Below are 72089 nucleotides of genomic sequence, written 5' to 3' on the forward strand. Positions count from 1 at the left end.
TTTTGTGCTGTCCCTCTCCTTATGAGGCACTTGGTATCTTAATTTTTTAATTTTCAGTTTCCATCACAGCAATGTTTACACATATGCAATATACACAGAACAAAATAACTTCCCACATCTTCCAAGATTAGGAATTAGGAAGTGTGATGCATCTCATCTTTTATACTGTGCTGAAAATATGAAAGTCAGCTAAATATCTTAAAACTCAACTCTTATACACATGCTCTCTGCTAATATAGAAGCTCTCCCATTTGCTACTTTGCAATGAATGTATCCACAAAATAAAACGCATTGTTGGTGAAAAAGCATTGAGCCTTAGAAGGGTTGGCACACACTTCTGCTCTTTGAGTCAACTGAGAACTCATTTAAGTGAATTCTTCCCTCAACCCCATGTAGAAAGTAATCTTACAGAGAAAATTCACACAGGATTGTTGTACCTATATCATGCGAACCCTAAGAAGTATAAAAGTGTATATGTTTATAAAGATACTCTATGTAAATGGTTTGAAATATTTAGAAGAAAATGATACTTCTGTCATATTTAAATGAGTCGCAGATTTTCAGTTAAACACAGATCAAACACTTTTTACTCTCCTTTCCAAAATTCCATCATAGTAAAAGATTAGATAAAAAGATATTCAGAATCATCATTCAGAAAAATGAAAATCAAAACCTCTGTGAGATGATATGTCATATGCACAAGGATGGCTAGACTAAAAAAATCAGATAACATGTTTGTGACAGGGTAGAGAAAGTGGAACCCTTATACTGCTCGTGGGAAGGGAAAAGGGTGTAGTTGTTCTGGAAAACAGTTTGGAAGTTCCTCAAAATGTCAAACATAGACTTAGGCTATGACCTAGAAGCTCTACTTCTAGATATATACTCAAGAAAAATGAAAACATCTTTCCACACACAAACTTGTAAATGAATGCTCATAGTACTACTACTTATAATAGTAAAAAGATAGAAACAACACAAACATTTATCCACTGAAGAATAGGTAAATAAAATGCTCTCTTTCCATAGAATCAGGGTAACATGCTTGGCAATAAAAACTACTGATATTGCTGCGATATAAACAAACACTGAAAACATGTTACTTGAGAGAACCCAGTGACAAATGACCACACACATTATTCTACTTGTGAAATATCCAGAATATGGAAATCCAGAAAGACAAAGTAGATTAGCGGTTGCATTGCAGTAGGGAAATGTGAAAAAAGAGGATGACATCTAGTTTACTGGGTTTCTTTTCGTTTGCATGAAAATGGTTTAAATTTGACCATGGTGATGGTTATATGTGTCTGTGAATATAGTAAACGTTATGGAATTATATACTTTAGTGGATGAAACATAAGGTATGTGAACTCTATTTCAATAAAACCATTAACAATGACTTAAAAAGTTGAAGAGTTTGATGACAAGAAGAGAGATGCTACAAAAATGATGTCAATACATTTTAAATATGGAAACCCAGGAGGAGTGGTAATTAACTAGCAAGCCTGGCAAACCAATTCAAACCACATAACCCTAGGAAATGAATGACTTCTTTCCTGGAGACACAAGATAAGAAATTATGATTTACATGCTGAAAACATGCTGAATTTTTTGTTTTTTACAGTGTGTATAATTAAATTTTTTTTTAATGGGAGGTGGACTAGTATTTCCAGTATTTTATAAAACCCTGTTGCAACGTCAGCATGCCTCATAGGTACAAAAGGTCCCAAGTTTGTTGCCTGAGACAGAACCTGAGACAACTGCTTTAGAGTCGGCATTGCACACTTCTGGGGTCTGGGTAGGGTGGTGATGGCAGCTGTGGGTATCAAATGTAGAAATCGCAATGTAAAGAACGTATTTGACAAATGTGTGGAAAAGAGCAAGGATGGTAAACAATTACATACTCTGCTCAGATTTACCAATTAATATATGATTCATTTTAAAGAATCTCTGCTGTTTCACATTATTCTCCTTCCCTAGCACCCTTTTTCTCTGTATCCATAACCAAATGTTGATAAATACATCTCATGAATTTTGCACATTATTCTTGAATATCTGTGTATTCCTTAATAAAAATATCCATTCTGCACTCACAGTACAGTTAACATTGTCATAAAACTTTAATCTCTCTTTCATATTCCATTTTTGCCAATTGAGGAATGAATGTCCTTTGTGATCTTTTTTTCTTGTAATTATTCAAAGTGTTCCAAATGTTTCATTGTGGCCCTTTTTCTCAACCTCCATCATGCATTAGTCCATAATCACATTTACATTCATTGTCATGTGTCTTTGGTTTCTATTTGTCAGGATCAGTGTCTCTGCCTTTCTTGCTTAATGACCAGATGATTTGTAAAGAATATATTTGATGTACCATTTTCATAAGACCCTTCTCTCTTGGACATCTTTTGGTGGTATTTATCTTGTTCAAACTTTAAAGGATGCTTTTATTGTTGTGAGTCATACAGACCGTAGGTGCAGTCAGGACCAATGTGGTCTAAAAAAAAAAAATACCAGAGATGCAAACTGATGTGGGAAAGATTTTTCTGAACAGATTACTCCTTCAATCAAGGTAGGGAACGAGAGAAGGGTTGTGCTTGACATGTAGCTTTCTTTTGGGTAAAGTCTGGTGAAGAGGTGGATTTAAAGGGCAGCACAGAAAGATTCTATCATTACTGATAAGCCCTCCTAAGTGGGAGGGAAATGATTAGGTGGGTGTGGCCAAGACTATAAGACTCAGGCTGAGAACACGAAGCAAACCAAGAAAATGACAGAGGGCTTCATTTCAGCAGTTTATAGTCTAAATAACAAAGTTGTAAGGGTTATAACCATTAAATGATTAGCTAGCATGAAGATGAAGAAATGATGAAGAAATCAGATACATTTATACCACTATCTTGATAGTATTTTAAAAACTATAGAGGGCCTCCCTGTTGGCCCAGGGATAAGACGCAACTTATGAAGCTATCCCCAGCGACTGCAGCACAAGTTCCAGGGAGCTACCCACATGGCGCAGCAGACCTCTCCTGACTCGCCTGCTGCTCCCCTCAGCAATATATTTCAGTCAATCTGCCTGTTTTGTTCCCCACTCTGTCTGTGGTGAATTCTCTCACCTCCTGCCCCTCTGGCCTGTACCCTAGTTCATGTATGCATAGATAAATTTAAAAAAGAAATAAAAACTAGAGCCTCCCCAGTAGCGCAGTGATTGAGCGCTGGTTTGCGAAGCTGCCTGCGGCCCCTGGAGCACCAGCTCGAACCCCGGCCCCTGGACGAGGGTCGCACATGGTGCCCAGACCTCTCCTGCTGCCCACTGCTCCCCTCAGCAGTGTACTTCATCCATCTGCCTGTTCTACTCCCTGCTCTGGCTCTGGTGAATTCTCTCACCCTCCAGTGCTTCTGACCATGTCCAGTACTTGCATAAATAAATAAATAAATAAATAAATACATTTTTGGAAAAAAGTAAATAATAACTATAGAGATCTTAGTAGAACTTGGGCAAAAGTCACAGACTAGATGGGAAAAAATAAAACATTTCATGAAAGATGCAATTAGACATGTGATTCAAAAACAACCCTGCTGGATTGCTTTGTAGACTTGTGCTCATTAGGAGTTACGCTAAAGAGAAGCCTGCTCCCTAAATCAGATGAGTTTGGTCTGCAAGTACAAAAGAGCATAACTGAATTTTATGTTGGTAAAATAGAGACAATAATTTTCAAGGGAGAGAGGGGAATTGGCTGAGAGAAGAAAGAGGGAGCTGCAGGGTGAGATATTGTGTGGCTGGAAGGAAGGAGAATGAGAATATTTAGGGGTCAATAGCCCTAAAGTGATTTGAGGAATAAGAATTGCTAAAAGATTTTTAAATTCTTCATCATGATTCCAGAGATATCCTATGCCCTTGCCTCCCTCTTTTTCATCCTTTCTGATCATTGGTACTGGTCTCTCATCCTATTAATAATTGGTGAACAGGGATTCTTATAAGAGATAAGGAGGGTAGAGATGCTGTTGGTTTTATTTCTGGTTTCAAACAAATAAAAATATATGAAGGAAGTAGTAGCTGAAGACAGAATAGATCTTGGGGCTGTAAATCCTAGGCATATCAGACTTTCAACAATTATGTGTATGTGTGGTCAAGGGCCTCGATAATATCCGACTAACGGGGAAAAATAAACTTGAAGTGATGAACTTGAACTCTGTGCTTGGGATATTCTTTTTGTGCTTCATGAGGGCATGAGTTAGGGTTTTAGGACTTGTGTATAGGGAGAGGATGGGGTTAGTTCACTGCCCCATGACATTTCTCTTTGGCTTCTGAAAGGTAATTATTGCATTGTAGGGAGACAGACAGTGGCGTTCTTAGTGTGATCCTAGACTCCTTTATTAGATTCTGTGCAGATATTTTGTATGTTAGGGTCTTGATACTTTCATGGATAGAATAAAAACTTTCAGGCCTGCCGCAGTCCAGCTCTGACCAGGGCTGGGTTTCTGTAAGGACATGGAGAATTACTGGAAACCGTTTCATTATCAATCATGTTGGAAGGTACATTTTTTCAAACTACTGAGGTATGCATTACCGAAACCGGCATTGATGCCAACGCTCATTGTGTTATTTTAAAGGTTAAAGAAAATTTCTATGGTTTCAATAACTGGCAAAAACAAATGAAAAGAAGCAGCAGGAGCCAGCTATTGAGTTTTCTGACTTTTCAGAAATCTTCCCCATGCCCGGACCTTTGTCAGACGGCATGAGTAGCATGGCCCGCACCATCGCCCCCTCTTCTGTTTTTGGCCTTCAGTTGTAAAGTCTTTAATTCAAGATGAGTTTGTTTGATTCCTCTGCTTAACAATTTGATGATGACTGGAAATAAAAATGAAAGGGAGAAAATAATCAGTAACGATATTCCAATATTAATGAGGAAAGGGAACCATGCAGTATTGGTGGTATAACGTTGTAATGTAGCAAGGAACGAGCTGGCAACCTCTGAGGCAGAGGAGGAGGAGACCTGGGCCAAGCTGATCTCTTTAATGTTTTCTTGAAGGAAGATTAAATCTCAAGAAACATCAGTATTATTCCAAACTCCTAGAAGGTGATTTTTACATTGTCCCAAGGGACTGAGGAAGAATTGTACATGTGGAGAGTAACACAAATCCATTTGTACTGAGAGTGACATTAGTGGTCAAATGAGGTTTAAGATGTTGAACCTGACTGCCAACATATAAAACAGTTTCTTTAAGAACATTTAACCAGGCTTCAAATTTTTTGTCAATCTGTTTCTTGCAAACACAGAGCAGTAGAAATATTATAGTCCTTTAGATTTAAACATAAATTCATGCCAAGGTAGAAAACCCAAAATTTATCTACATTACTCCAAGCACTATTTAAATCAGCAAGCAAGGTTTCAGACAATAGAACAGAGGGAGGGGGGTTTCTGCACATTGTAGCAGGAGTTGGTGATGGATTAGGGCTGGCTTGTGACTCTTCAAGTAGCAATAGGCGAAGAGGAGGAATCTGTAATTCTACAGATAGACTGTAGAATTAGTCTATCAGGTATCCAGATGATTCAGCGTCCTGTGGAACAACACAAGCATAGCCTCGCCCACAGGTTAGTAAAGGGTTGGGCCCTTTTCAGGAACGCGATAGCAGATCTTTCCAGAGATTTTGGCTTGGATCCTTAGATTCCCAGTGTCTCATGATTGGAGAGACTGCATGAGAATCACAGTTTAAGTAATTGATGACAGAGCATGATTTAATATATGATGTACAGAGCTATATTTATATTTTGATTTTTATAGTTTTGATATTTGTGTTTTTAAGGTCTGATGAGCTCTTTTAACTTTAAATGAATTACAAAATTTTTTAAAGGCAGAGGAGGTATAAGCAAGTGCATTATCTGTCTTAATGGCCTTAGGTTTTCCTGCATAAGCAAAGCAAAACTTTAAATGTTGAGATACATCTTTAAAGGCTTCTCCTGTACAAACTGTAGCCATTGTCCCAACTTTTTGTTTTGAGCAATTTGTTGTTCAGCCAATTCTTTATATTTTGCTTTCCAAAGTAAGTATATTCCTGCTGGCAGACAAGATCTGGCAGTTTGATGCCAATCATAAGGAGTCATCCAGAGGCTAGAAACTGCCTTAACCAACTATATAGTACATGGTGAGGTGAAACAGTCTTATGTTTTTTTGAGAATTTTATATGGGAGAGGCTCCCACTGAGGCTCATCCCATTCATCATCAAATTTAACAGGGAAGCACTTAAAAGTGAAATCCCTGTCTCACAGGGTTTCCTGTACTGCCCCTGAAAAGCCTACTCTGGCATCAGAAGGCAAAAATTTTTTACTAGCAGATGCTTTCTTCCATGGCCCTTTGTGATATTTTGGCATAAGATTAATTACATCAAAATCTGGAGCTAAGGCATTAATTAAACAATCCCAGTTACTGTCATTGTATTTAATTGCCTCTTCTTCAAGAGTTACTTCATCCTCTGGGGTCAATTTATCTCTTTTTCTTTGCATCATCACCTTCTGCATCACTTTCCCTTTCATCTTCTGTTTCACTAGAATCTTTATTTGAGCTTAATTTTTTAGCCACAAACACTTTTGAATCAGATTTATTAAGTAAAGGTGTGGTCTCGTCCAAGGTGGCATCAGAACTTTCTTTTAACCTTTTATCAAGAAATAGTGGCTCTGGCAGGGGATCTAGCATATCTTTTAAAAGTCCCCATATTACAAATGCTTCCACAGGCATGTTTTCAGGCCCATGATGAGTAATAGTTTCATTTCTTTTACTATTTTACTCCATGTTTTAGTATCTAGGCTGCCATCCCTAGGGAACCAAGGGCAGCATGTTTCTACAAATCCTAAGAAGCTAGCTAACTGTGCACATGTCGTCTTAATTCCTTTTTTTTGCAAGCATATGTTTAATAATGTCAATAAAGAGTCTTTTCTCCCTAGACTCATTATGGCCCATGACTTCTCAAAATTTCTCTGATTACTGCTCCCCTTCTCCTGCTATTCTCAGGGGGGTATGCGCCCTACCTACGAGCAGATCTTAGCCGTGCCTGAATGAGAGAAAATTTACCGTACATACCCCATGTTGGGCGCCACTTGCCAGAGTACAGCTCTGACCAGGGCCGGGTTTCCATAAGGACGTGGAGAATTATTGGAAACCGTTTCATTATCAAACATGTTGGAAGGTACATTTATTTCAAACTACAGAGGTGTGCATTATCGAAACTGGCATTGATGCCAATGCTCATTGTGTTATTTTAAAGCTTATAGAAAATTTCCATGGTTTCAATAACTGGCACAAACAAATGAAAGGAAGCAGCAGGAGCCAGCTATTGAGTTTTCTGAATTTTCAGAAAACTGCCGTCTGGACCTTTGTCAGACGGTATGAGTAGCATGGCCCGTGCCACAGGCCTTTCAAAAGTGAGAAAAACCTCTAAAAGTCCAGAAGAACATGCCCTAAACTGTATTTTCATCTGCTTCTTCACCATAAATATTTATAGGGTGGGTTACTCTAGCATAATAAAGTCAACGATCTCCCTTGTTGCCTCCAGAATGTTGTGGACAACGATATCCCTTGTTGCCTCCAGAATGTTGTAGAATTGGATGTGTGTGGGTGTGTAGGCCTTGAGGTTAGTGATAGAGAAAAATCTTCACTTAGAGCTTTCTAGTGAAGAATAAATGTCATCGACTCCTGACAGCCCTTCTCTTCTGTAGGTTATATGTGATTTAGGCCAAGTTCCCTACTATTTACCTTACCCTAATAGAATGGAGAACAGTTCATCCTCTCCCTTTACTTTACCTTAATAAATTAGTATGGAAACTGCATCACTGAAAAGATCAGGGGTGTTCATTTTCTTTTCTGACAAATAGCAGCTTACTTTCATTTAGAAAATGTTGCTGATTCCAGAGTATCTGACAGGTGGGTTGTCACTGAGAAGTTGTGTATGAATAAGCTTTGCTGTTGAACTGGGTTGGTGAGGGCAGAATCTAGAAAATAGATGTGTGATGGCTGCAAAATCTGTGATGTGTGGGGTTTTAAGTTTCTGAAAGGTAGATTTTGAATTCTACAGCAAGATCTCCATGCTTGTGAAAATCCCTCAAGCAACGGGAATGAATGTGAAGAGATCTTTCTTGGGGATTATCTTCAGATCTTCCTTGGGGAATGTCTAGTTTGATGGCAATATTGCCGGGTCAAGTGATCACCTGGCCATCACTTGTAGTGATTTTCAACAGAGTCACTCAGAATGTGGGGGAACTGAATCAAAGAATAAGGAAACTACAATAGTGGAGTAAGTGGGAAAGGATGAAAATCAGAGGGCAAGAATGACACCATCATCCCTACTCATGACTCCACATTGGTCACTCATTCCATCCAACACCGCCAGACCTAGATCCTGCTTCTTGAGGCTGCTCAGGGCTTTGTGGAACACAATAATATATTCCAGAATAAGAAAGTGTGAGACAGTCTTGCGTGTGAAGACAACATGTGCAGGAACTTGTCAAGGAGCTTGCTTCCCTCTTTGGTGCCTGTACTAAAGCCATGTTACACCTTACACCAATGGAATAGTAATTAAGGTTGTATTCATAATCTACTGCTGTGGAATGAATGAATACCTCAAAATTTAGTGTGTTAAAGAATATAATGTTATCTCAGTTTTTGTGGGTCAGGAATCCAGGCAAAACTTACCTAGGTTCTCTGCTTAGGGTCTCTTACAAGTTTGTCAAGATGTCAGCTGAGTCTTGGGTCTCTTGCAGGTTTGAATGGGGAAGGATCAAGGTTCCACTTCAGTGTTCACTTCAGTAGTTGTTGGAAGGGTTCATTTCTTCAAGGCATGATGGACTGAGATCCTCAATTCCTTGTTTTCTATGGGCTGGAGTTAGCTGGAGACCTCAGTTCCACGTCCATGTTATGTGGGTCACTCCAATATGGCAGCTTGTTCCTGAAAGCTGGGAGTCTGCTAGCAAGAGAGAAGTTACAATCTTCAGTAATAAATAAATGAAATGACACCCACCTCCTTTCCCTTATTTTAGAACTAATCACTAACTCAACCTATACTAAAGGTTATTTCCATGAGGTTGTGAATATTAAATTTAAAAGGCGGGATTACTGAGGTCTTTGATGTCTTCCTAACACAAAGGTTTTTTAGGTCCCTCCATTCAATACACAGAAATAAAAGTAGAGTTAAAGTGACAAGCAGATCCTTTACCTCACCCATATCCCTGTCATCAAGTAAAAATTGTTTGGGGCTGCATGGAGGTGCAGCTGGTAAGAAAAACATCAAAATGTGTGTAGCATCCAAAGGAAAGAAAAGTGGCATAGAGTTAAAGGCAGTGGGGGGTTATCAGGAATGCTAATGAGAAAGAACTCTGAGAACCACCTGACTCACCACTGCTAATGGTCACATTTATTTGGAAGAAAAGCTACCCACAAAATGTTTCATTCTGGCTCCACAATAGACTCTTCACTCTCTCCTAAATCTGGACTACAGGCCTCAAGAAGCTCCTGTACAGACAACTGGACATAAAGAGGAAACAAATCCTACGTGCGACAAAGACTTAGTTTCTGCTTTTGTTAATATATTTAATATGGACCATTCATCAATTTATTTATTTAGTTTTTTTTTTATAGAGGCATGTTTTATTTATTTATTTATTTTTTGTTTGTTTTTGTTTTTATACATGCACTGGGCACAGTCAGAAGCGCGGGAGGGTGAGAGAATTCACCAGAGCCAGAGTGGGGAGCAGAGCAGGCACAAGGACCAAAGTACACTGCTGAGGGGAGCAGTGGGCCGCAGGAGAGATCTGCGTGCCATGTGGGACCTCCTCCGGTGGCCGGAGAGCAGCCAGGGATCGAACCGGCGCCGCAGAGGCCGTGGGCAGCTTCGCAACCCAGCGCTCAACCGCTGCGCCACCGGGGAGGCCCCCATTCATCAATTTAAATTTAATTCTCACAACAAGAATATTATAGTGAATCAGTCAACCACTGAAATAAAAGACAGAACTAGGAAACTCAGAGTACATAACACACTTTCAGGAGGTTTTCCCTATACCTGAGGACTTCTAAGCAAGGCAGATACAGTAGTATAAATGGGATAAGATACTGGGCTGGGATAATAGACAATTTATATCTAGTTCCCAATGCTTATATTCAGAGCAAGAATGATTCAGAGCTAATTCAGATACTGAATTTGCACTCTGAGAAGAACTACAAAGTGAACTGTTAGCAACTACAAAGTGAACTGTAGCAAAGGAATTAACAGAACTGTCATGTAAAGAGGGGAAGTGTATCTATTAACAATTATTACAGAGATCAGGCTCATTTTCTGTAAAAAATTTCAAGTACCTCATGCTCAAAGTGATGGGTCACAGTGTACAGTGCTTTGCAATTTTGGGACACGGCCCACACGTAGGATGTAATGGGAATGGGCTACCTGAATGTATACAACCGCAAACTCACACTCTGATCCTAATGTCAGCGAAAACAAAATGAATGAATTGACTGTTACCTTGATGCAGACTGGGTATGTGCATCCCAGATGCCGGTTTCAAGCACTGTGGATTTCTCTACTGCCTAAGGGTATCAGATTTCATGAGGCAGTCTCCAAAGGGCTAACAAGGAGAATTTTGGCCTAATCTGCAATTGCAAAGAAGGGGCATAGGCAATGATAAGGGGCTACTTACTCTCTCGAGACTTTTCTTCTAGAACATCCATTGACCCTGGATCAATGTTAAAATTAGGCTGCTATTTTCCTGAGGTCAAAAGGACACATTTGGTCTTCAATAGAGAGGCCAAGTGGCAGTTCACAGACTTGTAGAAGCTGTCCCCTTAACTATCTCAGTAGACTTGGGGTCTTTTTCCTTCTTTATGTAGATGATCTATAGGGAAGGAATTGATCATTGCAAGATTAGCAGGTGCTTCACCGTAGGGGGGTGGGTGTGGCTAAATGACACGATGGGTAATTTTTCTCTGTGGAATTCTGGCCTTGCTTTAGGCAAACTTCATCTGAAGCAGTCAGTTATCAAGCTGCAGATTGCTGTTTCTACTCCCTGCCAATGGGGCTCCAGAAGGAACTAAAGTTAATTGTCCTCTTTTGTTTAATAGGAACATCTGGGATTTTCATAAAGTGGGGTTATTAATGGCTTTCACTTTCCTGAACCCCAAAGAAACTATGAGGTACAGTCCTACACTCACTCCCAAGTGGGAGAATATTTAGCTGGATGTTCCGAGGAAAGCAGAGTCAGGGCACTGTGAAGATGTTAGATTGAAAGAGGGAGTTGCTTAAGGTAGCAGGGCCTCCAATGACTTGAGAAAGGATGTAAGGGTAAGTTTCTTAAATAGTAGATGGTTTATGTGGGTAAACCCCTGGGAGACACCACAACATTTTAAGGAATGAAATTTTGTTTGCACACATGAGAAATCATCAATCACCATTATTTGGGGAGCTTTAGGAAAACAGTATTTTCCTCACACGTGGCAGGAGGCTATGCAGTCACTGGTCTTTTAATGTGCCCAATGGGCATGAGTAATGAACATCACATGATGTCCAGCCATAATGGACTCAGTAACAGAGGCTCTTTCTCTCAGTCTACACATTTGGTTGGCAATGAAGACTGTACTAAATAGAAAAAGGTGCCCAGTAGTGACTATTATTGGCTATCTTTTTACCCTTTCAAAACTGGGGCTCTGAGCCTCTTTTACTCTTTCCAATCCTTTCTACGAGGTTTCTTTATTCCTCTTGTAGAAAGGTGACCTGAACAACTGAGAAGGTTATATATAGGTTTAGTGTCCTTGCATGCAAGAGGAAGCCAGGGATGGAAAGTCCCCTTACATTGGGGGTAATTTTTGGATGACTGTAAATGCAACTGAACTCACTCAAAAAAGAGACTCTTCAGCCAGGTATCTGAGAAAGTCTGGTACTAAGGGTGGTATCAAGTAGCAGGTTCACATTTCTGGTTCAAGGTACATGTTAGGGTTCAGATGATGCCATGGTGATTCATTTTCTCTCCATTTCTTGGCTCTAAGTTCTGGGTTGACTTCATTGTAAGATATTCTGTCTGGCCAATTCATAGCTAGTTCCCCCAAACTTCAGATGCAGCTAAAACACGTGTTCCTCCCAACTCTCTTCAAATGACCCCTCTTTTTTTACAATCTCCAGTTCAGAAACATGCCCATTCCTGATCAATCACTGAGGCCAAAGGAAGGATTTGATTTTTTTCTGTGACACATGAGTCACATACTTACTCTTCTCAGAGGAGTGTTGGGGAACGAGGACCACTGCGCAGGGACTGAGAATGGGGTAATAGTGCGCTCAAGGACAACAGAGGGACTATTTCCAGAAGCCGAATGAATGCTTGCTCCCATTTCTGGTTCGCGTCCAGAATCAGGCTGTTGACCGAAGCTTAGAGCTGTAGGAAACACCCATTCGGGGGAGGGCCCCGGAGGGGACAGCGGTGGGAGGGCACCCAGGACGGGCCATGGGAGAGCGAGGAATTGCTCAGAGGCTCCCCCATGCATGTCAGGCTCTCTCAGGCACCTGCCCCGAGGCAGAGAGAGTCCGGCTGTTAGTTTCTTGTTGAATTCCCTTTTTCCGCGGACCAGTTCAACGCCACAGCTCGTCACACTCCTTCTATTCATTTGAACACATGAGTCCTGGACAACCAGAGGGACGGAGACGGCACGTGGGGCTGCCTCATCAAAGCGACTGGAAAACAACAGCAAAACCCAAACCACAGCGGGGCCTCCGGTCCTTTCTCTTTCCTCCCGTTGCACGGAGAAGTGTCCTCGGCTGCGGTGCCCAGAGCTCCCGCGCCGCCTCCGTCCTGGCTTCCCAGACCCCAGACTTTGGACACCGCCTTGCAGTGTAGCGCAGCCATTTACCTTCCGTGAGGCCCAGGCCCAGGGCCCTGAGCCCGGCGCGCAGCAGGCGCCGCGAGGAGCCGGGAGCAACGGAAGGAGGCGCAGGCGAGGCCCCGCCCAGCGCGCCCGGGGCGGGGTCACTGGGGGCGGGGCCTGACGCGGGGGCGGGGCCTGACGCGGGGGCGGGGCCTGAGCGCGGCGGTGTTTGGCTTCTTGGCGGGGCCCCGCAGCTTAGTGGCTTCCTGGCTTTTGGCTTCTGGGTTCTGTGTCCATCGTTTCTGTGGCAAGAGGTGACACCAACTTCCAAGATGAGATTCTGCGCGGTTTCTGGAAGCCCGAGCCTCTCTCCCTGCCCTGATGCTGTCCTCCGTTGTCTGCCATTTCCATCCCAGGTTGGGGTCCTGGCTGTTCACAGCCTCTCCTCGCTGTCCCCCATCCTGCCAAGCCTGGCTGCAGCCTCCGAAGACACTCTGCGAGACCTTGGGTCTGGACCGTGTCTGCAGTGCTGGTACTTGAGCCCCCTCTGCCGTGGGCAGCCCACCCAATTCCAGAGGTGATCATAGGAATCAATAGAGTAACAATATTGAGGCCTGTGAAGGCTTCGCCTTGTGTTGGCTGTGTGGCCAATGGCTTGCATTGCAGCAGATCTCCTCTATTCTGTGCAGAGATGCTGGTATTTTTTTTTTTTTTTAGATTTTTAAAATTTTAACATTTATTATTTTTTTACATTTTTTAGACAATATTTGCTTCCCACCACCCCCTCAGATTGAGTCCCCATAGAATTTCCTTCCCCAAGGTACCCGTGCACCATCACCACAGTCCCCTGTGCTCCTCCCTCCCTCCTCCTCCCCTGCAGGATGTCTCTGGTTTATAATTGTCTGTTTTTGCTTTGTTGTGTTTTGTACTGTTATTATTATTAATTTTTACACTGATGTCTTATTTGATATCCCTATATTCCTGTTATAAGTGAAACCAACCGATATTTTTCTTTTTCCTTCTGGCTTATTTCACTGAGCATAATTCCTTCTAGCTCCATCCATGTTGCTGGGAATGGCATGAGTTTATCTTTTTTTGATTGCTTAATAATATTCCATTGTGTATATATACTACATCTTCTTGATCCTGTCATCTATTTTTGGGCATTTGGGTTGTTTCCAGGTTTTACTTATTATAAATAGTGCTGCAATAAACATAGGTATACTGGTGCTCCTTTGAACCACTGTTTTTGTGTCCTTTGGGTAGATCCCTAGTAGTGGAATTGCTGGGTCATATGGTAGCTCCAATTTTAGTAGACTGAGGAACCTCCAGACAGCTTTCCACAATGGTTGGGCCAGTTTGTACCTCCACCAGCAATGTAGGAGAGTTCCTTTTTCACTGCATCCTTGCCAACATTTGTTGATGCTTGTTTTTTTGATATGTGCCATTCTTACTGGTGAAAGGTGGTATTGTTAGGGGGAAAGGATGTCCTGAGCTAATCCCATGCAGGCTTTGTGGACTCCACCCCCACTCCAGACCAAAGCCATCAGGACATTGGGAAAGACAAATCCCATCACCACCAAAGGGAAGGTGGCTGGGACCTAAGGGTGGAGTTAAGCAGCCAGGTTTGGTATAAAAACCAAACACGTGGGCCTTGGGGCGCTCGCTCTCTTGCCCTCCTCCTGGCCTCATGGCTCCTGGCTTGCGGCCAGCTCTCAGAGTGCCATTTGAGATTCCAGATTGGCAGATCGGGTAGGACACATTTAAAATTTTGTCTCCCACTTTTGTCCCTGAGTTGTACGTTTCCTCATTTGCCTTTCCCTTGTAAATAAACCTTTTATTAACCTTTCGGGTGTGCCTGCAGTAGAGTATTGATAAGTCCTTTTAAGCGCGCAGGTGTGGACCCACAGTCAGGCAACCCGTTTTGTATTGGGGCTGCCCTATAACAGTATCTCAGTGTGGTTTTGATTTGCATTTCCCTGATTATCAGGGATGTTGAACATTTTTTCATATGCCTGTTGGCCATTTGCATTTCCTCTTTGGAGAAATGTCTTTTGAGTTCTTCTGCCCATTTTTTGACTGAATTGTTTATTTTGTTTTTGTTGAGCCATGTGAGTTCTTTGTATATCTTTGTGACCAGTCCCTTATCAGTTGAATGGAGTGCAAAGATTTTTTTCCCAATCAGTGGGGTTTCTCTCTGTTTTGGTTAATATCTCTTTTGCTGTGCAGAAGTTTTTCAGTTTGATGTAATCCCAGGTGTTTATCTTTGCCTTCACTATCACTGCTTTGGGTGATGAGTCTTTAAAGATGTTTCTGAGATGTATGTTTTGTAGTGTTTTACCAATATTTTCTTCTATATATTTTATGGTTTCAGGTCTTATGTCCAGTTCTTTTATCCATTTTGAGTTGATTTTTGTGCATGGTGAGAGGTAGTGGTCTAGTCTCATTTTTTGCATGTGGTGGTCCAGTTTTCCCAGCACCATTTATTGAACAAACTATCCGTGTTCCATTGCATATTCTTTGCTCCTTTGTCGAAGATCAGTTGTTCATATAAGTGCGGCTTTATTTCTGGGCTCTCTATTCGGTTCCATTGGTCTGTGAGTCTGTTTTTGTTCCAATACCAAACTGTTTTAATTATTATAGCTTTGTAGTATAGCTTGAAGTTTGGAAGTGTGATACCTCCTTTCTCCTTTGTTTTCATCAGCAGGGCTTTGGCTATTCGTGGTTTTTTGTGGTTCCATATGAATTTCATTAGTATTCTATTTCTTTCAAGAATGTCATTGGGATTTTTATTGGAATAGCATTGAATCTGTACCTTGCTTTTGGGAGGACGGCCATTTTAATAATGTTTATTCTTCCAATCCATGAGCAGGGGATGTCTTTCCATTTCTTTGTGTCTTCTTCTATTTCTTTTAACAGTGTTTTATAGTTTTCTTTGTATAGGTCTTTCACCTCTTTTATTAGGTTTATTCCCAAGTATTTGATTTTTTTGGTTTCAATTATAAAAGGGATGGTTTTCTTGATTTCTTCTTCTGATTGTGTATAAGAAGGCTACTGATTTTTGTGTGTTGATTTTGTATCCTGCTACTTTACTGAACTGGTTGATTATTTTGAGTAGTTTTTCTGTGGAGTTTTTAGGATTCTCTATGTATATTATCATATTGCTTGCAAATAGTGATAGTTTGACTTCTTCTTTTCCTATTTGGATTCCTTGTATGTCTTTCTCTTGTCTTATTGCCCTGGCTAGGATCTCCAGTATTATATTGAAGAGCAGTGGTGAGAGAGGACAACCTGGTCTTGGCCTTTAGCTTTTCACCATTAAGAATAATGTTGGCAGTGGGTTTGTTGTATATGGCTTTTATTATGTTAAGGTACATTTCTTCTATCCCGAGAATTTCAAGGGTCTTCCTCATAAATGGATGTTGGACTTTGTCGAATGCTTTCTCAGCATCTATTGATATGATCATATGGTTTTTATTTTTCTTTTCGTTGATGTGTTGGATTACACTTACCGGCTTTCATATGTTGAACCATCCTTGTGCCCCTGGGATGAATCCCACTTGATCATGGTGTACTATCCTTTTGATGCATTGTTGGATTCTGTTGGCAAGGATTTTGTTGAGGATTTTTTTTTTTTAGATTTGTTTTTATTTATTTATACAAGCACTGGGTACAGTCAGAAGCACAGGAGGGTGAGAGAATTCACCAGAGCCAGAGCAGGGAGCAGAGCAGGCAGAAGGACTGAGGGGAGAAGGCAGAAGGACTGCTGAGGGGAGCAGCGGGCGGCAGGAGGGGTGTGCGTGCCATGTGGGACCCTCCTCTGGTGGCCGGGGAGCAGCCGGGGATTGAACCGGCGCTGCAGAGGCTGCGGGCAGCTTCTTTGCAACCCAGCGCTCAACCGCTGCACCACCGGGGAGGCCCTTGTTGAGGATTTTTGCATCAGTGTTCATTAGGGAGATTGACCTGTAATTTTCTTTTTTGGGGCTGTCTTTGTTTGGTTTTGGTATTAGTGTAATATTGGCTTCATAGAACATATTTGGTAGTATTCCTTCTTTTTCAATTTTTTGAAAGAGTTTGTGTAGGATAGGCACTAATCCACTGCTGAATGTTTGGTAGAATTCATTTGTGAAGTCGTCTGGGCCTGAGCTTTTGTTTTTGGGGAGTACTTTGATTACTGCCTCAATTTTGCTGCTTGTAATTGGTCTGTTTAGTTGTTCTATTTCTTCTTTGTCCAGCTTTGGATGATTGTATCATTCTAGGAATTTGTCCATCTCTTTTAGATTGTTGAATTTGTTTGCATATAGGTGTTCATAGGATGCTAGTATTTTCTAATATGGTGACTCTGAGAATCAGAATGGACAAGTCTTGAGGCTGTGGCCTCTGATGCAGTAACTGCGTGGGCCTGCCAGTGCCTAGGAAGTCAGGATAGTGACAAGTCAAAGTGCAAGTCGTGCACTGAATCAAAGAGTCCTTATCTCTGATTTTCTACCAGTCCTCATCTCTGTAAGACTCATGCAGTCCAATGGCTGTTTTCAGAAGCACCAATATTAGCTTTAACTTCCAGTGGGATCTGGCAGTGAGTCTAGTTAAGAACTGTTGGTAGAAACTGCAGGTACACAGCACTAAAGGCACTGGCATTGGTGGATTGAGGGAAGGGGCAGAGCTGTTTTCCATGCCTTGCAATTTCCAGGGCAGCAGGATGTGAGGTTTTCCAGAGATAGGTCTGTAGGCATTCCCTTTTTCCTTTTGTCTTATTTGTGCTAAGTTTTGTTTATGACATTATATAGGTGTACAGACATATGCCAACATCTATATATACTACATCATGTTCATCACCAAAAGTAATTTCCATGTCCCACTTACTATATTCCTTACCCCTCCATTCTGGCAGCTGCTAATTTGTTTGCACACTCTTATATTTTGTTTTCCCTGTCAAATAGATATGAGTGATGTCATATACTATTTGTCTTTATTGATGACTCATTCAATTAGCTCAATACCATCTAGGTGTATTGAAGTTATTGCAAATGGCAGAATTTCATAATTTCCCCCAATCCTCGGTAGTATTTCATTGTGTATAGTTACCACGTATTTATCTTCTCTTTTCGGCAGGCTGTTTCCAACTCTTGGTTATTGTGAGCTGTTGTGTGAACATAGGCTTCATATTTCTTTGGATTAGTGTTTTCCTACTCTGCAAAAATACCCAGAAGAGGGACAGCTGGATCATAGGACATTTCTATCCTTAATATTTTGAGGGTTCTCCATACTGTTTTCCATATTGGCAGCCGCAAATAGCATTCCTACCAAAAGTATATGAGGGGTCCTTTTCTTCTCATCCTCACCAACACTTGTATTTTTTTTTTTTTGTTCACAGTATATAGTTACTTTATTTTATTTATTTATTTATTTAATTTTATTTTTATATTCCCCATACTATTGCAACCCCCTTATTTTGATCCTAATTCCCTCCTTTCCCCACTCCCCACCCCCACAGAGTGTCTCTGGTTCATAGTTGTTTCTTGATTTTGATATTTCTTTCTTATAGTTATTCTCTTTCGTGGTCCCTTATTTAAGTTTTCTAGATTCCTGCTATGAGTGAGACCATCCAATATTTTTCTTTTTCTTTCTGGCTTATTTCGCTGAGCATGATCTCTTCCAGCTCCATCCATGTTGCTGCAAATTTCATGTGTTTATCTTTTTTGAATGCTGAGTAATATTCCATGGTGTATATATGTACCACATCTTCTTGATCCAGTCATCTATTTTTGGGCATTTGGGCTGTTTCCAAAGCTTAGCTATTGTAAACAGTGCTGCTATAAACATAGGGGTGCAGGTGCTCTTTGGAATTAATGTTTCTGTGTTCTTTGGGTAAATACCTAGGAGTGGAATTGCTGGATCATATGGAAGCGCTATGTTTAGTAGGTCCAGAAATCTCCACACAGCTCTCCATAGTGGTTGGACCAGTTTGCACTCCCACCAACAGTGCAGGAGAGCTCCTTTTTCTCCACACCATCGCCAACACTTGTTGTTGCTAGTTTTTTTAATATGTGCCATTCTCACTGGTGTAAGATGGTATCTCATGGTAGTTTTGATTATTTGCATTTCCCTGATTACAAGTGATGTTGAACATTTTTTCATATGCCTGTTGGCCATTTGCATTTCCTCTTCAGAGAAGTTTCTTTTTAGCTCTTCTGCACATTTTTTGACTGGATAATTTTCTTTGTTGTTGTTGAGTCTCATCAGCTCTTTGTAGATTTTTGTGATCAGTCCTTTATCATTAGTGTTCATGCAAAAGTGTTCTCCCAGTTGGTGGGGTTTCTCTTTGTTTTGGTTATTGTCTCTTTTGCTGTGCAGAAGCTCTTTAATTTGATGTAGTCCCAGGTGTTTATCATTGCCTTCACTATCACTGCTTTGGGTGATGTGTCTGTAAAGACACATGTCTTTGATGTGCATATCATGTAGTGTTTCGCCTATATTTCCTTCTATGTAGTTTATGGTTTCAGGTCTTATGTCTAGTTCTTTAATCCATTTTGAATTGGTTTTTGTGCATGGTGTTAGGTAGTAGTCAAGCTTCATTCTTTTGCATGTAGCGTCCCCAGTTTTCCCAGCACTATTTATTGAATAAACTTTCTTTGCTCCAATGCATATTCTTTGCTTCTTTGTCAAAGATTAGTTGACCATAAATCTGTGGGTTTATTTCTGGATTTTCTATTCGATTCCATTGGTCTGTGTGTGTGTGTTCTTGTTCCAATACCATGCAGTTTTGATGATTATGGCTTTGTAGTATAGTTTGAAGTCTGGGAGTGTGATGCCTCCATTCCCTTCTTTTTTTTCAGGGGAGCTTTGGCTATTTGGGGTTTTTGGTGATTCCATATAAATTTCATCAATAATTGTTCTGTTTCTTTGAAGAATGACATTGAAATTTTTATTGGAATCTGTATATTGCTTTTGGTAGGATGGCCATTTTAATAATGTCTATTCTTCCAATCCATGAGCAGGGGATGTATTTCCATTTCTTTGTGTCTTTTTCTATTTCTTTTAACAGTGTTTTATAGTTTTCTTTGTATAGGTCCTTTACCTCTTTTGTTAGATTTATTCCCAAGTATTTGATTTTATTTCTGTTTCGATAATAAAAGGGATTTTTTTTTTTATATTTCTTCTTCAGATTTATTGTGTATAGGAAGGCTACTAACTTTTGAGGGTTGATTTTGTATCCTGCCACTTTACTGAACTGATTCATTAGTTGAATTCATTTTTCTGTGGAGTTTTTGGGGTTCTCTATGTATATTATGTCATCTGCAAATAGTGACAGTTTGACTTCTTCTTTTCCTATTTGGATTCCTTGTATGTCTTTCTCTTGTCTTATTGCTCTGGCTAGGACTTCCAGTATTATATTGAAAAGCAGTGGTGAGAGTGGACATACTTGTCTTGTTCCAGATCTTAATGGAAATGCTTTCAGCTTTTCACCATTGAGAATGATACTGGCTGTTGGCTTGTCATATATGGCCTTTATGATGTTGAGGTATGTTCCTTGTTTCCCAAGAATTTCAAGGGCTTTTATCATGAATGGGTGTTGCACTTTGTCAAACGCTTTCTTGGCATCTATTGATATTATCATATGGTTTTTATATTTATTTTTGTTGATGTGTTGGATAACATTGATTGATTTTCGGATGTTAAACCATCCTTGTGTCCCTGGAAAGAATCCTACTTGGTCGTGATGAAATATCTTATGGATACATCATTGGATTCTGATAGCTAAAATTTTATTGAGGATTTTTGCATCAGTGTTCATTAGCGAAATTGGCCTGTAGTTTTCTTTTTTTGTGTTGTCCTTGTTTGGTTTTGGTATTAGTGTAATGTGGCTTCATAGAACGTGTTTGGTATTATCCCTTCCTTCTCAATTTTTTGAAGAGTTTGTGAAGGATAGGCACTAATTCATTTCTGAATGTTTGGTAGAATTCATTTGTAAATCTATCAGGTCTAGGGCTTTTGTTTTTGGGAAGGTTTTTGATTACCATTTCAATTTTGCTGCTTGTAATTGGTCTGTTTAGGTGTTCTATTTCTTCTTCATCTAGCTTTGGGTGATTGTAGAGTTGTAGGAATTTGTCCATCTCCTCTAGATTGTTGAACTTGTTTCCATATAACTGTTCATAGTAGTTACTGATTATTCTTTTGATTTCTGCTGTTTCCGTTGTGATTTCTCCTTTCATTTGTGATCCTGTTTATTTGTACTTTCTCCCTTTTTTCCTTTGTTAGCCTTGCTAGGGGTTTGTCTATTTTATTTATTTTTTTTGAAGAACCAGCTCTTGGTTTCATTGATCTTTTAGATTGTTTTCTTAGTTTTGATTTCATTTATTTCTGCTTTGGTTTTTTTATTATTTCTTTTCTTCTACTGATTTTGGGGGTTTTTTTGTTGTTCTTTTTCTAGTTCTTTGAGCTTCGAGATTAGGTTGTTTCTTTGAGTTCTTTCTTGTTTCTTGATGTGAGCCTCTATGACTATATATTTTCCTCTTATTACTGCTTTTGCTGCATCTCATACATTTAGGAAATTGGTGTCCTCCCTGTCATTCAATTCAAAGAATTTTTTAATTTCTTCTTCGATCTCCTCATTAGTCCAGTGGTCTTCTAGTAGTGTGGGTTTCAATCTCCATGAGGTAGGAGAGTTCCTTGCCTTCTTTTTATGGTTTATTTCTAGTTTGATACCTTCATGGTCAGAAAAGACGGTTGGTATGATTTCAATCTTGGTGTATCTGTTGATGTTTGTCTTGTGTCCCAGTATGTGATCAATCCTGGAGAATGATCTGTGTGCACTTGAAAAAAAATGTGTACTCAGATTTTTGGGGGTTTAGTGTTCTATAGATGCCTGTTAAGCCCAAGCACTCTAGATCCTTATTTAGAGCTTTAGTATCTTTACTTATTTTTTGTCTCGTTGATCTATCCATTGTTGATAGTGGTGTGTTGAAGTCTCCTACTATGTGTGTGTTTTCTCTGATGTCTGTTTTCAAAGATGACAATAGTTGTCTAATATATTTTGGTGCTCCTTCATTTGGTGAGTATATGTTAATGAGTGTTATTTCTTCTTGAATTATTGTCCCCTTGATCATAATGTAGTGACCATTGGGATCCCTTTTTACCTTTTTGAGTTTGAAATCTGTTTTATCTGATATAAGTATAGCTGTACCTGCTTTCTTCTTTGGTCCATTTGCTTGTAGGATTGTTTTCCATCCTTTAACTTTGAGTCTATTTTAATCTTTTGTAGCTAAATGTGTTTCCCTGAGACAGCAAAAGGTTGGGTTTTGTTTTTTGATGCAGCCTATGACTCTGTGTCTTTTTATTGAAGAGTTTAGTCCATTTACATTTAGAGTTAATATTGATATGTTAGCATCTCTATTTGCCATTGTGTTTGTCTTTCCTTTGATTTTATTTATTCTTTCACTAACTTTTTTTTTTATTTTTTTGGTCTTCTTTCGTTGTTATTCATCCCTCTGAGGTTCTGGCTTTAGGACTCCTTGTAGTATTTTTTGGAGTGGGGGTTTAGTTGTAATGAAATTCCAGAGTTTCTGTTTGTCTGGGAAGGTCCTTATTCTTTCTTCATAGAGGAAGGAAAGCTTTGCAGGATAGAGTATTCTTGGTTGGCATCTGTTGTCTTGAAGTCTGTTGACTATGTCCCTCCACTCTCTCCTTGTCTGTAGTGTTTCTTCAGAGAAGTCTGATGTCAGTCTGATTGGTTTTCCTTTGTATGTTATCTGTTTCTTCTCTCTTGTCAGCTTCTTATATTTTCCTTGTCTTGGATATTGGGAGCTTTACTATTATGTGTCTTGCTGTATTTTTCCTTTCATCATGGAAGTTTGGTGTTCTTCTTGCTTCTTGTATATCAATTTTCAGCTCCTTCTTCATGTTTGGGAGTTCTCTTCAATTATTTCCTTGAATATTTTCTCTGTTCCTAGGTCTCTCTCCTCTCCTTCTGGGATTCCTATAACTCTTATATTTCCTTTCCTCATGAAGTCAGATAGTTCCCAAAGTCATTCTTCAGTCTTTTTCATTCATACTTCTCTCTCCTTTTCTGTTTTGGTTCTTTTTATTTCTGTGTCATCGAGAGTGCTTATTTGTTCTTCCATTTCCTCTATACTGTTATCACTGCTTTTCCCAGCATTCTTTAGCTCTTCTGTTAATCCTTTGATCTCCTGCATTTACTTCATTTCCCTCTTTAGGGACTCAATTTCATTCTTCTGAGCGCTGTTTTCCTTAATGACTTCCATCAGTTTTTTCATCACGGCAATTTTAAATTCTTTTTCTGGAAGGCTCAGAAGTTCTTCCAAGTCACCGTAGTTGCAAGCTGGTGGGTGTTTTTTTTTTTTTTTTTGGTGTTTCTTTTTTCTGAGGAGTTGCTACTTTGCTTGTAGTTTTTCTTTTCCCTGCTGCCTGTCTTCTAATTTGCCTTATGTGTTGGGACACTGTGCCACTGGTACTGGCCGGCATCTTTTTGGTGTGTTCTTTCGGAAGTTTCAGAAACTGGCAATCCAAACGAGTCAAAAACTGTTATGCCAGAAGTCTAGTGAGGCAGTGGTACTTTGAGTATGTTAATGGTCACTGTCACAGAATCTCTCCTCCTTCTGTGTTTTGTTACAAAGGTGTGTCTTGAAGTCCCACAGACTTCCCTGGAGGTGGGGCAGCTGATTTGCACTCAGGGTTCCAAATCTCTGGATCCTCCTCTGGGCTCCGACTTCTTGCCAGGTGGGACCGGGCTTGTGGGGGCCTTCAGCTTACCTCTGACTGCGCAGGGAACCTTATCCCTCTGTCTCCACGGGGAGCCTTCTGCCAGATTCAAGCAGTCTTTATTGAAGAAAGGTCCCTGTTCTAAAATGGTGCTTTGGAGACAGGCACACTCTTCTGCGCTCCCAGTCTGCCCTGGCCATGGGTGCCCACTCCCACTCTGGGTTCGGACTGCTGGCCTGAAGGGGCCTGTTGTGGGCGAACTTCCCAGCTCACCTCTGGCTCCTCCGGGAGCCTTCTTCCGGTTTCAAGCCACCAAAACTTGTATTTTGTCATTTGGACAATAGCCATTCTCAGCCAGATGTCATTGTGTGAAGGAGCAAAATATGTCATCGTTGTTTGGATGTGCATTTTCCTAACACTAAGAGATGGTGAACCTGTTTTCATGATATGTGACCTGTTGGCGATCTTTTTGTCTTTTTGGTTGAAGTGTCTATTCAAATCCTCTATAATTTTTAAATATTGGGTTGGCTTTTGTTGTTGTTAATTTTTATGAGTTCTTTTGTATTTTAGATATTGAACTCTTCTTAGATCGACAGTTTACAAATATCTTTTCCCATTCAGTAGTTTGTCTTTGTTTTAATAATGGTTTCTTTTGCGGTAGTGAAACTTTTTAATTGGATAAAACGCTGTAGTTTATCTATGTTTCCCTGTCTGTTGGAGACAAATCCACAAAGCCATCACTAAAAAACAATGTTTTCTTAGGTTTTCTTCTATTATTTTATGATTTCAGGTCTTAAGTGTGTTAGTCTTTAATGCATTTTAAAGTAGCTTTGGTGCATGGTATGCAGCAGTATTCTTGTTTTATTCTTTTGCCTATAACTCTACAGACACTCTACATAATATACTGAAGAGACTTGCCTTACTCTAATTTATGCAATTAGGTTTTTTTTTTGACATAAATTAGTTGTACCTATATTTGAAGGGGTTTCATAGGTGGGTGTGTCTGCTTTTATTCTAATGCCATGCTATTTTGAGTATAATATCTTTGGGGTATAAGCTGAAATTAGAGAGTATGATTTCTCCATTTTGGCTTTTTTTTTCCCTTAGAAATATTTTCATTATTTGGTGTCTTTTGTAGTTACAAATAAATGTTGTAATTTTTTTTTTTCAGTGCAATATGGCAAGCTGATTAAGGAAAAGAGAAAAAGAAAGAATGATGCCTGCATAGAAACAGATGGCCATTTCTTTTGCATAAGCACAATAAGGACAAAATATAACTGTACATTTTTAAGGTTAACTTCACTAGAATCTCAACAAGAAATCTCATATTGAGCTCTTACTTCTTTGCTTCTCAGGGTAGGAGAGCCTGCCATGGTGTCATCCCCAGATTTTTCCTGTAAATACCTGTATTTTTGAGTAAATTTCTTTCCTTGCAGTTCCAAAATGTATTTGGCTCTCCAGGTCTCCAGAGAGAGTGACATTATTTAATCTTCCTGGTAGACATAGATGTCTGAAAGCAAGGTATTAGGCTGTCTTCAAAGGTTCTGAAGTCAGTGGATTTCTAAAAGCATTCTGGTTTTTAGTCAAAGATTTAGTCATTTTACTATAAAGGAAAAAGAAGAGTCTTACATGATTTATTCAAAAGAAGAGTCTTACACGATTTACTCATGTACTGCCATGAGTAAGTACAGTACTTTTTAAGTTTTTATATTTTGGGGTGATAGAGAGTAGAAAAGCAAATATCCCAGCTCTTTTTTTTTTTTTAAGATTTATTTATTTATTTATACAAGCACTGGGTACAGTCAGAAGCATGGGAGGGTGAGAGAATTCACCAGAGCCAGAGTGGGGAGCAGAGCAGGCAGAAGGACCAAAGTACACTGCTGAGGGGAGCAGTGGGCGGCAGGAGGGGTCTGCGTGCCATGTGGGACCCTCCTCTGGTGGCCGGGGAGCAGCCGGGGATCGAACCGGCGCCACAGAGGCTGCAGGCAGCTTCGCAAGCCAGCGCTCAACCGCTGCACCACTGGAGAGGCCCTATCCCAGCTTTCTTATAAAAACAGGTAACTTGCCATTGATACAGAGCATAGCAATTTTCAAATAGAAGCTTTCTGGAAATAAAAGGCAAAACATTAAAAATCAGTATTAGCAAAAAATCACCATCGATTATATTAGTTCTTCTCAGGATATTCAGTCCCATGTAGTATGTCTCCTATGTTAGTAATTTTTAGGAGTTCAGTTTTCCATTATGCTTTGCAGTTTTTCTCAGTTCCAAGACAAGATGACAAGCTTCTATTCCAGAATACTGTCAGTTCATTTTTCTATGAATTTTTCTGATTACGAATTTTAGTAAGTAATCTCTGTATGTAGAAAAGGCTTAAAAATAAACATTTTTAAAAACTGAGCATAAAGCAATAAAGAAGGATGCTTGCCCAATTTGTGGCACCTGTATTTTATAATCAGATCAATAATATTATACCAGAATATATTAGGTTTTAAGAAGTCTCATCTACCTTAAATCATTTAGATAAGTTTACATATATGCTGAAAAGTTATAGCCATTTCTTTGCATGACAATGTTTACTATTTTAGAATTTGATTTCAGGGAAGTTTTGTTTCAGGCTTATCATATACTTTTCCTACATCAGCCATAGGTTCAGCCATGTGTCCAAGTAACACCAATTCTGTTAATGAAGAATGATATTCGGAAGCCATGGTCAGTGTATTAGATGTGCTCCATAGTGTTAGGATGTTGCTGCTTCTAAGCCCGCTCAGTGGACTGGGTTAGGGATATATGTGTGTATATGACAGAAACACAACATATCCACGTGTCTACTTTATTTGTCTGCGTATCTATATATTTTGACAACTATGGGTTCGCACCAAATACCTTCAGCTGCAATCTGCTATCACAGAGATCATTTTAGTTTCCTTCTTTTCACTCTCCATGTTTGTGACCTCTTTCTCCTATAAGTAGAAATCTGAGTATCATTATTCTTAATACATTTACTTGTTCATTTACTCCATCTGTATAAAAACGACATCTTATCACAACCATCCCCGCTTTCCCCACTTGCACTTGGACTCAGTGGACCAAGCAGCTGTGTCATGTAGATACCCACACCCTGCACCAGGTAACCATTCTATGACAAACTCCTCTTCACCCTGGTTTGGCTCTGACATACTGTTCTAGGACCCTGCATCACCTCTCTAACTGCTCTTCTACATTTCTTTGAGATGTGGATGCTTCTTTTCCTTGGTTTACCTAGTGGTGATAACCCTGAATTATTCAGAAAGGGAAAAGAGAAATCTTCCTACCCTTCTCTCTTGAGGTATAATTGATATGTTGAAAGCAGAACATATTTATGTTATTTTTTTGAAAGTATGTGATTTTTTTTTTAAGTTTTAATTACTATGCATACAAGAACTGGGGTACAGGCTGAAGGTGTGGGAGATGAGAGGATTCACCAGAGGCTGAGTGAGGAACAGAATAGGCAGACTGAATGAAATACACTGCTGAGGGGAGCAGCGGGCAAGACAGGAGAGGTCTGCCACACGAAGTGGGATTCCCGCTGGCCGGCCAGGATTGAACCCATGCTGCAGCAGCTGCGGAGAGCTTCACAGTGCTGCACTCAACTGCATATGCCACAAGAGGAGGCCCATCAGCACATATTTAAGTGCACAACATAATGCCTTTGATAATAAAATCATCACAACCAAGATTAGTAGCATGTGCTTACAGCTCTCCCATTCACCATTTTTTTTTTAAATTGAGCTTTGAGATAATATAGATGCACATGTAGTTCTAAAAAATATACTATATATACTTAATTTATAATATCTTACAAGGATATCAACAAGATATCAACATTGATATATTCAAGATACAGAATATTTTTATCACTACAAGTACCACTCATGTTTCCATAGTATAGACACACTCACTTTCCTATCCTTTAGGACACAGACCTTTTCCTCTCTAATCTGGTTTCCATTTTATAATTTTGCTATTTTAAATAATACTGCTTTTGAAATGCAATTTTGTTATACTACCAAAATCTCAGAAAGCAACAAGTTTAGACAAGATTTAAATAAGTTACTCCTAAAATGAATAAGCAAGTAATTAAAACATACATCCACACCAAAACAGGTCCACAAATATCCAGTAAAGGTTTTTTCTTAGTAATCCAAGAATAGAAACAATCCAACTGTTTGCTGATCAACATGCAAACAAAATGTGGTATATCCATAAAATGGAATTTTATTTGCCATTAATAGAAATGAATTATTGGTATATGTTGCTACATGGACAAACCATGAAATCATAGTAAGAAACCACATACAAAAGACCACATATTGTAGTATTTGCCACATGGGAAATACTCAGACATATGTATATATACACACATATATAGCAGAAGGTAGATCAGTAGTCATCTAGGTGTGGAGAAATGAGAAGATTGGAGGATGAGGGTCAAGAAGAACAGTTTCTTTTCAGAATGATGAAAAATTTCTGAAATTGATTGTAGTGATGGATGCAAAATTGTGAGCATACTGAGTCACTGAATTATAATTTTTCCCCACATTTTATATTTTAAAAGGACAGGTTTATTAGGAAAAGGAGAAAGACAAAGAAACACACCTGCATGTAAGGTATACAAAAGACATTTCAATGAAGTGGTATACAGTGATAAATAGTTTTTTTCACATTTGTCAAAACTGGGAAGTAACCGATGTTCAAGGTAACTGGATAGATCAACGGTGGTACATCTAGACAGTGCTAAAATGGTGAGTTATGCAGTCAGGAAAAGCCATGGAGAAAATTTAAATGCACATTACTAAGTCAAAGTAGTCATTCAAATGGACTAAATGCCATATGATTCTAACTACATGATATTCTGGAAATGGCACAACTCTTAAGACAGTGGAAAGATGAGTGGCTGCCAAGGGAAAAGAGACAATTGGATGAAGGGGAGATGACAGAGAATGTTCAGGACAGTGGAACTACTATGCTACTGCAATACTTAATAGAGATGTAGGACACTAAGAGTAAACCCCAATGTAAAATATGGTCCACGAGTGATAGTAATGTGTCATTACAACAAATGTCTCATTCTGGCACTGGATTTTGAATGTCAAAGAGGATGTGTGTGGGTGTGTATGTGTGTGGCATCTACTAAAAGTTTTTGTGTAGTTAAGCTATGCTAACTTTAGAAAAATAAGTGTTAAGAGGGCCCTCCCTGCTGGTGCAGGAGTAAAGTCTCAGTGCTATCAAGGTATTGCAGCCACTGAGGCCTGAGTTTCACGTCTGGCCTGGGAGCTAATCCACAAGGCACAACAGACCTCTCCTGTCTGGCCCACTGCTCCCCTCAGCAGTGTATTTCAGTCAACCCACTGTTCTGCTCCCCATTTGGTATCTGGTGAAGCCTGCACCTCTGGCCTACACCCCATTTCTTGTAGGCATAAATAAATAAAAATAAATCTTTAAAAAAAATGTTATGGAGTTGTCCAAGAATATTTGAAGTTAATTATTCTCATTTTATTTTACACATCTTTTAGTGTTCTGAAGTTGAATCATGAATGGTGCACTTTCACTATATCAGCCCTGCTGATTAAAGATGGGTAAAACTAACAGAAACACAAAACTAAAATTCACTATTTGGCATTCATAAAAAGTCAGTGTAAAAAGAACTGTAGGTCTTTATCTGAGTTTGAATAGGCAAAAACATCCTATGTGAAAGACGGATTTGAGGACACATAGGAGCTTAAGTGTCAATGTCTGCAAACACTCTTAGCAGTATAGCAGACTTTCAAGGCAATGAATTGGTGAGACTCAAACCAGGGTTTTCAAGGAGCTCAGTTTCTATCTGTGTTATGGATGCAAGAATCATATTTCCTCTAAGCAAATATATGATGGGAGGGTGGAATTGGAAAACTGGATGGTAGTTTAGAGTAGAGAAACCTAGTGGGCTATGGAGAATAGAGGAACCTGCTGGACTGGTGCTGGGGTAGGAACACTCTGTGGAATCCTCCCCCGCTCCAAGGTTTCCTTTGTGACACTTCAGAGCTCTGTGATGTAGGCATTGAACTAAAGTCCAGTACAATCTTAACACTCGACTGAGGAGCAGTTGCCTCAGGCAAGCATGTGATTCAGATCATGGAATTCAGAAAATGGGATGTTCTTTCATTTCTGAAGTGCCATACTGAGTCTTGGCTGAGCTTTCGCTCAACATCTTTGGATATTGACCCTGACATCATTTACCTATGTGGGTATTGTTTGGTCTTTCTGTTCCTGTGCTACCTGGTGGGGATTCCATCTTTATTAACTGGCTGGAAAACCACAGACAGCAGAAAGGTAAGGAATTCTGGGCATGTCCCCAATAGAGATTCTGTATTGCCATTTACATTTCTGTTCCCACATTTTAAAATAAGTTTGCTTGGTTCTGGGAGACACCTAAGTTGGGAACTGTGACCAGGAAACACCTTCATGCTCCCAGGGAATAGACTAGGTAGGACTAGGCTCACGAGATGCTCACAGACCACCAGGGTGTGGTGGAAGTAAACACTGTGCCCCTGCGTTCCTGATAAGGACAGTCAGTGTCTGAGATCTCTGCGGGACACACAGGCCCCAGCACTGGGTCATGAGTCACATTCCCTGGTAGGTGTCACTCCATCAAGTCTTCCTGAATGTTGAGCTGATCAGGAGCGCAGTCCCCTGAGGAGAGGCTGTAGCCTGGGATCTCGATCCAAGATACAGGCTCCCATCCCAACAGACTATAGGCTGTTGACTGAGAACAGCAATGTGCACCTCATAGACAAAATCCCCGCCTTTTTCCAGATGGAAAACTTGAAAACATTTTAGTACTTTTAAAAGGAATTTTTAAAAAGGAATACAAAGTTCAGTCAATGAAAACAGAGTCTTCTCATTCTAGATAATGCATGTCTGAGTTTTCTCCACAGAGGAGGAGTGAACTGAGAATCAATCATTCATTCTTTTTGTTTTCAGTGCAGCGCCAAGAGGAGGCGGAAAGGGGGGACACTGACAGGTAAGGGTCTGCCCATTCCACCCGTGCTCTCCAAGGCCGCCCTTCCTTCTCTTGCAGGAAGCCCCAAATCTGTGATTTCTGCAGATAGTAGTCTCTCTCAGAAACAGGCCCTCAAGGAGCGGCTGATGGGATGGGGTATGTCAGGTACCCTGCTCTGCCGCCCCCGGGACAGGAAGCAGTGATGGGCCGGGGTAATGGCCGTTGCCTGACAGGCCCATGGGGTATACTGAGAGTCAGAGCTTCAGTGGCCTGACTTTCTAAAAGTTCTCTGACTTCATGGATGATCCATTCCGTTTTGAGGGAACCATCGACCTGCATTCCTTCCAGGGTGGTTTAGGGCATCACAGGAGATCATGTGCATCAAAGTCTTTTAGACGTGAAGCAACACACACACGACCCTGGTTAATAGTATCACTGCTATCTGTCTTCCTCTAGTGATTGTTGAGCATTTCAGTGCCAGATAGCCCCAAGGTCGCTCCTAAGGGACTCCTGCATTAGACCTATGCTTCTATTTTCATCACAAATAACACATTCTTGTTTCCCAGGTTGGAGCTATTGCCAGAGTGACACAGAAGAGAAGAGGAAGCTGACTGCTATTGTAAAAAGGTGACTTGTCTTTGCCCTGACCTCGCTGTAGCATGACCTAGGCCACAGCAGGGATTTAGTGTTACCCGCTGTAGCCATGGGAGGGGGTAGCCATGGGAATGGGGGTATTGTGAGGTCAGAGAGCGGGGCAATGTGAAGGAGAATATTTTAATTTTTTAAATATTTATTATCTATCTATCTATCTATCTATCTATCTATCTATCTATCTATCTATCTATCTATCTATCCATCCAAGCACTGGGTACAGTCAGAAGTGCGGGAGGGTGAGAGAATTCACCAGAGCCAGAGCGGGGAGCAGAGTAGGCAGAAGGACCGAGGTACACTGCTGAGGGGAGCAGCGGGCAGCAGGAGAGGTCTGCGCGTGATGTGGGACCCTCCTCAGGTGGCTGGGGAGCAGACGGGGATCGAACCAGTGCTGCAGAGGCTGCGGGCAGCTTCGCAACCGGGCTCAACCGCTGCGCCACCAGGGAGGCCCAAGGAGAATATTTTAGGTGGTCCCATCCCTGCCAGGCCAATGGGTCATCCTTTCATGGTTCTGGCTCTGGCTGCAATTTGAACACCTCCTGTCTCCTGCAGTCCCCTGGGCCGGAAACATGATACCACCCGCTTTCGCCAACTATTGTGTCCAGACCCCTTCTGTGAAGTGTGTAATAGAACAACTACTGAGATCAACCAACTGCTGTTCCCAGAAGTCCTGGAAGATGCTCCCTCTGTCTCTCCTTTGGCCTCCACAGCTCCCATGACTGAATCCTCATTCACAATGTCCTCTGCCTTCCCAGCAGCTCCCCCTGGAGACCAAATACCAGTTCCTCTGCTTCTACCTTCCCCACCACCCCTCTCCACCCCTCTTCACTCACCTAATCCACTGACCTGTTTAGATGAGTTTCTTGCACCCTCACTGGGATACAATCTGTCACCAGAGCCTTTTCCTTCTCCGGATCTGGAATTCCCAGCAGGCCATTCTTCACCACAACACCGTGCTTTTTCCCCAGTCCCCCAATATGACACCCAGAGAGTGGATGCTGTGCTCCCACCACACACCCCTTTGTCTCTAAATAACATCTTCTCAGAGGACCCCACCCTCTGTCAAGATATCAATGCCTTACCTAATTTGCCACAACCAATGAATCCTGATGATTCATCTGCTTGCCATCACCAAGCATATGCACAACCAACCCTCTCTGTTTCACCACCACGAGGCAGCACTTTAACTGTGACTCAATCTAAAGCTATTTCCATCCTATTCAAGTCTGTCCCAGAGAGCTCATCTTCACACAGCCCACCAGGGCTTTCTGTTTCAGCAGTGAGAGGCATTGAGCACTCAATCTTGTCAGTTAGAGAATACTCCTGGTGGCAGGCTAATGCCACAGACTGGTCACCCTCCACCTTGGCAGCACGTGATTTCAATCAGGAGTTTCTTGCCCTTCACTCATCAGAGACCTCTTTTGGGGGAGACCCTGCTGCCAATCTTGTAGAACCTGGTAACCTCTCATTTCTCAGTCCTGATGTCTTGGAACTCCTAGAGAGGCAAGTGCAAAAGCGGAGTGATTTCCTGATGTGGAAGGAAAAGGAAAAGAAAACGTATTCTTTACCAAAACCACTTAGACCCGGGTACCAACTAAATTCTTCCAGGGAAGTGTTAAGGTCCGTTGCTGATAAAGATGACTCAGCAGTCTCCCTTCCTTTTTGGAGCCCCAAAGGCAAACCACAGGAGCTGCAGATGCATGAACTGCCCCCACATCTTAAATCTTTGGGGGACCATTTACAGCAAAAACGCATCCAGCTCTTCTGGGGTCTCCCATCCCTACACAGCGAGTCCTTGCGCTCTGCTATCTATGTCTCAAGGGACTCTCCCTCTATCTTTTTTTTCAATACAATCCCAAATGCCTCCATAGATCAGAAATCCCCAGAGCTTCCCCAGCCCCTCCCTCTGTCCTTGCCGAAATCACAGCCTCCATCATTGCCTCAAACTCAGTCACAATTCCCATCCATGCCAAAGGTTCAGCCACCAGCAGACCTGCCATGCCCAATGCCAGCTCAACCATCTGGTCCTTCACACCAAATTAGAATTTGTGGAGTGTTTTTCCACAGACCCCTGAATGTACCAGATTCTCTTGACTCTTCTGATATTGAACACCTAGAATGGCACCTGCTGCAGAAGCAACAAGAAAACCTCTGGGGTTTACCTGCTGTTGTCCGAAAATCTCACAAAGACTTTTGTTCCTCACCTCCCAGTTTTCCTCAACACCGGACCACCCGTGTCCTTGAATCAATCTCAGTCCTTCCTGGAGAGTTTCCTTTTCCTGATGAAATTCAGGGTAAACTAGAACATCACCTTCGAAAGAGGCTTATACAACACCGGTGGGGCTTGCCCCAAAGGATTATTCATTCGATGTCATTACTGGTGCCTCCAGAAGGTCTGTCAGAGACACTTGAGTTAAAGAGCATTAGTGCACCTTCGGGAAGCACTGTGCTTCAGGGTCAGAGTAGCAAAGCTCTAAATGTTGGACAGAGCCAATCGGGAAGTGTCCATGAGAAGAAGAGCTCAATAACGTTTGAATTAGAGAAGGATGCAAGGAAGTATCGGGGACATATCCCAGAAAATGACTTAAAAGATGATCTCTTGAGCTCTTCATACAAGCATCTTGGGTATGACTCGGAAAACAATCTAAATGGTCAAGTGGCAAATTTGTCAGGGAAAGATTCAAGGGCCTCAGAGGGGAGTCTACATGACAATGAACTGGAAAATGTCCTGAGAGTACATTTGAGCAAGAAATTTGAGGAAATTAATGAGGGTCGGCTCCCTAACACTGTGCGAAGTTCACTGCACATAGATGAGCAGACTGTGCAGCATTCTGTGAAACCGCACAACCAAGTAGGGCAGGACGATTTGTCTTCATCGGTGCCTCAGGACTACTCCCTCAATACCTCCCAGCAGCTCTCCTTCATTCATTCCAGTGCACAGCAGTTACTAGAAACCCATATTAAGAAGTTTCGTCTTAGGATGCTATGGGGCCTCCCCTCCAAAGTCCTTGAATCCATAGAGATCTTTAAATGCAAAGGTAGTGCTTCCTTTTTGAACCATCCCTCCCCAAACAACATGACTACTCAGGAGGACTCCAAATATGGGAGATTCAAGTCCATTAGAAGAAAATCGAATGGGGAAGAGAAGGTGGGGCTAACAGGTGTAGGTCCTGTGCGAGCTCACCCTGTCCCTGCTACCTCACACCTGGGCAGGGACAGAGAAGGGAGCGTGAGAGAACCAATCCCTGCCGTCACCCATGAGCCAGCAGAGGGTGCGCAGAGGATGAAGGGTGGCAGACCCAGTCTTCTGCCTGTCAAACACAGTCTCCCAGGCAAGTCAAGGCAGACTCAGTGTCTTCCAGGCATGAGGTGCCCCCCCCTGCCACCTGCAAGGCAGGCTGTGGCCACACACGGGCCAAAGGCTGGCAGAATGAGTTTCAGTAGTAGAGCAGAAATGCTGCAGGGCAAGGAGAGGCACCGGAACTTAGAGATGCTTTCCAAAGCCAATATGTCCAGGGAGATATTCAGGGCTGAGGAACTTGATGCTCCTCAATCAAAATCTAGTGACATTTTGATAACTAGCAAGCCAGGGAGCCCTCCACCAGCACATGTGAATGGGAGTCACGTGGAAACGACTGTGATGACTGAAAGGCCCCCACCACAAATAGTAGATTCCCAGGAGTCTAAACTATCAGACCTGAAAAAGAAGTTTCTTGGTGAGTTAAAGTTTTTACGGGGGAGCAGGGATCCCAGAGATGCCCCAGACCAGTCCCATGACATACCCCTTTCTTTGGATAACTTAACCCTTAAGTCCTCCCTGACTCATGCCCAGGGCATGTCCAGTGGGGACGTGGTGGCTTCCCAGGTGCTGCAGGCTCACTTGGTGGACAATGGGATCAGCATGGGGCAGCAGCGGGTCTTTGAGCATGTTTTTAGGAGGTGCCAGGATAAGAATTTACCATCAGCTGCCAAAAGAGTGAATCTTCTGGGCCCCAACACAGAGGAGCTGGGTGGAGGGGACGCCAGGCTGGGGACATCCCAACCTAGAAGGCAGAGTGTCCCCTCTCGGAACATGGCATTAGAGGAGGCACAATGGAGTAAGACTTCCCAGATGCTCTCCCAAAAGGAACAACCACCTCCTGAAAACCTTTTTAAAAATAAAATGAAGCACTTTTTGCAATGGATTCGCCCTGTGATGACAGGCAAAAGGCAAAATTCCCAGAGGGGCAGCCCCATATCATCCTTGCCCTGCAGACATCTACTTAAAAGTAGAACTGTCTTCACTGGGATGACGGTAGCTCATAAATTCAGGAGTGACACTGGAATGTTTCAGGAGAAGCTGGGCTATCATGAGGCCCTTCATTCATCAGTGACATGTGGGAGAACTCATCAGAAAGCAAAAGTGCAGACCTGCACAGAGCCTATTCAGCGACATCCTCTTAACTACAGGGGTCCCAGCTGTAAAGTGACACATGACAAGTCCTGCTCCCAAGCTGCTGTCATTGCTGGCCAGACTCGTCCTGCAAGTATTAGATCAGAGAGAAGGATGGTTGAGCACAGGAAGCTGTGGCATTTAGGGAACAGCTATTGTGTCAGAAGCATCCCCCAACCACATATGGTATCTGTACACCATCTAAATCCCAACAGCACACCTCACGAGGGCCACGGTTCTCCAGCTTCTCTCACCACTGTTGAAGGCACTGTGTTCAGAGATCTGTCTCAACTACTTAAATAGAAAATGGTTCTCGGAATTTCCAGGGAGGGGAATTCTGTACCCCAAAATAATTCCTTCCTTGTTCACAAGATTGATAATTCCTAATATTTCTGTAATAGCAAAGTCTTATGTTTCTGGGGCATGGGTTTTGGTATATCAGGGCTGTGTTGAAAGGAAGGAGCTAGTTCAGTTCTTACAAATGGCCTCCTTTGGTTTCTCAATGATGACCACTCCCTTGGAACTCTTGCTGAGAAATAAAAATGATGTGTCTTTGAACCCAAACTCTCTCTTCTTTGAAGTTGGAGGAGATAAGCTCTGTCTCCTGCCTCTACTTAGGTTTGATAAAATATTTAGTAGCCACATCTTCTCCTTCATTGTATGTTCACTAGTGTTTCCATACTCATTCATTGCATGGAAGGCATGTCTTCTAGATGCCAAGAGTCAAGGGCAAGTGTATTTTCAAATAAAATCACAGGAAAGAAGAAACAACTCTTCAATCATGTTTTACAGTGAGTGATCAGAGGTGCCCACAGGTGTTGGGTGAACCCTAAACGTGGGAGTGTTTAGAGGTGGGTGTTTGTACTGTGGATCCCGAGGACCTGGATCAGGAGGGCTCATGATGAGCTAGCTGGGGTAGGATCTAGAAATAGCACAGATGCTGTTTAAGTATCAGTCATTTGGCTCATGTTCAGCATAGTTATACTTGCCCCTAAGGCTTTCCTACAGAAAAGATTCCTTGAAGAAGTGGTTCTCTCCCCTTGGTATTTCTTCAAGCTGCCAGGAGTAATGACATTTTCTGCTGAGTGAAAGCATCATTAATTGTCAGTGTGATATTGACAATGCAGCCCCCTCTCTCCCAGGGTAAACTAAAACTGAAAGGTAAAAAAAAAAAAAATAAAGATGCTTTAAATTAAGTGGAGAACAAGAAAAAGAGGGTAAAGCAGGGCTCTGCTGGTAAAACAGGTTTATGCCCCAAAATACCCCATCATCACCCTGTCATGATCCTGTCCTGCTCCCACTACTCAGTCTCATCCAGGCACCACCTCCCTGTGGTTGGGCCAAGTATTGTGCAGCATCCTGATGCCTTTTGGCCATAGAGTTCATGGATTCTTTCAGTACTAATGCAGTATCTGCAGGGATGTCTACAGGTATGGCATCCTCTTCTTTGTGAAGGTGTCCTGGTGCCTTTTTTCTATTCCCACTTGATGACAATATATAAGATCCCACTGTTAGTGTGTATAGCTCACCTATTAGGATGGAGGTGGTACCTTTAATGCACATGTCCTTGGTGGAGTCATGGTAGATCTCATATATATGTTCCACAATACTTGCAGGTATGAGCCATTGGTAAGTTAAAACTATATACCAAAGTTACAAATATCTGGGGGCTCGCCAAGGATCCCAAGACAATGCTCTTCTGGCCAAGAGTGCACATATACTCACTCTTCTAAGAGGGTTGTGTTGAAAAGGCTACTGCGTTTGTACAGACTGGGATTCAAAGATGGGGTGGGTTTCCTAGAAGGTACTTGAGGTTGTTTTCAAAGACTTGTAATTGTTGTGTGTTTAACTACAAAAGCAAAGCAAAAACATACCAACTATAGCTCCCTCTTAGTTTCATACTTCTATCTTCTTGATCAGAGGTACAACACTGATCTTATAGTGATCATGTCTGAAGTTTAGGGTCAGAGAAAGATTGTAGCCAGTGGTAGTTCAAGACTATTCACTGGACTTATATCTGGGCACTCAGGAGGCCCTGAAGGTACAAACAGTGGAATGGGAGACCTTGGTAGAGAACATGAAGTAATGAGGCAGTGAATTACTAAAACATTCATAGGGGTAGACCAGCCAATAACCCAGACTACAAGTTGTTCCATTATCTCATATTAGGGTCCTTTAATTAGATTCTAAGCCAGTGACTGTCACTCTCTAGAACTTAATACCAAGAACATTTCTCGTTATAGTCTGACATTTTCACCTTTTGACCTATTCCCCTACTCTACAAAATATATGATCCCTTGTTAAATTTTCAACTCCAGGTTATTTATAACATCTACCCACCAAGCTCTTGTCCTCATTTCCTCCCTCTCTAAGGTATATTTGGTCTACCAGGTAACAAACACTATAAGGCTCCTCAACCTGCTAAAAATGGAGCTTCCATATGATCCAACAATTCCACTCCTAGGTATCTACCCAAAGGACACAAAAGCATTAATTCAAAAGGGCACCTGAACTCTTATGTTTATTGCAGCACTATTTACAATTGGTAAACTATGGAAACAACCCAAATGCCCCAAAATAGATGACTGGATCAAGAAGATGTGGTACAATGGGATATTACTCAGCAATCAAAAAAGATAAACTCATGCCATTTGTAGCAACATGGATGGAGCTGGAAGGGATTATGCTCAGTGAAATAAGCCAGAAAGAAAAAGAAAAATACCAGATGGTCTCACTCATAGCAAGAATTTAGAAGACCCAAATAAGGGATCAGGAAAAAGACTAATTATGATAAAATAAAAATCAAAATCAACAGGCAACCAGAGACACAGTACAGGTGGGGAGAAGGGAGTAGGATCAAAACAAGGGTAGTGGGAATTTTACGGGGACTATAACAAAGATGAAAATGCATACATTGTACAAAAATGAAAAATGATGTAAAATATATAAAAATAAAATAAACAAAAACCTCCACTATAATGGGTCCTGCCCAATCCCCTTTAATCCTTCCTGTCTGTCAAAAACACTCATCATTCTGCTTTTTTTTAGAAATGCTTTCTGACAAGGGACTGACTACTTCTGTACTAAATCTCACAATTGGGTCTTTTGATACCATGATACATTCAGCCCCAGTAGTACCTAGGAAGAAATAAAAAGAATCATTCCACAATTAATTCATGCTTACTAAGATGTGAGCAAAACAAAAAGAGGTAAATTCCTGTCTGTTTACTGTATTCTCTCTGGTGGTACTCAAATCTTACTTTGCTCACACTTACCCCTTCTCTCAAAAGAAGTGTTGGAGCAACATTCACAAAACATGAGATGGTTTTTATCCACTGTTTCATCAAAAAACATTCCAAAACAGATTCTTATTACCCCTTTCTTCCTATTATATAATTTTCCATGGTAAAGGAATTATACTTCCTGAAATTTCCTTATTCAGAGACAGACTCTAATCCTGATGGACAGAGCCATCCTTGACGGGTATCTTTGCTCCTTCTCTCTCCTTATGTGGCACTTCATATCTTTACTTTTTATAAGTTTCCTGTCAAGTGTTTAAACATACACAAGATCACATGAAACAATATAACTTCCTAAGTATCCCAGGTACAACTTCACTATTATAAACTGGCAGGTGTGATGCAGCTCATGTTTAACACTATATTTAACATATAAAAGTCCACCTAATGGTCTTGCAATTCAGCTTTTACACATATGCTTTCTGTCAGTATAGATGTTCTCCCATTTCTATGATATTTGTCAACTGTGGAATAAACATATCCCACAAAGAAACAGCACTGGTGATGAAAAAGCATTGAGCCCTAGAAGGGTTGGCATACACTTCTGCTCTTTGAGTCAACTAAGGACTCATTTGAGTGAATTCCTCCTTTGACCCCATGCAGAAATATTACAGAACAAATTTACACAAGACTGTTGTTCCTATATCATGCAAACCCTAAGAAGGAGAAAACTGTACATGCTGATAAAGACACTGCTATATAAATGGTTTCAAATATTTAGAAGAAAATGGTTTTCCTGTCATTTATTTAAAATGAATCGCTGTGCTTTTGGTAACACACAGATCAAGTACTTGTTACTCTCCTCTTCTTTCCAAAATACCATCATAGTAAAAGATTAGATAAAAAGATACTCAAAATCATCATTCAGCAGAGAAATGAGAAAACCACTATGAGATATTACATCATACACACAAAGATGGCTAAACTAAAAGAAAACTTAATAATGTGTTGGTGAGAAGGTAGTGAAATTAGAACCCTTACAGTGCTGGTGGGAAGGGAAAATGGTATAGCTGTTCTGGAAAACAGTTTGGAAGTTCCTCAACATGTCAAACTTAGATTTAGGCTGTGACCCAGAAACGCTGCTTGTAAGTATATACTCAAGAAAAAAGGAAAACATTTTTCCACACACAAACTTGTATATGAACGTTCATAGCACTACTACTCATAAGAATAAAAAGATGGAAACAACACAAATATTTATCCACTGAAGAATGGGTAAATAATATATGCTCTATTTCCATAGAATCAATGTAACATGCTTTGGCAATAAAAACTACTGATAAATGCGGTGATATGAATGGACATTAGAAACATGTAAGAGACCACACACATTGTTCTATTGGTGAAATGTCCAGAATATGGAAATCCAGAAAGTCAAAGTAGATTAGCGGTTGCATTGCAGTGGGAAAATGAGAAAAAAAGAGGGATGACAGCCAGTTTACGGTGTTTGTTTCTTTTCATTTTCATGAAAATGATTTAAAATCGACGATGGTGATGGTTATATGTGTCTGTGAATATACTAAAAGTTATGGAATTATATACTTTAGATGGATGAAATGTATGGTATGTGCACTCTATTTCAATAAAATAGTTAAAACAATAAGTTAAAAAGATTAAGCTCTTGATGAAAAGAAGAAAGAGGATACAACAATGATGTCAACACATTTTTGGAAGATGGAAACCCACAAGGAGTGGTAATTGACCAGTGGAGCTGGCAAGCCAATTCAAACCACATAACCTCAGGAAATGAATGACTTCTTTCCTGGCGACACCAGATAAGAAATTAGGATTTCTATGTTGAAAATATGTTGAATTTTTTGTTTTTTTTTTATAGTGTGCATAATTAAAAAAAATCTTTTAATGGGAGGAGGGCTAGTAGTACTCTTTTCAGTATTTTGTAAAATCTGTTGAAATGTCAGTATGCCTCATGTGTACAAAAGGTCCCAGATTTCTTGCCTGAGACAGAATCTGAAACAATTGCTTTAGAGTTGGCATTGCACACTTTTGGGGTTTGGATAGGGTGGTGATGGCAGCTGTGGGTATCAAATGCAGAAATCTTAAAGGATAGGTAACATTCAGAACAATAATCAATGGCCCATATAAAGACATATTTGACAAACATGGAAAATGACATGGATGATAAACATCCTTATGCAGATTTATCAATTAACATTTGATCCGTTTTTAAAAAATATCTCCTCTATTTCTTTTATTGTTTGTTCTGTTCTCCTTCCCTGCTTCCTTTTCTCTCTGCATTCCTTCCCAAATGTTTGAGAAATACATTTCATGAATTTTGTATATTTTCCTTGAATATTTGAGAATTTCTTAAGAAAAAAAGTATCTTCTCACATACTCTCAGTATAGTTATCCCCTTTAATAAATTTAACATTGACACTTTGACCCACAGCTAATCTCATTCCATTTTTGCCATTTTATTGAGTTAATGAATGTCCTTTGTGACTTTTTTCCCTTATAATTTTTCAAACTATTTCAAATGGTCCATTATGGCCTTTTTTGTTTTAAAACCTCCATTATGGATTCAGTCTGTAGGCACATTTTGCATTCACTGTCATATGTCTTGGGTTTCCATATGTCAGGATCAGTATCTCTGCCTTTCTTATTAATGACCAGATGATTTTTAAAGAATATATTTGACATACCATTTTTATAAGACCCTTCTCTCTTGGACATCTTTTGGCAGCACTTATCTTGTTTAAACTTTTTTTTTTTTTTTAAATAGAGGCATGTTTTATTTATTTGTTTGTTTGTTTGTTTTTGTTTATACATGCACTGGGTACAGTCAGAAGGGCGAGAGAATTCACCAGAGCCAGAGCGGGGAGCAGAGCAGGCAGAAGGACCAAAGCACACTGCTGAGGGGAGCAGTGGGTGGCAGGAGAGGTCTGTGCACCATGTGGGACTCTCCTCCGGTGGCCGGGGAGCAGCCGGGGATCGAACCGGCGCCACAGAGGCAGCGGGCAGCTTCGCAACCCAGCGCTCAACCGCTGCGCCACCGGGGAGACCCTCTTGTTTAAACTTTAAAGGATGTTTTTATTGTTGAGTTCTACAGACCATGGGTACAGTCAGGACCAACTTGGTCAACAAAAACATCCCAGAGATCAAACTTATGTGGGAAAGATTTTTTCTGAACAGATTCCTCCTTCAATCAAGGTAGGGAACGAGAGAAGGGCTGTGCTTGACATGTAGCTTTCTTTTGGGTAGAGTCTGGTGAAGCTGTGGGTTCAAAGGGCAGCACAGAAAGAATCTATCATTATTGATAAGCCCTCCCAAGTGGGAGGGAAATGATTAGATGGGTGTGGCCAAGACTGATTTGTCAGATTCAGGCTGAGAACACAGGGAAGCAAATCAAGAAAATGACACAGGTCTTCATTTCAGCAGTTTATAGTCTAAATAACAAAGTTGTAGGGTTATAACAAATGATTAGCTAGCATCAGATGATGAAATACATTTATACCACTATCTTGATAGTGTTTAAAAAACTACAGAGATCCTAACAGAACTTGGGTGAAAAGTCACAGAGTAGATGGGAAAAAATAAAACATTTCATGAAAGATGCAACTAGACATGTGATTCAAAAAAAAAAAAAACAAAACAAAACTATCCCTGCACAGATTGCTTTGTAGACGTGTGCTCATTAGAAGTTATGCTGAAGAGAAGCCTGCTCCCTAAATCAGATGAGTTTGGTCTTGCAACTACAAAACCACACAACTAAATTTTATGTTGGTAAAATAAAGACTTGATAATTTTCAAGAGAGAGGGGAATTGGTTGAGAGAAGAAAGAGGGAGCAGCAGGAGGAGGCACTGTGTGGGTGGAAGTGATGAGATTTGAGAATACTTAGGGGCTGAATAGCCTTAAAGGGATTTTTGGGAAAAGAAAATTGCGAAAGGATTTTTAAATTGCTTATCATGAGGCTTATCACAGTAATTGCTTATCTAGGGGTGTGCCCTGCCCTTGTCTCCCTCTTTTTCATGTTTTGTGAACACTGGTACTAGCTGCTCTGCTCTCTCGTGCTATTAATATTTGGTGAGCAGAGATTCTTACAGAGATATGGAGGGTGGGGTGCTGTTGGGTTATATTTTGGGTTTCATACAAATAAAAACTCATTATTTATGAGGGATGTTATAGTTGAGGACAGAATAGTTCTTGGACCTGTAAATCCTGGCACATCAGATTTTCAAAGATTACGTGTGGTCAAAGGGAGATCACCAAGGGTCTCAGATAATATCTGGGTAACGGGGAAATAAATTTGAAGGGATGAAGTGGAAGTCTATGCTTGGGATATCTAAAGGGCTCTTGAGGGATGGAAAGATTTGCTGAGCTGGATGGTGGAGGGAAGGGTTGTGGATCCATCTCTCATGACTATCTGACCCCCCACTCTCAAGAACCTTGTTATCTGTGCCAAAGCTCTGTGATGTGGACTTGGAACTCTGGAATGTGCACTATCATTACCAAGGTGACTGAGATGGCCATGTACTTCTAATGATGGGGGCCACCTTCTATGTTTGAGGAGCCTCAATGCTTTATGGCTGATCTCCAGTTTGTCCTCCTAAGTATTCCCATCCTTGCCTTTGTGTGTGGGGTGGGGATCCACCTCCTGTTACTGTGCTACCTGAAGAGGAATCCTAGTTTCTCACTATTTTGGAAAAAGAGAGACATCAATCAGGTAAGTAAAACAGAATCACTCCACTATACCCAATCTTTCAAATATATGCATTAAATGCTTTCAATTTCTTACCTCTAAGAATTGCATTCTGCACCTCACAAATTTTGGTAAGTTTGTATCTTCTTTTTCACATTAAGATTTTTTTCCCTAAAGATTTATTTATTTATGCATACAAGAGCTGGGGTATAGGCCAGAGGTGTGGGGGTGAGAGGATTCACCAGAGACAGAGTGGGGAGCAGAACAGGCAGATTGACTGAAATACACTGTTTCGGGGAGCAGGGGACGAGACAGGAGAGGTTTGCTGAGCCATGTGGGTCACCTCCCTGGCTGGGGATCGAACTCGTGCTGCAGTAGTTGCAGATAGCTTCATAGTGCTGATGCCTACCCCTTTGAGCCACCAGGGAGGCCCAGGTTAAGATATTTTTAACCAACATGATAGTAGTTTATTATTTTCCAAATATTTTTTGATTTTCTAGCTATTTTTATGTAATTGATTTTTAGTGTCATACCATTATGTTGTCAAAACATACTTTACCTGACTTCTATTATTTATTATTTGTTAAAGATGTATTTTGTTGCCCAGAATGTGGTCTATTTTAGCAGATGGTGTATGTGAGCTTAAGAAGAATGTGTGTATCTGTTGTTAAATGAAATTTTTAATAAATGTAAATTTGTTTGGTGGTGCTATTCAGAGTAACTATATATATCCTTACGACTTTTGCCTAATGTATCTGTCCTGATACATTAGTTTTGATGTTTCTGATTATTCTAATGTAGTAGGATTATTATTTATCCTGTAACTATTTACTATTCATTGTACCTATTTTCTTCTTCCCCTTTTTTTAACTTTTTCTCCTTTTTTTTTTCTTTTCTGGTTTTGAACAAATATTTTAAGTAATTCCATTTTGCTTCTTCTTTAAAATGTTTCAGTGGTTGCCTTACAGTTTGTAATATACTTTTATAACTAATCTATGTCTGTTTTCATATAATATTATATCACTTCATTGGTAGTATAGGTATCTCATAACAGTTTTCCAGTTCCTCCTTCCTGTTTCTTATTCCACTGTTGTATTTCATTTCCTTTTCCACATACTATAGTCACATAATATATTGTATTTTTAGTAAGTGAATTAAGAATAAGAAAAATAAAAGTTACATTTTTCTTTATTCAGTCCTTCTCTTTTTATGTAGATCCAGGGTATAATTTTTTTCCTGCTCCCTGAAGAATGACCTCCAACAATCTAGCAGGGCAAGTTTGCTGTATGGTTCTCTTCAATTTTTGTTTGAGAAAGATTTAATTTCTCTTTCACTTTTGAAAGACAATCTCCTTAGATATAAAATGATAGGTTTTTTTTTTTTTTTGCTTCCAACTTTAAGTTTTACTCTACATTTAAAAAAAATTTTTTTAAGATTTATTTATTTATTTATACAACCACTGGGTACAGTCAGAAGTGCGGGAGGGTGAGAGAATTCACCAGAGCCAGAGCGGGGAACAGAACAGGCAGACCGATGAAACACACTGCTGAGGGGAGCAGCAGGTGTGGCAGGAGAGGTCTGTCATGCCATGTGGGTTTCTCCCTGGCTGGCCGGGAATCAAACTGGCGCTGCAGAGGCTGCAGGCAGCTTCGCAGCCCAGCGCTCAACCGCTGTGCCATCAGGGGAGGCCCTCACTCTACATTCTTGATTTCATTGCTTATGATATAAAATCATAACTCTTACTCTTGTTTGTCTAGGGGTATCTCCCTACCTCTGGATTCTTTCATTATTTTATCTTTTATTTTCCTTTAGTTTGAATCTGATATGTCCAGATGTAGCCATTTTTTAAAAAACTATCATGAATTTTGGAAAATCTTTGGTCATTATTACTTCAAATATTGATTCTCTAAAAGATACTTTGCCAAAGAAGAAAGGCAAATATCCAACAGGCATATGAAAAAATGTTCAGCATCATTAGTTATCAGGGAAATGCAAATCAAAACCACAATGAGATACCACCTCACTCCAGTAAGAATGGCTCACATTAAAAAAATTGGAAACACCAAATGCTGGAAAGGATGTGGAGATAAAGGAACCCTCTTATACTGCTGGTGGGAATGTAAACTGGTCCAGCCACTATGGAAAGCTATGTGGAAGTTCCTCAGAACACTCAAAATGGATCTACCATATGATCCAGCAATTCCACTCCTAGAAATCTACCCAAAGGACACAAAAATACTAATTCAAAAGGAAATCTATATTTCTATGTTTATTGCAACACAATTTACAATAGCTAATATATGGAAACAAAGTAAATGCCTCAAAATAGATGAATGGATCAAAAAGTTGTATATTTTGTGGAATGTTACTCAGCCATCAGAAAAGACAAACTCATGCCATTTGCAGTAATGTGGATGGAGCTGGAAGGGATTATGCTACCTGAAATTGGTCAGAATGCAAAAGATAGATACCAGATAGTCTGACTTATATGTGGAATACATAGAAACCAAACAAAAGGTTAAGAAAAAGTCAAAACTAGCAAGCTGACCATAGAACTGAGGCATAGCAAAGGTGGGAGTGGAAAGGGGGTGCAAAGCAGGGAAGGGGTGAATATAAGGGAATATAGTGATGATTCAAGAAAACGGTTTAAGAAAAAAAATAAAAAATAATTAAAAAAAAAACAACCTTCCCCCAAATATTGATTCTGTTTTGTTCTCTCTTCCCCTTCTGGTATTACAATTATGTATACACACACACACACACACACGTGTGTGTGTATATATACATACATGCCTATTTTAAATCTTTCTCACAGTTCTTGAATATGCTGGGTTAAAATATTTAAATTTTTCTCTATTTGCATTTCAGTTTTGATCATTTCTAGTGACATATATTCTAATTCACTTATTCTTTCCTTAACCATAAAAAGTAATCTACAGATGAGATGATCACAGACACTCTTTACTTCTGTTAGAGTGTTTTCAGTTTCTAACATTTCCTTTTGATTGTTTTCTAGAGTTTCCCTGTTTCACCTTACATTCCTCATCTGTTATTATATGTTACCTAATTTTCCCATAAAAACTTCTATTTATTTATTTATTTTATTTTATTTTTTATGTTATGCTTAACATACTATGTTACGGATTTCCTCTGATAGTTCCCATATCTGTGTCATACTTGAATGTGAATTTGATGTTTACTTTATCTATTCAGACTGCTTTTTCATGCATTTCAGCATCCCTATAATTTCTTGTTGAAAGTCAGACATGATGCATTGAACTCTCAGTGGATATTTCAAAATGCTTATCTATCTTCTTAACCCACCATGACCCTCAAGATACTCCAGGAAATGTCAGGATTTTTTTCAACCTTTCTTCAATGAAAACATTGAAGGGGTTCCTAGAGGTAAAAAAAAAAAAATTATTAAGTGCTGCCCACACACTGCCCCCTCTTCAGGATCATAATGTCAGGGATTTCTCACTCATATTAACCCAAATACATCTTTAAACAAATGCCACAATGCATACTGAGGCATTCCTACTAGTGTATGTCTATTGCAGCTTCTGCTCTAGGTAAGGTGACCTTGACTGTGATTTTCTGCATTCAATGTCTCTGAAGATATTGGATAGGCATTTGGGTTGTTTCCATACATTGTGCAAAAATGAAAAAATGATGTAAGAATTATATAAAATAAAATATATTAAATTAAAAAAAAGATATTGGGTAGGCATTTGTTCTTTGACCTCAAATCTTTGATGGCTCCAAGAAAATCACTGATCTTAGTTTGTTCAACTTTTTGCTTTTTTTCAAGACTGAAGTGATTAATACATGCATTTTAAGTGTTAAAGCTGATGCCAAAATTTGTCTCTCAGAAATGATTCCTTATTTTCTGTTTTTCTTTGTCCCTTTTCTAAATGGGATTGGTTGGATCAGAGAGATACTTAAATGAGAAGTGTAAAGAGAGAGTACAATGTCACTCTTTTATGGGAATAGAGCAGGTGGCACTAGGAGGTCAGGGAAGGGTAAAATTTCCACCCGAAGCTCACAGCCTCTTTGGGTGTGGTAGCAAGTTTCCACTTCCAAATAAAATCTCAGCACAGTGATTCAGGATCAGATTACTTAGAGAGTTTGGGATCTCTGCAGGACAACAAAGTTCCCCAACACTTGATCAGGAATCACATTCCCATGGTAGGTGTGACTTGATCAAGTCTTCATGAATGCTGAACTGATCAAGAGAGCAGTGCTGAGTACTGAATGCCCCTGAGCAGAGGCTAGAGACTGAGGTCTTAAGATACAGGGTCCCATCTGATGATGCCTGCATAAAGCCTATTGGCCTCAGCATTCTAAGCCTCATTGAGCAGAGAATTGCTGAGTGAGACTATCAATGTAGATGTCACAGATAAAATCATTGGGTTTTTCAAGAAGGAAAATTGAAAACAATTTATCATGTTTAAATGGCAATTTTAAAAAGGAATTCAGGGCCTCCCCTGGTGGCACAGGCGGTTGAGCACAGTGCTGTGAAGCTGTCCACAGCCTCTGCAGGGCTGGTTCGATCCCAGCCGGCAGGCGAGGGTCCCACATGGTGCAGCAGACCTCTCCTGTCTCGCCCGCTGCTCCCCTCAGCAGTGTATTTCGTCAGTCTGCCTGTTCTGTTCCCTGCTCTGGCTCTGGTGAATCCTCTCACCCTCCAGTGCATCTGGCCTGTACCCCAGTTCTTGTATGGATAAATAAATAAATCTTTAAAAAAAAAGGAATTCAAAGTTTTATTAATGAAAATAGTCTTATTCTTGGATAGTCTATTTCTGAGTTTTCTGTAGAGAAGAATGGTAGAATTGAGTCCTCGTGCTTCATTCATTCCTTTTGTCCTCAGTGTCAGGACAGAGTCGAGAAGAGAAGGAAAGGTGAAACACTGAAAGGTAAGGGTCTGCCTATTCCAAACGGGTTCTTCATGGGTGCTCCTTCCACTCCTTTTCAGGAAGTCCCGAATCTGTGAACTCTGCTGATGTTAGTCCCTCTTTGAAACAGGGACCTGAGAAAAGGCTAATGAAATGGCAGTCAGAAATTGACACACTTCTCAGATACCCTGCTCTGCCCATCCTAGAACATGAGCAGTAATGGACCTGGGTGATGGGTATTGCCCAGTAGGTGTCTATGGGATATACTGAGCAATAGAACTCCTGCCCCCTGACTTTCTACAAGCACTCTTACTTCATGGATGATCAGATTCCTTTTTGAGGTAATCTATACTTCTCACAGGATAGTATTGAGTATTACATGGGATAATACACGTGAAATCCTTTGTGAATGATACAACACACATGTGAGCTTTGTTATTTCTAAAATTGATGATGTGACCTTGTTCACTAATTCTTGGAGCTCTCCAAGTTCAATCTATCAAGGATACCACTAAATGACTTTCTATTCAGTCTCCTATAAGATTTCTTTGCTCCTGCCTTCATCACTGTCCTGGTTTTCCAGGTTTGACAGCTTGCCAGAGAGAAGCAGATGAGGCGAAGCAGGTGCTTTCTCTTCGGCAAAGGTGACCAAATGTTATCCTTCTTTCTGTGTTCTTCTGTGTAGCAGTGTTAGAATTTCAAGGTTCTCAGTGTGGTCTGGTATTGACATGGGAGGGAAAAATCTTCAGAGTCAAAATGCTACAGTTTTGGGATGAGGGCTAAAAAGTATATTGTGAGATCATGAAAGCAGGGAATTATGAAAGGACAGTATGTATCGCAAGGTCCTTGTTTTGTTAGACTTGCCAGGGTGCTATATATTTGTTCTGGTCCTGGCTGTAACTTTGTACCTTCTATCTCCTTCAGACACTTGGGCCAGTTTCGTCAATTGTTATGTCCAGACCCCTCCTGTGAGGTGTGTAATAGAGCAACTGCTGAGGTTAATCGACTGCTGCTCCGGAACACCCTGGAATATGCTGCTACTCCTGTGTCCCCTTTGGCTTCCACAGTTCCTGTGACTGAGTCATCACTCACTCTGTCCCCTGCCTTCTCGGCAGTCCCTCCTGGAGACCTAACATCAATCCCTCTGCCTGAGCCTTCCCCACCACCTGTCTTCACTCTCTCACCTAACCCAGCAACCCTTTTGGATGAATCTCTTTCACCCTCACCACTAGGTTACTCTCCATCACCAAAAATTTTACCTCATGTGGATCCAAAATTCCCAGTGGACAACTACCCTCCACTAACCAATGATTTTCCCCCTCTCCCACTACATGAAACTGAGAGAGTAGATGGTATTCTCCAACCAGAGGCCACTTTGTGTCTGAATACCAACTTCTCAACTGACTGCACTCTTTCCCAAGACACCAATGCATTGTCAGATTTTCCACAAGTAATGAATCCCACTGATTCATATGCTTGTCATCATGAACCATCATCCCTATCTGTTTCATCACCACCAGACTGTACTTTAAGTGTGACTCAATCTCAATCGATTTCCATCTTAAAGAAGTCTGTCCCAGACAGCTCATCTCCAGGTAACTCTGTGGGGCTGTCCACTTATGTCCCAGCAATCAGAAACACTGACCATTTAAGCCCGTCATGTTCAGAATTATCTTGGTGTCAGACTCATGATGAGACTCCGTTCCTCCCCCCATTATCAGATTCCGATTTTCAGCAAAAGCGTGCTTCCCTCCCTTTACCAGGGACTTGTCTCTGGGAAGGATCTGCTACCAAACACATGAAGGCCAGTGGCCTTTCTTTCCTGGGCCTTAATCTTCAGGATCTCTCAGAGAGACAAATCAAAAAGAGAATGCCTTTGCAGACTTTAGAGAAGACAGCAAATGAGGAGGGACTACTTTTAAAACCATTGTGGCCTGAAGACCCACAGACATTTTTAGGCAATTCATTGCACTCATCTGATGTACAAGAAGCCACAACCCCAAGAACTGGCTGGAACACTAAAGGCAACCCAAAGCTCCTATATGTCAAGACTTTGGGGAAAAATTTGCAACAGAAATATAGCCAGCTCTTCTGGGGTCTTCCTTCTTTGCATAGTGAGTCCCTAGTGGCTACTGTCCTAGTTTCTAGCAGTGGTACCACCCTAGATCCTCACTTTGTCTTATTCAATGGAATTGGTAAAGCTTCTGGGATTCAAAGGTGGGGTCAAGAATCCCCACTACTTCCTCATTCCCATCCCCTTGCCCTCTCCAATGTACATCCCAATCCCACATCTCAAACTAAACTCCAATTCCACCCCATAACTTTCACTCAGTTCCAGCCCCAAGCTCACCTTCAATCACGACTTCCAATCCTACCATCTTCTTCTCTGTCCCAGATTAGGGACTGTGGAATGTCATTTCATAGATGCCAGAATGAGTCCGACTCTAATATCTCAACAGAAAATCAGCACCTGAAATGGCATGCATTGCAGAAGCAACAGGAACATTTGTGGGGATTGGTCTCCAAGCTCCACAAATCTCAAGGAGCCATTTGTCCTCACACCCCCAACATTCCATTGGTTAGCCATACATCCCAGGCCTGTGTACCTGTTTCTTTCCTTCCTGGCCATTTTTGTATGGCCAGTGAATCCCAGGAGAAACCGGAGATCAATGTGCCAGAGCGACTAATTCCACATCAGTGCCTCCATGCCTTTAGGAATATAGAGTCTCTAGCGCTCCTGGAACCTCAGTGTCAGTTAATAGAAAATTTCCAGCAGAAAAGCAGCCATGCTTACTCACAACTCTCTGATCTTCAGATACAAAATAACAAAGATATAATAAAGACCGAATGGTGTCTCTCAGGAAATTTCAATGAGAAGGAAAAGTTTCATGGAAAGAAAGACATAAGGCAGAATTTTGAGCATATCTTAGGAAAGAGCTCACAAAGGATCTCTGAATTCTATCTAATGAAGGATTTGGGTACAGCCTCTGACAAAAAAAGTAACTGTGTGTTTCGTTCAAGGTATGGTCGAAGAAATGAATTATTAAGTGTCTCAATGAATGACACTGAAATGAAAACCATTCTCAGATTACACTTGAGCAGGAAGTTTTGGCAGATCACAATGGGAAGGATCCCTATATGTGTGTGTCGTTCATGGTTAGCTGACGGAAGTACATCTCTACCTTCTGGGGTTTCCCACACCAATATCAAAAACACAAATTTGGCTAACACAACGGTAGGTAAGGCCTACTGCCAGATTACTACCATAGAGCCTTGTTTTCTTGATTCTAATACTCGACAGGTTCTAGAATCCCATATTATAAGATTTCAGGTAAATCAGATGTGGGGCCTGCCCCTCAAGGTTCGTGAATCCATAAAATTCTATATGCTGAGAGAAGCCAAAACATGGCCTCTGCCCCAATTTGACTTTCTCTCCTCAGCTGCCTGTATTTCTGGTGTGGCTTTCAAAGGTGATATTTCTAAGTCCCTTGAGGGAAGCTCTAAAACTTTTCAGGGAAACAATATGAGAACAAAATCAGTCTCCAGCTTGGACCAACCTTGCCCAGCTATCCCATGTGTAGGCAGTGAAGAACAGGAAGACCTGAAACTATCACTCTTTGATGTCAAGAATGAGCTTACATATGTTGACAGCATTAAGGATGGCAGACAGACTTCTCAGTCTGTCACAACCAGCATCAGTGACAAAGCCATTCAGACTGAAACTGTACTAGACTATAAATGCAGCCCAGAAGTACCCACAAGACTGGCTGATGCTGGATATGAGCCAATGGAAAAGAATGTGAGTTCTAGTTTTAGGGTAGAAATGGTTCAGAATGAAATGAAGATGGAGAAGAATTCAGAACATTTTTCCATGCTTAGTGTGTCCAGGGAGATATTCAAGGCTGAAGAGCTGTGTGCTCGTCAATCACCATCTAGTGACATCTTGACAACTACAGAGACAGGAAGTTCCCAAGAGATAAATATCAATATGATTAAAGCAGAAACTACCTTGACCACTAAATGCCCCTCAACAAAAATACTGGATTTCAGAGATGATGAATCAAAAGATTGTCATGAATTAAAGTTTAAACTGGAGAGTGGGGAGCAGAGCAAGGCCCAAGGTCAATCTAATGACATGCACCTTTATTCAGATAAATTTACCCACAAGTCCTCACAGACTCATTTCCAGAATATCTCCTGTGGGGACATGGAAGTTTCCCGGGAGCTACATGCCCATGTGGAGAACAGTGGGATGAGCATGGAACAGATACAGGATAGTAGAGTCCCTGAACAAGTTTTCAGGAGGTGCCAGGGTAAGAACGTCTTGCCAGATGCGAAGAGAGTGGCCTTAAAAGACAGAGGACCATCTGAAGTCCTCACTTCACAGGGAAGTGAGGATTCAGGAAGAGGGACACTGAAAGGCAGAAAGAAAAGAGAGACTGTTGAGGATGGAGAATTAGAAGACACTTCCCCATCTCTGTCAGAGAATGTACAGTTTTCTAGTGAAAGTTACCTCAGAAAAAAGATGAGACAATTATTTCAGTGGCTTGATTGCAAACGAAGAAACACAGGACGGGAAAGTTCCCCACCAAAAGTCAAGTTCATGTCAACTGTTGCACAGCATCAAGACCCACTTGAAAGTGCAACTGTCTTTATGAGTTATGAATCTCCTGAAGCAATTGAGCTTATGACAGCCATTGGGAAGATCCTAGAGAAAAAAGTGGCAGGTGTGTATGAATCTGATGGCTCAGAGTTAAGACATCAGGAAAAAATAGAGTCCAAAAAGGGAAATCCCTTAAATGAAGTGACTTTATCTGACCCACAACAAAGGGAATGGGCAAGTATGAAGGCCAGCAGCAAAGAAGCTGCCTCTGCTGACCAGAGCTGTCTTTCAAATGTTAGACAGGATGGAAGCAGGATAAAACATCCTCAGAGAGTAGTGGCCTTTCCAGGCCAGATTTTCTGGGAGAGTCCATGCCCTTCCCCATCCTTCAGGGAGTCTATGCCTCATCCAAGCCCCATCTGTGTACATCAAGTATGTCAGGTCTCTTCAGCCACCCTTCCCACTGATGAGGACACTGTGATGAGAGATTTGACTCTTCTATTCAAACAGAAAACTCTTCTCCAGCACTTTCAGAAAGAAAAAATTTTCTCATAGAGTTTATTCAGTCTTTGTTGAAAAAGCTCCAGTTCTTTGGGAATATAGCCTCTGATAAGGACAAGTTTTTTTTAGCACAACCAGAACACTGACTGATTCTCTTCAATAAATGATTCTTCTAATAGTGAGTGGTATTCTCTGTGTGCTTTATGAAAGCATGGGTTTTGGATATTTCAGGACTTGTGTTTAGGGAGAGGAAGGGGTTAGTTCAGTTCTCAATGATTTTGTTTTTTGGCTTCTAAAAGCTAACCAGTCCTTAGTAGGGAGTGAGACAGTGGCCTTCTCAGTTTGACCCTGGAGTCCTTTATTAGATTCTGTGCAGATTTTTTGTATGTTAGACTCAATTTTTTTCAATGGAAACAATAAAAACCTTCAGGCCTTTCCAAAGTGAGGAAAAAAACTTAAAAGTCCAGACTTTGCCCTAAACTATATTTTCACCTGCTCCTTCACTATATATTTATGGGGTGGGTTACACTAGCATAATATAGTCAGAGATCTCCCTTGTGGCCTCCAGAATGTTGGGGAATTGCATATGTGGGGGTGTTTAGGCCTTGAGTAAATGATAGGTAAAAATCTTCCCTTTGTGCTTCCTGGTGAAGAATGAATGTCGTCTACTCCCAAGAGCCTTCTCTCCTTTAGGAAATTTGTGGTTTGGGCCATGTCCCCTACTTCTTACCTTACATTAATGAGGATGGAGAGCAGTTCATTCTCTCCCTTTACTTTACCCTAATAAAGCAGTATGGAACCTGCATTGCTGGAAAGGATCAGGGGTGTACATTTTCTTTTCTGACAAATAGCAGCTTACTTTCATTTAGAAAATGTTGCTGATTCCAGAGTATCTGACAGGTGGGAGGTCACTGAGTAGTTGTACATGAATAAGTTTCGCTGTTGTGGAACTGGGTTGGTGAGGGCAGAATCTAGAAAATAGATGTGTGATGGCTGCAAAATCTGTGATATGTGCGGTTTTAAGTTTCTGAAAGGTATATTTTGAGTTCCACAGCAAGGTCTCCATGCTTGTGAAAATCCCTCAAGCAACGGGAATGAATGTGAAAAGCTATTCCTTGGAGAATATCTTCAGGATGTCTAGTTTGATGGCAATATTGCAAGGTCAAGTGATTACCTGGTCATCACTTGTAGTGATTTTCAACAGAGAGTCACTCAGAATGTGGGGGAACTGAATCAAAGAATAAGGAAACTATAATAGTGGAGTAAGTGGGAAAGGATGAAAATCAGAGGGCAAGAATCACACCATCATCTCTACTCATGACTCCACACTGGTCACTCATTCCTTCCAACCCCGCCAGATCTAGATCCTGCTTCTCGAGTCTACTCAGGCCTTTGTGGAACATAATGACATATTCTAGAATAAGAAAGTATGAGACAGCATTGAGTGTGAAGACAACATGTGCAGGAACTTGTCAACATGTGGTGCCTGTACTAAAGCCATGCTATACCTTACACCAATGGAATAGTAATTTAGGGTGTATTCATAATCTACTGCTGTGGAATGAATATCTCAAAATTTAGTGCTTTTAAAAACATTGTTTATCTCAGTTTTTGTGGGTTAGGAATCCAGGCAAGGCTTACCTGGGTTCTCTGCTTCAGGTTCTCTCACAAGGCTGTCAAGATGTCAGGGGGGCTTGGCTCTCATCTGCAGGTTTGAATGGGGAAGGATCAAGGATCCACTTCTGTGTTCACTTAAGCAGTTGCTGGAAGGGCTCATTTTCTTAAGGTATGATAGAATGAGGCCCTCAATTCCTTGTTTTCTATTAGCTGGAATTGGCTTGGCAATTCCATGCCATGTCATGTGCGTCATTCCAATATGGCAGCTTTGCTTCCTCAAAACTGGGAGTCTGCTAGTAAGACAGAAGTTACAATCTTTAGTAAAATTAAATGAAATGACACCCATAACCTTTCTCTCATTTTAGAACTAAATCACTAAGTCCCACCTACACTCAGTGGGGAGATTTAATTTCACGTTCTTGTGAATATTAAAAGGTGGGGATTATTGAAGCCTTCTTTGAAGTCTTCCTAACACAAAGGTTATTTTAGGACATTCCACTTAGTACACTGAAGCAAAAGTAGATAAAGTGACAAGCAGATCCTTCACCTCACCCATATCCATGTCATCAAGGTAAAAACTGAGGCTGCATGGAGGTGCAGCCTGTAAGAAAAACATCAAAAAGTATGGGGCATTGAAAGAGGAGGAGGAAAATGGCACAGATATAAGGTGATGTGAGTTTACTATGAATGGTTATGTGAAAGGAACTCTTAGAACCATCTCACTAACCCTCTTAGTCTTCAGGCTTAAGGGGCAGGAAACCCTGGGAATAATATGACTCATTCCAGGAGTTTTCCATGTGCCAATGACGCATGGACTTCCAATCAAAAGAGATGAGGCAGTTTAATGGGAAGAGATACTGGCCTGGAGTAAAATATCATGTTATACCTGGTGTATAATGCTTGCATTCACAGCAAGAATAGATGAAATAATGAGAGTGAATTTTCAACCTCAGGATATCGAGGAAGTGACCTATTCAAATGAGGTGACAGCACTATTCAGGAGTGATGCCATACTTTTTTTTTTTTTTTTTTTTTTTGCTTTTAGAACCATTTTTCCTTTTCCCAGATTCCTGTTTCAATGTGAAAGCAGACGTGTCATATGAAGTAGAACTGTGTATCAGCTGAACAATGTCTAGAAAGGTGAGGCTGTTTCCGTGTTAAAAGATTTCAAACATTATGTGAACATACTCAGGGATCAAAGGGCTGTGAAATTTCAGGGTGATATGGTGTGGAACCTGACGAATGTCACAGACAAAAGATGCAATGGAAATGAGCTGCCTGAATTCTTACAACCTCGAACCCACACTCTGAATCTAATGTCAGGGCAAAGTACATGCATGAATTGATAGGTACCTTGGTATATACGGATTGGGCATGTGGACGCTAGATGCCAGTTTTAAAGCATTGCGAATTTCACTGGTACAGGGACTGCCAAAGGGGTAAGATTCCTTTCCTTTACTAAGGTTTAATGCTGAGAACTGTGCCCTAATCTGCCATTTCAAAGAAGGGGCCCAGGCAATGAGAAGGGGTTTGTTTCCTGACACATTTCTTCTAGAAAAATCCCTTGACCCTGGATCAATGCCAAAATTAGGCTATTATTTTCCTGGTGTCACAAGGACACATTTGGTCTTCATTAGGAGGCCAAATGGCAGTTCAGAGACTTGTGGAAGCTGTCCCCTTAACTTTTCCAAGAGACTCCAGGTCTTTTCCTTCCTTCATAGTGGTAAGAGACAGGGAAGGAATTGATCATTGTGACATTAGCAGGTGCTTCACTGTAGGAGGGAGGTTGGGCTAACAATGGTAAGAATGGGTAATTTCCTCTGTGGGAATTCTGCTCTTGCTTTAGGCAAACTTCACCTGAGGCATTATAAGTTATCAAGTTATTTTTTTTTTAATTTTTTAAGATTTATTTATTTTATACAAGAACCGGGGTACAGACCAGATGTGCAGGAGGGTGAGAGGATTCATGAGAGACAGAGTGGGGAACAGAACAGGCAGGCTGATGAAATACACTGCTGAGGGGAGCAGCGGGCTAGACAGGAGAGGTCTGCCCTGCCATGTGGAACCCTCACTGGCCGGCCGGGATGGAACTAGTGCTGCAGAGACTGCAGACAGCTTCACAGGGCAGTGCTCAACCGCCTGAGCCACCAGGGGAGGCCCAGTTATCAAGCTATTGATTGCTGTTTGTACTCCCTGCCAATGGGGACTCCAGAGGGAGTAAAAGTTACTTTCCTCCTTTGCTTAACAGGAGTTTCTGGGCTTTTGGTATCATGGGGTTGTTAATGGCTGTCATGTCTCCTGTCCCTAAAAAGAAATTGTGAGGTATAGTCCTGTCCTGACTCTCATGTGGGAGAATATTTAGCTGGATGTTCTGAAGAAACATCCAATATCTTGGGAGGTTTTGCAAAACACTACATTGCTTATATAGACTGTGCAGCCACTGGTCTTTTAATGTGCCAAATAGGCATGGGCAATGAACATCCCATGATGTCCAACCACGATGGACTTAATAACAGAGGCCCTTTCTCTATCCCTATGTATTTGTTTGGCAATGAAGACTAAATTAAAAAAATAAAAGGTCTCCAGTAGTGACTCTTAATGGCTATCTTTTACCCTTTTTAAATGGGGACTTTGAGCCTTATTTAATATTTCCAATCCTTTCTACTAGGTTTCTTTATTCCTCTTGTAGAAGGGTGACCTGAACGACAGAGAAAGTAATATATCGATTTAGTGTGCTTGAATGGAAGAGGAAGCCAGGGATCGAAAGCCCCTTACATTGGAAGTAATTTTTGGATGATAGTAAATGCAATTAAACACACTCATAAAAGAATTTTCACTCACGTATCTGAGAAAGTCTGGTACTAAGGGTGGTATCAAGTAACAGGTTCACAATTAGGGTTCAGGGTTCATGTTAGGGTTCAGCTGATGCCATCATGATTCAGTTTCTCTCTACTTCCTGGCTCTAAGATCTGGGCTGACTTCATTGTAAGATGTTCTGTCTGGTCGATTCATAGCCTGATCCCCCGAGGCTCAGATGCAGCTACAACACGTGTCCCTCCCACTAAAAGACCCCTCTTGTCTTACAATCTCCAGTTCAGTCACATGCCCATTCCTAATTGGGCCCATTCCTGGCCAAATTAATTATATGATATTTTTCTGTCACATCTGAGTCACATACTTACTCTTCTCAGGGGAGTGTTGGGGAACGAGGACCACTGCGCAGGGACTGAGAATGGGGTAATAGTGCGCTCAAGGACAACAGAGGGACTATTTCCAGAAGCCGAATGAATGCTTGCTCCCATTTCTGGTTCGCGTCCAGAATCAGGCTGTTGACCGAAGCTTAGAGCTGTAGGAAACACCCATTCAGGGGAGGGCCCCGGAGGGGACAGCGGTGGGAGGGCACCCAGGACGGGCCATGGGAGAGCGAGGAATTGCTCAGAGGCTCCCCCATGCATGTCAGGCTCTCTCAGGCACCTGCCCCGAGGCAGAGAGAGTCCGGCTGTTAGTTTCTTGTTGAATTCCCTTTTTCCGCGGACCAGTTCGACGCCACAGCTCGTCACACTCCTTCTATTCATTTGAACACATGAGTCCTGGACAACCAGAGGGACGGAGACGGCACGTGGGGCTGCCTCATCAAAGCGACTGGAAAACAACAGCAAAACCCAAACCACAGCGGGGCCTCCGGTCCTTTCTCTTTCCTCCCGTTGCACGGAAAAGTGTCCTCGGCTGCGGTGCCCAGAGCTCCCGCGCCGCCTCCGTCCTGGCTTCCCAGACCCCAGACTTTGGACACCGCCTTGCAGTGTAGCGCAGCCATTTACCTTCCGTGAGGCCCAGGCCCAGGGCCCTGAGCCCGGCGCGCAGCAGGCGCCGCGAGGAGCCGGGAGCAACGGAAGGAGGCGCAGGCGAGGCCCCGCCCAGCGCGCCCGGGGCGGGGTCACCGGGGGCGGGGCCTGACGCGGGGCGGGGCCTGACGCGGGGGCGGGGCCTGAGCGCGGCGGTGTTTGGCTTCTTGGCGGGGCCCCGCAGCTTAGTGGCTTCCTGGCTTTTGGCTTCTGGGTTCTGTGTCCATCGTTTCTGTGGCAAGAGGTGACACCAACTCCCAAGATGAGATTCTGCGCGGTTTCTGGAAGCCCGAGCCTCTCTCCCTGCCCTGATGCTGTCCTCCGTTGTCTGCCATTTCCATCCCAGGTTGGGGTCCTGGCTGTTCACAGCCTCTCCTCGCTGTCCCCCATCCTGCCAAGCCTGGCTGCAGCCTCCGAAGACACTCTGCGAGACCTTGGGTCTGGACCGTGTCTGCAGTGCTGGTACTTGAGCCCCCTCTGCAGTGGGCAGCCCACCCAATTCCAGAGGTGATCATAGGAATCAATAGCGTAACAATATTGAGGCCTGTGAAGGCTTCGCCTTGTGTTGGCTGTGTGGCCAATGGCTTGCATTGCAGCAGATCTCCTCTATTCTGTGCAGAGATGCTGGTATTTACTAATATGGTGACTGTGAGGATTGGAGTGAACAAGTCTGGAGGCTGTGGCCTCTCATGCAGTAAGTGCATGGGCCTGCCAGTGCCTAGGAAGTCAGGACAGTGATAAGTCAAAGTGCAAGTCGTACACAAAATCAAAGAGGCCTCATCTCTGATTTTCTACGGGCCTTGTGCCTAGAAGACTCATGCAGTCTGCTGGCTGTTTTCAGAAGCACCAATATTAGCTTTAACTTCCTGATCCAGTGAGATCTGGCAGAGAGTCTGGTAAGAACTGTAGGTGGAAACTGCAGGTACAGAGCAATAAAGGCACTGTCATTGGTGGATTGAGAGAAGAGGCAGAGCTTTTTTTCTTGCCCTGCAATATCCAGGGTAGCAGGATGTGAGGTTTTTCAGAGATAGGTCTGTAGTCATTTCCTTTTTCCTTTTGTCTTATTTGTGCTAAATGTGGTTTATGACATTATATGGGTATACAGACATCTATATATACTACATTATGTTCATCAGCAAAAGTAACTTCCAGCAATAATCATAGGATTAAATCCTATTGCCCATTTAGCATATCCCTTACTCCTCCATTATGGTAACTACTATTTTGTTTGTGTACTCTTATAGGTTTTGTTTGTTCAATTGTTTCTTTATCAACCAGGTATGAGTGAGATCATATACTACTTATTTTTCTTCATCTCATTTATTCCTTTTAGCATAATACACTCCAGGTTGTTGAAGTTCCTGCAAATATAAAAATTTCAGAAATTCCTCTTTATCCCCCACTTCATTGTGTAGTATTTCATTGTGTATAGATACCACATCTTAGCCACTCCTCTGGGCAGGCTGTTTTCAACTCTTGGTTATTGGGAAGACTTTTTTGATGAACATGGGGATTCATGTGTCTCTTTTGTAAAAGTACCCAGCTAGATGTGGGACTGCTAGATCATATGATATTTCTATCCTTAATATTTTGAGGAATACCCATACTGTTTTCCATATTGGTGGCCTCAAATAGCATTCCTACCAACAGTGTATTAAGGGTCCTTTTTTTTCTCATCCTTGCCAACACTTGTCTTTTGTCTTTTGGACAATAGCCTTTCTTACTGTGTGAGGCAGCAATATGTCATTGTTTTGATTTGAGTTTTTCTAACACTAAGAGATGGTGAACATGTTTTCATGTCATGTACTTGTTGGCCATCTCTATGTCTTTTTTGGTGAATTGTCTTCAAATCCTCATCTCATTTTTAAAATTTGGTTAGCTTTTGTTGTTGATTTTTATGATTCATATAAATTTTGGATATTAACTCCTTCTCTCATATACATTTTACATATATCTTTTCCCATTAAGCAGCCCATCCTTTTGTTTTCATGATGGTTTCTTTTGATATATAGAAGTTTTTTTTTAATGTAGTTATATTGTTAATCTTTGATTTTGTTTCCTTATCTGTTGGAGACATATCCACAAGGACATCACTAAAAAGTTTGCCGTTTATGTTTTCTTTTCTTATTTTATGGGGTCAGGCCTTATATACCTGTCTTAAATCCTTTTTAAAGTAACTTTTGTGCATGGTATGAGATAGTAGTCTTTTGTATGTGACTGTCCAGTTTTTATAACACAATTTATTGAAGGGGCTCTCTTTATTCTAGTTCATGTTCTTAGCTTTTTGTCATAAATTAGTTGTCATATAAGTACAGGGATATTTCTACCCCTTATTTCTGTTTCATGGTGGGTGTGTCTGCTTTTATTCTAATACCTTGTATCTTGAGCACAATCACTTTGTAGTAGAGGTTGATGTAAGGGAGTATAACTGCACCATTTTCTTGGGAATTATTTTGGTTATTTGATGTTTTTTATAGCTGGCAATAAATTTTATGATTTTTAGATTCTTCTTTTGTGATGAGTCCCATTGAGTAGTTGGTAAGGATTGCATTAAATCTGTGTATTGCTTTACACAAAATGGCTATCTTTAATATGTTAATTTCTCCATCCATAGGGGCAGGGTATGTTTCTCTTGGTTTGTGTCTTTTTCTGTTTCTTTTGGTAGTATTTTAAGTTTTCAGCATACATGTCTTTAACCTTCTTTTGTTGAGATTGATAACAGAATTTCCTTAACTTTTATTTCTATTGGTTCATCATTTGTCTATAGAAATGCAACCAATTTTTATATATTGATTTTGTAGTCTACAATTTTATTGTGTTCATTTATTTCTAATAGATTTTTTTTTAGGTCTTTTAGGTTACATACGTATGCAGAAAATGTCATCTGCAAATAGTGACAGCTTTATTTCTTTCCTATTTGTATTCCTTTTATTTCTTTTTTCTTGTCTAGTTGCCCTGCCTAAGACATAAAATACAAGACTGAGTAGTAGAGGTAATAGTTGGCATCCTTGTGTTATTCTTGATATTAGAGGAAAAGTTTTCAATTTTTCACATTGAATATAATGCTAGTTTTGGGTTTGTCATACATGGTCTATTGAGGTACTTTCCTTTTATGCATATGTGTTTTTTATCATAAATTAGTATTAATTCATGTTAAATGCTTTTGTGTCTATTGTGATAATCATATGTTTTTATCCCTCATTTTGTTAATTTGTGTAGTACATTGATTGATTAGTGCATGTTGGATCATCCTTGCATCTCTGCAATAAATCACACTGGATCATAGTATATGATTCTTTTAACGTATTATTGAATTCAACTTGGTAATTTTTTTATGAATAGTCAGCTGTTTTCATTAGAGATATTGCTCTGTAGTTTACATTTTTTTTGTTATGTCTTCATGGAGATTGGAATCAGAGTAAGGTTGCCCTCATACAATGAGTTAGTAAGTTTCCACTACGCTTCTGCTTTTTTTTTTTTTTTTTGTGGGGGAGAGTTTATGAAGGATAGATATAAGATCATCATTGAATATTTGGTATAATTTTTGAGTGAATTTATTTGGTCCTGAACTTTTGTTTTTTGGAAGACTTTTGGTTAGTGTTTCAGTTTCCTTACTGGTGATTGGGCTATTGGGATTTTTCCATTTTTTCCTGAGTAAGTCTTGGTAGGTTGTATACTTTTGAGAATTTATCCATTTCTAAGACCTTGATGCATACCAACCACTTAGAGTTTGTTCACCTACCTCCTATGTCAAATCAAGTGTTACTTGAATATAAAAAATACCTTGAGTGTCAAAAAGTACAATTTTTGATGAAACAAAGGAGGCTGTTTGCTTATATAGTTAAAAAGATTATTTTGCTTCCCAAGATTGAGATCCATTTCCCATGATAAAAATTTAACATTGCTCTAGTTTTGAGAAAACACTTTTACTTCTGAAATGTATCAGAGAATTGGCTATATTCTTTCCTTTTTGTTCAAGCTCTGATCCACCTAATCTATTTCCCCTGTTGTAGCAGGATATGAAGGTGGCTTTTATGGAGGCCACTTTTATGGGATAAATGCTAAAAATAATCCCTTTCCGTGTTCAATATTGCTATAATTCCTCCTTGTTTAAAGAACCTGAGACCTTATTACTTAAAAGTTTGAAAATTAACATCTTCCATATTTTTATGGCAAATGTGAAAAATTTGACAATGTTTTTGAAAGACCGTGGAAAGGGTCTATTACTTCAGTATAGAGATTTTGTCATTGTTATCACTATGATCCAACAGTGAAAAGTTATAAAATATTTTGGCTCAAAAAGATACCACATGAATTTAATAATTTTCATATGGATAATCATTTTCTAAACAAACTGTAGCATGACTTAACCTCCCCTAGAAAGACAGGAGTGTATCTTCAAACAAACTGCCTAAGCTGTTTGTTCACAGTTTGTTTTTTGATTCAGTAAGATGGATTATGAGGGGTAACAACCAGAGCTGTGACAGCTTTGGCTAAATCCCACCTGGCGTTCAATCCCTTTCTCCTTTAAAAAGCTCACCAAGTCATAATTCTACAAAAGGCTTAATCAAAGTTACTGGAGTAGTTACTTGGCCTGGAGTGTGTGTGGTAGGGGGTGGGCAAAGAATTTAATATGCCAATTAAAAAAATCCATGTTACTGTAAGATATTTGGCTTGTTTTATTTGCATGTAATTCAAGTATGAATCCTATTTGAATAATGTTACACTTCAGCAGACAATGAGTAAAGTAAAAATATTTAGTATTTATCCCACTGCATTTCGTGTGCTTTCCTGGCAAGTGACAGCTAAGTGAACCTTCTTGGGGCACAGTTAAGCTGCCTTTTGCCGGTCTCTAGACATTATTTTATCCATAGCACTTTTACATTGTCAGATTATATATATATATATATATATATATATATATATATATATGTGTGTGTGTGTGTGTGTGTGTGTGTATGTATGTGTATATATATATATATATATAATACAGATATGACAATCCCTGCATCATATATATTTGCCCATATCCTTTTTTTTGTGCATCTCTTACATCTTTAATATTACAGCTTCCAAACTTTCTTGTTCCATTTGTCCCAAAATAATTTTAAAAAAATTAAAATCCTTATGTATTTTTGTGATTCTTTTAAAAGCGTAAATTTGAATATTTGCAAAAGATGTAATTTTTTTTAATTTTATTTTTATATTCCCCATATAATTGCAACCCCCTTATTTTGACCCCAATCCCTCCTCCCCCCACCCCATAGTGTATCTCTGGTTCATAGTTGTTTGTTGATTTTGATTTTTTCTTTCTTATAGTTATTCTTTTTCCTGGTCCCTTATTTAGGTTTTCTAGATTCCTGCTATGAGTATTCCTGCTATGAGTATCCAGTATTTTTCTTTCTCTTTCTGGCTTATTTTGCTGAACATGATCCCTTCCAGCTCCATCCATGTTGCTGCAAATTGCATGTGTTTATCTTTTTAGATTGCTGAGTAATATTCCATGGTGTATATGTACCACATCTTCTTGATCCAGTCATCTATTTGGGCATTTGGGTTGTTTCCAAGGCTTAGCTATTGTAAATAGTGCTGCTATAAACTTAGGGGTGCAGGTGCTCTTTGGAATTAATGTTTCTGTGTCCTTTGAGTAAATACCTAGGAGTGGAATTGCTGGATCATATGGAAGCTCTGCTGGTACTACATCAAATTAAAGAGCTTCTGCACAGCAAAAGAGACAATAACCAAAACAAAGAGAAACCCCACCCACTGGGAGAAAATTTTTGCACACAACACTAATGATAAAGGACTGATCACAAAAATCTACAAAGAGCTGATGAGACTCAACAAAAACAGAGAAAATATTCCAGTCAAAAAGTGGGCAGAAGAGCTAAAAAGAAACTTCTCCAAAGAGGAAATACAAATGGCCTACAGGCATATGAAAAAATGTTCAACATCACTTGCAATCAGGGAAATGCAAATCAAAACTACAATGAGATACCATCTCACACCAGTGAGAATGGCACATATTAAAAAAACTAGCAACAACAAATGTTGGAGAGGATGTGGAGAAAAAGGAACTCTCCTGCATTGCTGATGGGAGTGCAAACTGGTCCATATCCTTTGTACTATGATTACTACCACCTCCATTCCCATAGCATGGCTAAAACTGTCAATAAGAAAGGAAAAAAAAATATGATGATCTTTCAGTGCACATTTGAATTCCATACAGAGAAGTTGCAACAGGACTAAATGGCTTCCTGCATTCTATGATGTCATGCAAGATACTCACAGTTCTTCAGTTCTTTGGTTAAAATAGTGAATATAGTATTGTCTGAAGTCAGCATTTGTCCAGTTTGGGATATCCATGTATTGCTTAATGATCACTCAGGAAGTGTATAGCAGATTATTTGTCATTAATAAATAAAATGCTGATATTTAAGAATAAATTACTTAAAAATGAGAGTTAAATCAGTGCTAACCTTATAACAAAATATTTTTCCCTTTACTCATTAAAACAACAGAGGAAATCATAGAGTTAGCATGGAGAATTCCTATTAAGAAACACTGATGTAAGGCTCAAAGACATTAAAAAGTAGAAGCAATTTATGACAATATTAGGTGACTCTTTCATTCCCTGTATGAGAAACAATTTAGAACTAATCCTTGCTTCTTAAAGTCGTCTTTGAGACTTGGTTTCTAGTATATAATTTATCATACATTTGGTCACATATGCTAACAATAAAGGAAAGCCGTAAAAAACTATAAATTAAATCTTCAACTATAAATTAAATCTTCTTTTGATTCAATTTATACAGATTTCAGCTAGTCTACTTTATATCTGAGTTGTTATTAAGCACAAATATTATTTGCAGCTAATTTTCCTTCCTTTGCTTGCATTCCTATGATGAAAGTGCTAAGCAGGTATACAAAGGCTGGCAACCTCTGGGAAAAGGAAATAAAATTTTTAGAATTTTGTGGGTTCCTGGATCATTCAAGATTCACAATCTATTAAAATAGTGATATGTACACTGGTATTATTTGTTCAGGATATTCCAATAAAAATCTGTATTAGTGTAACATTTAAGAAAATCATGATTATCCAATTTAACTTTGATTATCCAGTTTAACTGTATCATTTTAACATATTTCTGTTTTGAATATTTTGCACAATTTTTCAGATCTGAGATTCAAATACAGTTATTTAAATTGTTACACTTTTAACAATATCTCAGAAAAATATTGAACTCTGACACAAGATTATAATTTATAGTCATATATTTATTGATATCAGCTAGAAATTGTGAGTTAAATATACATATGTTTATCTTTCTCCTTTTTTATTCTCAACTTTTTTTTTTTTAATAGAGGCATGTTTTTATTTGTTTGTTTGTTTATACATGCACTGGGTACAGTCAGAAGCACAGGAGGGTGAGAGAATTCACCAGAGCCAGAGCGGGGAGCAGAGCAGGCAGAAGGACCGAAGTACACTGCTGAGGGGAGCAGCGGGCGGCAGGAGAGGTCTGCGCACCATGTGGGACCCTCCTCTGGTGGCCGGGGAGCAGCCAGCAGCTTCGCAACCCTGCGCTCAACCACTGCGCCACCGAGGAGGCCCTCAACTCTTTTTTTTAAAGATTTATTTGTTTATGCATACAAGCGCCAGGGTACAGGCCAGAGATGTGGGAGGGTGAGAGGATTCACCAAAGTGGGGAACAGAACAGGCAGACTGACTGAAACAAGCTGCTGACAGGAGCAACAGGTGAGACAGGATAGGTCTGCTTCTCCATGTGGGTTGCTCTGTGGCTGGCCGTGGATTGAATTCATGCTGCAGAGGCTGCGGATTGCTTCCTAGTGCGGTGCTTAACCCCTTGTGCCACCAGGGAGGCCCCTTATTCTCAACTCTTAATTTTAATGTATTAATAATCCTAAGATCAGCAGGCTTGCTTTTTTTTTTTGTGGTTGGTATTAATTTGATCTCATATCTTTACTTTTTATAATGGTAGATATTTTAAAAGTTTGTTAGTCTAGTTTGTTCATTGAAAAGAATTCTAAATCAAGAATTTCAAATAGAAGTAGTCAGCGATTAACAAATACATTTATTTAACTGTAACATATGTAAATACATTTATACATTCATATTGGAGGTATTTTTATTTCTGGGATATACAAATACATGCTCATCTTCTGGTCTCTACATATAGAGTTGGTAGTTTGGTGTGTGTACAGTTGCAAATATTTTCCAATGACATTAATGTTTTTCCTATTTTTCTTTTAAGTTGAATACTTATGTATGAAATGGACCTTTTCTGCTTTTGTCTGGTAATCTACTTCTAGTGTGGCTAACATTTAGGGATGGGGGAACCAGTAGGGAGGTTCTAGAATGAAAGTGTTAACTCCCTGAAGAAACAGAATTTGAAAGCAGTGGGGTGACAGCAGTTTGGCACTAGTTGAACACAAACAGGTTTTAACATGCAAATCCTGTTTTGTTGCTCTTGTTTTCCTAGTACCCAAACAAAAGCAAGATAATCATTTTTACTCCATCCACAACTGCTCAGAATGGGCTCAATAAAGAAAAAAAAGACATTTTTCTATTTGTTTTTGAGAGTCTGAGTCTGTAGAAAAACTCAGGCTGAAAACAGGGAGGAAAACAAATATTTGTTTAGTGATGAACGTATGTCTAATATAATACTAAATGGTATCAGATACATACTAGTTTCTAACATTTCTATGTACAGAGGCACATGCAGAAGGCAATATAATAAATAGGGCATTGTTGTCTACAAGATTGACATTGTGCAAAATTTGGAGTCATGAGCAATTTGAAATTTTAGTAAAGGAAGAATTCTTAGTCACAAAGCTTGTGTGCAATTTCAGAAGACCGTCAAGAACAACCCCTAAGACAAAGACTAGACAATAATTATGTGTCATTATTTCTTCAAAGACATTCTATTGTAGATAAGTGTATTTACCACTCTTATATTTTTGCAAAAAAAATGCTGTGTCTCTCCATCTCAGGTTTTCATGGTTATAAATTAACATTTGCATGTGTAATTCTTTGCTTAATAGCTGTACCCTTGACTGTGAACTCAATGGTGACAGAAATAGCCTCACCATGTCATTTTGCATGAGGAACACAGTTCCTGGTGCATTGTAATAACTCAAATATTGGTCAAATAAATTAGCAAATGAGTGGATTTAGTATTAAATATAGAAGAAGTTAGAAAATACAGCTGAGTTATATGTGCTAGAATTGTCAGGGCAAGTCTAATGGGGGAGGCAGCACTAGTTCAATCCACCACTCTTGGGTTGAACACCGCGCTTGGGTTGGGTCTTTGGTAATGTATGGGATTGGAGATATCTATATGTTGTTTTTGAAAGGTAGGCCATTTTGCTCATCACAGAGGTGGGGGAAAAGGCATTGTGAGTGAAGGGTAACATACTTAGAGTAGTATGGAATAAGCACAGTGGATGGGAAAGCAGATGCACTTGGTGGATGATAGGTAGTTGCAAAAAGCATAGCGGATCATGTTATGATCTGTTTTGATCAAAATGTCAAGCAAGTTGCGTTCTCCATAAGCAGACCCTGCAATGAAGATTCATGTGCAAGTGATTTCATATGACTATGCTCCTGGAGGAAGTGAGGAACAAAGTGAAGGAAAAGAAACCAAGAAAGGCAAGCAAGAGATGTTTTGTATTTAGGTAAAGTCCCTGATTCAGCCTGATCCTGCCACGGAGTTCTGAAATATAAATTATTCCTCCCAGGCAAGGGAACAGGTACTTAAACCCCCACAATAGGCATCAGCTGTTGGCTGCCTCACAGGGTATAAACTCTTAGGTCCTTCCTGTTTTCTCTGTAGGAGCTAGAAGCACAAAGCCATCATCAGAATAGAGGAGCATGTGTTGATGGCCACCAGAAGCAAATCACACCTCTGAGAACTGATGGGCACACAAAAAGGTCAAAGGAATCTGTGCAGAGCACTTCCTGTCTTCTCCAGGGGGTGTGGTTTGACTTAAGAGACAATGAGAGGACCATCATAGTGGTTCCCAAACTTGGATGCACATCAGAAACACCAGAGTAACTTCTTAGGAAAAATTAATGTGTTGGAGACATCCCAGATAAATTAATTCCCAACCTCTTAAGGCAGAACTTGGGCATCAATGCTTTTTAAAAGTCCCTCCCCCGGAATCAAAGAATCAACTGGATTATAGGCTTCTGGGCCAGGATATGACAGAATATAAGTAGTATTTTAGGGATATAAATGGGCATTTATAGGCTGGATTGAAAGGAGAAGAAAACTAGAGAAGACAGTTTTCTGGCAAAAGCTAATGATGTAGACTGTGATGGTGGCAGAGGAAATGGAGATAAAGGAACAAATTTGAGAGATACTTTATGGAAAAATGCCACAGATTAAAATAACTAATTTAATGTGAGGGTTTGCAGTGATGAAGGAGTTAAAGATGACTTAAAAAACTCCTGGTTGGGGATTTCACTTTATAACAATGTTCTTTGAAATAATACTCACTACATGTGAAATTGTATTAGCACAGACAGTTGACATTTTTAGTTGAAAAAGAGAAGATGCTTCTTAATTATGAGGAAGTTGTCATGGGAGCTCGATTGTTCTTTAGTCACAACTTAGAAATTCGACTAACTCTTTCAGGCTAGAAGTGATTATTTAAATCATGTGATCCTTGACATAATGGAACAAAACCTATCTTATGGGGCCTCCAAAATTTGTTCCCATGCAACTTAGAACTTAGGTATTGAGAAGATGGTGCTGATAATCCTATTATATTGTGCTTGTGTCAACATTCCAGTTAGCAGAATTAGCATTGTTTAATTCTGCTATTATTGCTGTATATAAAGCCAATAGCCATCTATTTTTTCTTATATCTTAGTCATAATTGTAGTCCTTGACATAATTTAGATTGGTAGATTTATCTTGAACTTTTTATGCTTTTTTTTTTAATGTGGCAAGACATTTCTCACATTTGTGGAGTAATAAAAATCTTTTTTCCCTTGACACTATATTTATGTGAGCAATTGATGTTTATAGTTTGCCTTAATTCTGTAGAATTCCTTATATATGTATGAAACAAAAGACAGACAACTAATAGCGCCATTTTTTATATAACGCTTTTTAAGCATTTCTCTTTCAACAAGTCATATCAACAATCCAGTACTGTAGTACAGAGAGTATTATTATTCCCATTATATAGGTGTAAGAGGTAAAATGATTGCCTGTGTTTGCAAGTATATAAAGGGGTTGGAAAGAAGCATGAAATCAGGATTTTTGTTTCTAGTTTAAATCTTTCTTTTATGCACTGCTCTCTCATTCTAATGCACTAAAAAACTGATTCTTCTGAGTTCTGCTTTTCCTAGATAGCGATCATTCAAATTTGGTTATCTCACTTTGCTGTATATAAACTCTGGCCTTTAATTTGGAGCAAAGGGAGCAGGAGCAACAACCTATCCGTATGATATTGTCTATTACATGCTAGTCTTGCACTTGGCATTTACAAGCATGTTCTCTAATCCTCCTTATGTGAGATAAGTAATAACCTCATTTTGTAAATAAGAAACTTCTTAAACAAATAAAAACAGTTGTATTTAATAGGCATTTAGTTCAAAGGAGAGAAAAAAAGGAAAAATTATATTTTAAAGTTCACACTACAGACATTTATTGAAACCGTATTCGTCAAATATTTTTCTTATATACATACTTAACATTTTACTAAGATTTCTGGTTGATTTTTTTTTTGTCATCGGGTTTTTAGAATGATTTCTTCTTGTCTCCCGTAAGACCACTATTAGTTTTTAAAGTCTGAACATTTTTAGATAATGAAGTAATGTTTATGATCGTTGTAGACAACAACTGTGGCTTATAGTAATTTCTTACCTTCACGTATATTGTCCCAGTTTTATTTTTATAGTTCCTCCTGAGAACTTTCTCTCTGTCACCCCTTAGTCCCGCCACTGGGATGGAATCATAATCCATTTTGACCAATCAGATTATTCCATCCAGTCAACCTTAGTAGTCAGTTCTTTTAGGGATGGACAAATAAGACTGTGTAATAAAGAATTTGGCTTTCCTTCAAAGAGGAGTCTGGCATTTGTCTCATTCCTAACAGGTAACTTCTGTTTCCTTGGGATTTCCTGCCAGAAGTGTCTTTTTAAGTTAAGGTGGCCTGTTGGGCCACATTTAGTAGTTTACGATAACAAAGTAATTTCTTATGGTGGGTTCCCATAATACATGATGGCCAGGAAGTATGTCAGATGGAAATGGAGCTAAACTGTATAGATCATTTTTCAATCGTGACTATAAGATTAAACTCTAATAAAAATAGGGAAGCTTGTGTGAACTTCCTTACTTGGTAGTATTTTTAGGTTATTGTCATATACTGGTGCTGGGAGAGTATTGTGGCCTGAGGATGATTAAAAATTTATATCTGGAACACTTGCAAGCATTGTCTTACTCATCTTTTCCTTTGGGGTTCTAACTTGTATCCCCCGCTATTAAAAAACTATAAAATGTCTATTTTTTCTGTAAGTCCTATGAGTTGTTTTAGCAAATCATCAAACTTGAGGGTAGTCATGTAACCCCTTAATTGTAACTAGCTGGTCTGAAGTGAGGGAGGTCTTTTGGGATTCTTAAATTTGTGGTTGGTATCTGAGTGAGGGAAGTCTTATGGGGACTATTCACTCTGATTTTGTTCTTTGATTTACTCATTTCAGTTGATGTCAGAAGTCTTAGAGTTGGCAGTCTGGGCAACTATCTTCAATCTTGTGTTTGACCAACTTTGGATAAGGAAATATTCCATGTGATGCTATTGGAGTGATAGGGAAATTTTATTCCTGGAAGTGTTAATCTGGGGATGATAAGCAGGAAAGATGTGGTTGGATTACTATAGTGTGGTAACGTGCATTGCAGAATATAGCTAGGTAGATTAATAGAATCATGAAATGGAGAGAAAGAGAATCCTGATAATACTGTTAGAGTCCACTAGTTTCGCTGTGCCAGATACTATAT

The sequence above is a fragment of the Talpa europaea genome (assembly GCF_964194135.1).
Source record: "Talpa europaea genome assembly, chromosome: 7".
NCBI lineage: Eukaryota > Metazoa > Chordata > Mammalia > Eulipotyphla > Talpidae > Talpa > Talpa europaea.